The 69,318-nt window shown below is 49.2% G+C and overlaps 5 protein-coding genes and 3 long non-coding RNA genes across 9 annotated transcripts; 5 read left to right on the top strand and 3 right to left on the bottom strand.

The window, feature by feature from the left end:
* Positions 1-13,258: 13,258 nt before the first annotated feature.
* Positions 13,259-16,608, bottom strand: LOC127310663 (uncharacterized). 2 transcript variants are annotated; one of them, XR_007857399.2, is made up of 4 exons: positions 16,420-16,608; positions 16,117-16,335; positions 14,218-14,455; positions 13,259-13,388 (listed from the first exon to the last, which is right to left on the bottom strand). It is a non-coding gene; the product is annotated as an uncharacterized lncRNA (long non-coding RNA). The 2 variants fall into 2 exon arrangements; XR_007857400.2 differs by having other exon boundaries at positions 16,117-16,308.
* Positions 16,609-23,859: 7,251 nt separating this feature from the next.
* Positions 23,860-25,600, top strand: LOC127310648 (haloacid dehalogenase-like hydrolase domain-containing protein Sgpp). Its single transcript, XM_051341304.2, has 5 exons — positions 23,860-24,016; positions 24,132-24,243; positions 24,334-24,488; positions 24,850-25,111; positions 25,211-25,600. Exons 1-5 carry the CDS (start codon positions 23,997-23,999, stop codon positions 25,388-25,390), a joined length of 729 nt encoding a protein of 242 aa, XP_051197264.1. The 5' UTR covers positions 23,860-23,996; the 3' UTR covers positions 25,391-25,600.
* A 1,564-nt stretch (positions 25,601-27,164) lies between these two features.
* LOC127310655 (uncharacterized) lies at positions 27,165-28,865 on the top strand. Its single transcript, XM_071823444.1, has 5 exons — positions 27,165-27,270; positions 27,527-27,850; positions 27,985-28,235; positions 28,325-28,419; positions 28,513-28,865. The coding sequence occupies exons 1-5, from the start codon at positions 27,165-27,167 to the stop codon at positions 28,529-28,531; spliced, it is 795 nt and encodes a 264-aa protein (XP_071679545.1). The 3' UTR covers positions 28,532-28,865.
* A 15,843-nt stretch (positions 28,866-44,708) lies between these two features.
* On the top strand, positions 44,709-49,115 carry LOC127334860 (uncharacterized). The gene is made up of 3 exons (XM_071819582.1): positions 44,709-47,254; positions 47,333-47,826; positions 47,941-49,115. The coding sequence occupies exons 1-3, from the start codon at positions 44,763-44,765 to the stop codon at positions 48,450-48,452; spliced, it is 3,498 nt and encodes a 1,165-aa protein (XP_071675683.1). The 5' UTR covers positions 44,709-44,762; the 3' UTR covers positions 48,453-49,115.
* A 3,344-nt stretch (positions 49,116-52,459) lies between these two features.
* On the top strand, positions 52,460-55,084 carry LOC127310641 (uncharacterized). Its single transcript, XR_007857398.2, has 2 exons — positions 52,460-54,107; positions 54,735-55,084. It is a non-coding gene; the product is annotated as an uncharacterized lncRNA (long non-coding RNA).
* Positions 55,085-55,665: 581 nt separating this feature from the next.
* On the bottom strand, positions 55,666-56,666 carry LOC127310633 (uncharacterized). The gene is made up of 2 exons (XR_007857397.2): positions 56,324-56,666; positions 55,666-56,150 (listed from the first exon to the last, which is right to left on the bottom strand). It is a non-coding gene; the product is annotated as an uncharacterized lncRNA (long non-coding RNA).
* A 1,790-nt stretch (positions 56,667-58,456) lies between these two features.
* On the top strand, positions 58,457-67,187 carry LOC127310623 (cytochrome P450 CYP72A616-like). The gene is made up of 4 exons (XM_071819578.1): positions 58,457-59,070; positions 59,182-59,307; positions 66,015-66,133; positions 66,719-67,187. The coding sequence occupies exons 1-4, from the start codon at positions 58,549-58,551 to the stop codon at positions 67,104-67,106; spliced, it is 1,155 nt and encodes a 384-aa protein (XP_071675679.1). The 5' UTR covers positions 58,457-58,548; the 3' UTR covers positions 67,107-67,187.
* Positions 62,910-63,879, bottom strand: LOC139830755 (uncharacterized). Its single transcript, XM_071819576.1, has 2 exons — positions 63,341-63,879; positions 62,910-63,233 (listed from the first exon to the last, which is right to left on the bottom strand). The coding sequence occupies exons 1-2, from the start codon at positions 63,768-63,770 to the stop codon at positions 63,187-63,189; spliced, it is 477 nt and encodes a 158-aa protein (XP_071675677.1). The 5' UTR covers positions 63,771-63,879; the 3' UTR covers positions 62,910-63,186.
* Positions 67,188-69,318: the final 2,131 nt, after the last annotated feature.

Below are 69,318 nucleotides of genomic sequence, written 5' to 3'. Positions count from 1 at the left end.
AAAGGAAATACTAGGGGATACATTGCCCCATCTACTACTACTGGCCCTATTCTAGAGGTCCTATCTACGGGCCATCACTGCCCTCGTCATCGCCGTCGTCGCCGCTGTCGGCGCTGCTTCCGGCGGGCTCGTCGTCGCTCCAGTGGCCGCCGACCGGGCCCTCATTGTCCTCATCTTCTTCGTCAGCATCATCGTCGCTGTCGAAATCGCTGAGGTTGCCCGGCCAGGGGCAGAACCGCTTGGCCGGCGGCTCGTCGGAGGAGGTGTCATCCTCCTCCTCTTCCTGCTCCTCCTCTTCCTCGGAAGAGGTGAAGTCGCAGGAGAAGCTGTCGTCGTCGCTCTCCTCCTCCGTTTCCCCAACGGCGAGGAAGCGGAGGTCGCTCTCCCCGTCGGTCAGGGACTTGTCGTCCTCTGACCAGATGGAGAAGTCGTGGCTAGACTCCTCCCCGGCCGCAATGGCGCGGCGGGTGTTGGCCGCGTGGACCTCCGCCGGGTTGTACTCCGGCGTCGGCTCACGGGACGTGGAGGACTGGCTGGCAAGATCCGATGGGGCAGAGGAGGAAGAAGACATGGTGGCGCAGGAGGGTTTTTGGAGTGCTAATGCGAAGGGGATGCAGGGGAGAACTGTTCGTAGCGGTTAAATAAAAGGGGATATAGTGGAAATTCAATGCCACAGCAGTTTCCGAGGAAGTGGTGCCTAAGAAAAAAAAAACTGCCAAGTCACGCGGGGAAGTTGAGAAGGCAAGGCATCATGATGAAGGATACTGCAACGGTTCTGCCACGACATGACCCGACGAAAGAAAGCAGAGTGATTTTGGAATTACCAATTCCAAAACCAGGGGGGCATGTGTTATCACCAGTATTTGACCGAGTCAGAGGTGGGCCGCGATCAAGATGGATTTGAAGAATATACATGGTAGAATTACGTGAATCAGCCTGTTATGCTGAGTTTGGGCTAGTTTGCCCTTGTATCTGTAATTATAGTAGATCGCATCTTAGATTAGAGAATAGAGTTTTACCCGTGCACGGTTAGGTGCACACCTGAATTAGAAAGTCCCTTGGACTATAAATATGTATCTAGGGTTTATGGAATAAACAACAACTCACGTTCAACCAAACAAACCAATCTCGGCGCATCGCCAACTCCTTCGTCTCGAGGGTTTCTATCCGGTAAGCGACATGCTGCCTAGATCGCATCTTGCGATCTAGGCAGCACAAGCTCCACGTTGTTCATGCGTTGCTCGTACTGAAGCCTTGTTGATGGCGAGCAACGTAGTTATCATAGATGTGTTAGGGTTAGCATAGTTCTTCGTGTAACATGCTTACGTAGTGCAACCCTTGCATGTCTAGCCGCCCTCACATCTATCTCAGGTGTGGGGGCGGCACCCCGCTTGATCATTATTTAGTAGATCTGATCCGTTACGATTGCTCCTTGTTCTACAAGGATTAGTTTAATATCTGCAATAGTTAGGCCTTACAAAGGGGGGGAGGATCCAGCGGCACGTAGGGTGGCATTCGCAAGTCCTAAACAGGATGTTCCGGGGATCAACTTCGTGTTGGTTTTTAGGCCTTGTTTAGGATCGGCTTACGAGTACCGTGCGTGGCCACGAGGCCCAACCTGGAGTAGGATGATCCGATTATGCGGTGAAAACCCTAAATCGTCGTAGATCTAATTAGCTATATCTTGATCAAGCAGGACCACCATATATTCGTGCACCCCGTACGAATCATGGGTGGATCGGCTCCTTGAGCCGATTCACAGGATAACCTGAGAGCCGATCGAGGCTCGTATTTAATGTTTACGTGTATGCCATGCAGGAAACTAAGCGAGGCATCTCCATCACCTTCCTGACCAGGTATAGGTCAGGTGGCACGCCCTTGCGATCAGCATCGGGTGTGTGACCAGAAGTGCTTTGCGGGCCGTCGCTCGGAGGGGTCTCAGCCAGCCGCAGCTCTAGGCTCTTCCCGGCTCTACGGTGTTGACCCGTCGCTGCCCGTCGGTGGGTTTCTGACGTCAACAGAGGGGGCCTGTAAGATTTTTGGCTTCCGCCCTCCGATTCCCGGCGGTCTTCCCGTGGCTCGCTCCGGCTCCGGTGGCTACCTTCACCTTGGTGATAGTCTCCACCGTCGTTCCGGCTTCGGCGGGGCTCCGGCTCGCGTTCCGCGTTCCGACTCCTCCTGGGCTCAGGTTCACGATCGTTGTTCCGGCTCCTTCTGGGCTCAGGCTCACGATCGTTGTTCTGGTTCCGACGTGGTTCTGGTGTACGCTCCCTGGTTCTCGACGGCGGCATGTTGTCGCGGATGTTGATTCCACCGACCCCATGGGGCCTGGTGTTTCCGGCTGGACTGCGGCGGCGAGGAGGCGGGGGACGCGGGTACCCGTTAGGCGGCGGTGACGGGTTCCGGTACTTGTTCCTACCAGCGTACATTGCATCCTTTCCCTTCTTCGGATCTGACGGAGGTGTCTTTGATGGTACGGGGATCGGATTTGGGTGTTCCCTTGCTTTTCTACTGCGCTCCATGGATCTGGTGCGCGATTCATCATCGGGATGGCGATTGTCGTGGGCGTCCTTCTGCGCGGTAGATACACAGTAATCCGAATTGGATTCCAACCTGCGCGAAGTATCTGCCTTACTCTGCTGCTGCATTGCTGAAACAACGAGCTTGCGGACGTAGTTGATATCAATCTCCTCGTCCTTCTTTTTCAGGAGCTCCGTAGCCTTCTTCATGTTATCCTTTGGAGTTGCGAACGGCTGCTGCTCTGCAGGGGTTGCGAAGTTGATCCTGCGGGGAGGGATGGCTTCTCGAACGATTCTATCAGCCTCCGACTGTGCATAGGTCATTTTCACCTCCCACTCTTTCCTCATCTGCTTGACGTGTGCAAGTGATTCGGTGATTTCGCGATCCTATCTTTCAAAGTGATCCATCAAGTTTGCAGCTTCTCTCCTCTCATCCAATATCGTAGCTGCGGTATTGGCAAACTTCTTGGCGGTGGCCAGCATCTCCTTTCTCGTGGCCTCTAAAGCATCCGGATCTGCGGCGTCGCCAGGGGTTATGGGTTTGTTGAGGACATCAGACTGCGCGACCAAATCCATGCGTGCTTGCGCAACTATCTCTTCTGGGGACAAGACGTCCTGGTGCGGACGTTCCCGGTCTAACGGAGACCCTGCATTGGACGGTCCTGGGTCAGAGGAGGTGTTTGCATCTTCGCGTTCCTGCTGATCCAGCGGTGCCACGGTTGCGAGAACCTGCATAGGCTGGGCGGAATCTACGTCAGGTTGCTCACCGCCTCCGAGTTCTTCTAGCTTACGGTTGAACTCTTCCGTGTCCATGGAGGAGGAATCATCGGAAGTTGGGCTCAGGTTGCCCAGGATCGATTCTTCACCCGGGGCATCGCTTTCTCCGACAGCCTCCTGCTGATCCGGAGCGTCGCCGTTTTCCGGTGCCTCGACCTGCATGGGGCCAGCTCCGGCTTCTTGAGGGGCGGCTCCTGCGGTATGGGCTATGAAGTGCACGAAGTGACACCTCTGCTTCTCTAACACCTGGAAGACCCAGGCGGTTCTGCATTGGTCTTCCACCTTTAATTCCTGCTCAGGGGCGGATTGGGTGGGCTTTGATTTTTCCAGATCTAAGGCGGAATCTTCTTTAGGAAGTTCCTGCGACTCAGATCGGATCTTCGCGACTGCGTCCTGCTCAGCGGCGGTCGTGTCAGCGTTACTTACCAGTGCGTTCCCGTCGGAATCGACGGTCTCGCCGATGAAGATGTGTATCCCGCCGATCGGGATGATGGAGAGCTTGATGGGGTTTGTCTTAGCCGGAATCCAGCACTCGTCCTCAGGGACGATCGGGAAGTTTCCGGCGTACTTGACGCGCCCCACGGCGATGGTGTCACCGATGCCTCCGAAGGTAGAACCCTCCCGGTTCCGGCCTCCAGACGCCGCTGGCCCCACGGTAGGCGCCAACTGTCGTTGCCTATTCGACGGTACTCCAGAGGAGGGATCCTCATGGAGGGGAGAAGAAGTAGGGGCCATTGGGCGGAGAGTCCTCGGGAAAGTGGTACGTGATTTACCCAGCTTCGGACCACCTGCACGATGGCAAGGCCTACTGCTGCTTGTCTGGAATTATCTGGGCGCTTTCGCGTTGTTACAATGAGTTGTGATTGTGCCTCTAGGGCTCCCGGGATCCAGCTTATAAAAGCGCACGGATCTAGGGTTTACATGGAGAGTCCTAGCCGGATTACAGGTTGCCTAACTACGGTACAATGTCTTGCCGTGTACGTCAAGGATCCGCCTTCCATCTACGTCGTACTGGATCCGGGTTCCTTATGGGCCTCCACGGATCCGGCTTCCTCCGAAGGTCGGTTAGGATCCGGCTTACTGATCCTGGGCTGGACTTCATCCTTCATGATCAACAGCAACTGGGCCGCCCGATGGGCCACATGCCACATCACCGTCTATGGGCTACCCGGGCTTGCCGGATCTACGCACTGTCGATGGTACACACATGAAGTATACCCACAACACTACTGTACATGTGCTTCTATACTAGTATTTGATGATGTGCGCGACTGTACTTCTGTACCTGTACTTGCTCCTTAGCGCAACTATACTTGTACTTACTCGTGTGGACGACTGTACTCCTGTACTTGCTCATGCGCGCGACTGTACGTACGTGGATGTACGCACGCGGTCAGACATACGCAGTTGTACACGCGCTGCCAGACGTACGCGACCGTACACGCGTGGAAGTAAGTACTAGAGCTGCTCTACTCGGGCGGGCGTGTCACGCGGAGCTGACACATGTTAACTGTATGTTGCGCGGGACGATGTTTTCCTTTGCAAAGGTCGGTCTCTACCTAGTGGTACCTGTTTTCCTTTTACAAAATAGCTAAATCACTAAAATCTCCTTAAAAATCTAAATCACTAAACAAAGTTACATTTTGCAATTAGATGCAAAAGTTTATTATGCATTACTATTATAGAGATTCCATCTGATAAAAGGAAGTATTGCAGAGATCGACGACAAAGCTTTTTACGAAATGTTATTACACATGAAGCTAGAGATCACAACTTTGAAGCACATAGGGCGTGTAAATGGATAGGATAATTTCCGCACCGAAACCGGCGCTGAATTCATTTTAAGGTATCCACATCCGATTTTAAAGGATCCGGAGGATAAGGATATCCAATTTCGAAGTGGTACTCCGGATATGGTATCCGGATATGGTATAGGATACGGTATAGCAAATAGCATGCGGATATGGATTATCCGAAATTTAATTAGGATAATCCAAAGGTTTGAAACCGGATAATCCGATTTTTGAGTAAAAAGAAAAGCCCAATCTTAAAAGGTTAGTAGTTATTAAGTTACCGTTTATATCTAAATTACTAACAATGCTTGAGTTTTAGCGCATTATGTCTCTTTCTTCTTAACTGCACAAAACTAAAAATTTAAATCTCTCTCAACATTTGCAAGAACTATAACTATCTATCAATGAGAGCATTTATCCGACTATTTTTGTTTCCGGTCCGAGTCCGCTCCATTTTCGATTCGAATCCGCACACCGATATATCCGCATTCGAATCCGAAACCGGTCAATATCCGCTTCGATCCGAATCCGAGAAAAATATATGGCAGAGGATATGGTATGAGAAAAATCTGATCCGACCCGATCCGTTTACACCCCTAGAAGCACATAATATAGATTTTTTTTTCGAGAGCACGCGCAAAGCGTGCCTTATCTTTATAGAAGGAAGAAACAAGACATGTACAAGAGCGCACAAAAGTGCAGAGACACACACACACCCCCCTCCGCCTAGGCCTACTCTCTCGCTATATCTAGCCTCCCTCCTCTCTTGGCTCTCTCCCAAAGGTGAAACTCCTGTCTAATCTCTCCCACCATAAGCTCTACGGATTTCTGCTCGCGGATGTTGCCAAAAGCCCTCGCATTCCTTTGCTTCCAAATTGTCCATGCCGTGCAGATAACCATGGAGTCGAAGCGCCTCCTATCACATCTCCTCACCCGCTTTCGAGCTTCCGTCCACCAGCGCTGTAAGTTTCCAACAAAACCTGGGTCCTCGATCTGTAGCTCCGCACTGTGAAGCACTCTACACCACACCTGTCTGGAATATGGGCACAGAGTCAGGATATGGTCAACGTTATCCTCCTCCTGCAAACATGTATAGCATGCATCAGGGCGGTCCTGGAGACCGTGTCTCGCCCTCCTATCCGAGGTCCAGAGCCTGTACCTCAAGGCCAACCAAGCGAATATCTTGCCTTTCATGGGTGAGAAGGAACCCCACACTGGCTTACACATACTCCAGCGGACACTTCCAACACAGAGCATCTTATAGGTGTCTCTAGCCGAGTACACTCCTGAGCTTGCCCCTTTCCACTCAATGCGGTCAGCACTCAGGACGTCTCTCTCCACCGTTTCCACGGCCTCCCACAAACACAAGCATTGTGTCCAAAGCTCTGCTGTCATCTCCCCTTGTATATCATCGATCCATCCCTCATCCACCAGGGCCTCCGCCACCCGACGGGTATTTTTTCTCCTAGTCGGTACCATGGCGAACACCTCAGGTGCCAACTCCTCCGCAGTGAAACCATCAATCCATCTATCCCTCCAAAAGTAGGTGAGCTGTCCATCCCCCACAACGAAACGCGCTAAGCTTTGGAACACGCCATCAGCTTCTGGATCATTGAGACCCGGAAGCCCTTGCCACGGTCTCTCCTGGTCCGTGCGTCTCAACCAATGCCATCTCACTCTAAGGGCAAGACCCTGCAGCCGGAGGTCCTTGACTCCCAGCCCCCCGTACTGCTTTGGCTTGCAGATGCTCCTCCAAGCAACTAGGCACTGCCCCCCTCTAACTTCACTTTTACCAGCCCAGAAGAATGCTCTCATCCATTTGTTTATCTCCTCTAGAAGCCACACGGGGGCCTCCGCCACGACCATTTGGTGAACCGCTCTGGCCGCCACCACTGAGTTAACCAGGACCAACCTCCCTTCCCGCCGGATAAGTCCCCTCTGCCAGGCCGGGATGCATGTGATGACCCGGTCTAGCAGCGGCTGCCACTCCGCCTTGGTTAGGGGCCGAAGCGCAAGCTGGAGCCCCAGGTATCGGATTGGGAAAGCTGCTAACTCGCACCCAAGCACCCTAGCCGTCCTCTGCTCCTCCTCCAAAGTACCACGAATCAAGGTGGCCGTCGTCTTCCCGAAGTTCACGTGCAGCCCCGAGGCCTCTCCAAAGAGACTCAGAATGTGTCTCACCGCCAACAACTCCCCCATCTCCGGCTTCAGAAACAGCACCACATCATCCGCATAAACTGAAATCCTCTGTATGGGGGAAATAGCGGCCAGGCTCCGAAACATCCCCGCGTGGACCGCCCTGATGACCATCACGGAGAGGACCTCCATTGCCGCAACAAACAGCATGGGGGATGTGGGGTCGCCCTGTCTCAGCCCACGCGCATGATAGATACGGTCACCCGGCACACCATTCACCATCACCCTCGTATTAGCCGTATACAACAACAAAGCAACCCACTTCAGGAACCTATCTCCAAAGCCCATTCCCCTGAGCACCTCGAACAGGAAACTCCAGGAAATAGAGTCAAACGCACGCGCAATGTCAAGCTTTAGGAGCACTCCGGTCTGTCTCCTCATGTTAATCTTCCTGGCCACTTGCCTCACCAGCATGAAATTATCATGTAAGCTCCGGTGTTTTATAAAGGCCGACTGGTTCATGCTCACCAGTTCTCCAAGTCTCGGGCGCAGACGGTTCGCTATAATCTTAGAAAAGAGCTTCGCGAAGCTGTGTACGAGGCTTATAGGCCTAAAATCCTTTATCTCCAACGCCTCAGGCTTTTTAGGTATCAAGGTGATAAGCGCTCTATTGAGCCTGGCAAAGCCTCTGCCGTCCCCAACTCCAAGCTTCATAAGCCCCGCAAGGATATCCCCTTTTATGATTGGCCACGCTCTCTGGTAGAAAGCCCCGGTGAAACCATCCGGGCCCGGCGCCCTATCACTAGGCATCTCACGGATCGTGTTCCAAACTTCCTCCTCGGTGAACATAGCATCTAGCTCTCTAAGGTCCGTGACCGGGATGTTTAAGGCCTCCAGATCCACCGTGTGCTCTCGTGTTTGCATGCTTCCTATGAGCCTCTCGAAGGCCTCCGTGAACACCTCATTTTTGCGCTCCTGTGTCGTTGCCATCTCATCTCCCACTCTCACCGCGGCGATATAGTTCTTTGTTCTCCGTCCATTTGCGACCGCATGGAACAGTTTGGTATTCGCATCACCCTCTCGGAGCCACCTCAACCTCGACCGTTGTCTCGCGATGGTTCTCTCAAGTGAGGCCAACCCGAGCACCACAAGCTTTAGCACTTTCCTTAACCACACCTCCGCCGGCGAGAGCGCCCTCGACTCTTGAGCGACATCAAACCTCAGGATGAGGGTATTCGCCATAGCTATCTTAAGCTTAATGTTCCCCACTCTCTTCTCTCCCCACGCTTGAAAGTACTCCGCCGCGTTCCTGAACAAGGCATCCAGCCTTCTGAATGGGTCTATGATGCGAGGGTCGCAAACCCAAGCTTCCCTCAAAGCCTCCTCAAACCCCTCTAGGTTTAGCCAAAATGACTCAAACTTGAACCTTCTCTTTGGCCTAAAAGCCGCACTCAACGAAAGGTGGATCGGGGCGTGGTCCGACACCGATGAGGAAAGAGCTTGAAGGATCGCGTCCGGGTGCATGAGGTCCCAGTCGACCGACACCATGGCCCTATCAATGCGCGTTAGGGTTGGCACCTCTCTCTCATTACTCCAAGTAAAACGCCTACCATGAAGGTAAAGGTCCTTGACCTCATGCTCAAGCACAAAGTGTCTAAACCTCGACATGATGAATCTATCCAGCCGATCATTATTCTTCTCCTCCGCATAAAGTATCATGTTGAAATCCCCAAGCAACAGCCACGGCCCTGGGCACAAGCTCCTCCTCTCCGCTAGCTCCCTCAAGAAGCCAAGCTTATCATCATGCGTTTGTGGTCCATAAACTGTGGTTATCCACCACCTGTTATTGTCTCTGGGCACCACCTCTCCCGTCACAGCATACGAGTCAAAACTCACCCGCTCAATATCCACACATGACTTGTTCCAAGCTAGGAGGATTCCTCCTCTCGTCTCCAACGCAGGCACGTACACATGACCATCAAAAGATGGCCCTAGACATTGCATTACCAACACATCATCGATTACATTCAACTTCGTCTCCTGAAGGCACACTATGCTAACTCTAAGACTAGCTACAAACTCACGCACAGCATCTCTTTTGACTGGATCATTCAAACCTCGAACATTCCAGCACAGAATCTCAAACATGCAATCCATAAAAAAACCTAGCTAAACCTCCTCCTCGGCCCTAAGCACCTCAGTGCGCCACCACTGCCCTCATGCAGTGCTCCTCCCCCTCAAAACTCAAGGGCAGCTCCTTGCCAAAGATGGCTGCAAGGACTCGCAACTGCTCATCCCTGACTGGCGAGTCGAAGAACTCCTTGAAGCGCCTGAGGTCACCATCGCTCACAGCAAGGTTCTCCGGGCAGAACCCCAAGGCCTTGAGCAGCGTGCTCTCCGTAGCCGACGCCAACTTGACCTGTGTGCCAGCTCTCGCAGCCATCGAACTCCTGGTCACTCTCTTGGGGGTAAAGGGTTCCGCATCCGCCCTGAGCCCCGTGGCTCTCTCGAATTCGCTTAACAGCGGTGGAGCTAAAGCTTTAAGGATCGAAGAGCAGAAACGCTTGATCCTAGCCAGCTCAAGGTTCTCCACCACCTCCTCCTCTGGCTCCCCGTCCCGGCCCTGTTGCACCACCTGGATCTCAGCGCCAACCAGCACCTCGGGCGGCCTCTCCACCTCCTCCAGCTGCTGGGCCAGCCCCCTGGGCACCATTTGCATGTAGCTGTTGGGCCCCGTGTAGCTGGTGCTCACCTGGCCCGAACCCTGTTCCTCAACTGCCCCAGAAGAGCTGGACCAGCCCAGCGGACTCCCTGGCACAGCCGACGCGGCTCTGTCCCGATGCGGCACGTCGGAAACGGAGACACAGAAAAACTCCTCCTCCTTTCCTCGAAAAACGGCCGCTCCCGCGCTTTTCTCCTTGCTCGCGGGCCCAACAGAGCCCACCCCTGCGCTATTGTCCTCATCTCCAGCGGTGGACCCCTGCATCGAACCCGATGGGGACAGGAAGCTCCTGTTCACCCGCCCCACCTCCTCGACGTGCCTCTTCCTGGTTGGCTCCAGGGCCTCGGGATCCGCCACTGGCAGCGTCTCAGGCGCGTCCGACCAAACAACCTGGTCCGCTCCCGTCTCCCGCGGCTCACAAACAGCCACGTCGCCCCCAGCCAACGGCTCCTTCTCCACTGGTCCATGCACATGCACGCTGCGGTCTAAAACTGCTCCTGCTATCTCCTGTTCAACCCCAGACACCTTGGCCGCATCCGTTGCCAAAGCAACTTTGTCAGGCGCAGCCCTGTTTGACCCTGACAGGACCGGGCCAGGCCTTTGGCTGGCGCATGCCGTTTGGACAGTGAGTGGGGCGGGGCTGCCCACCACCGGCAGCAACTGTCTCTTCTCCGGCGCCGGCGCCGACAGAACTCCGCAGGACGCCATCGAAGAGAAACCTCCAGGGCCGCGCCGGCGATCTGGCACTCCACGCCGCCATGCAAGATCCCTGTAAACCCTCCGCGAGCCCTCCCGAGCTCTTCCTCCGCGTCCGGCAGCATCATCATCTCCGAACTCTCTAGGCCCAGCTTGACCACCTCCGTCTCCGAACCCAACCCTGGCACCGACGGGCTGGGGCTCCTCCTCCTCCACACGTACCAGGTGAACAAGGACACGATATTGCAGCATCTTGATCGCCTTCCCTCCTGTCCCTGCAACATCGACCACCGCCGCCGCCGTCCTAGCAGGGGCCGCAAGAACTCCCCCTCCCGGCACGGGTTCCGGGATCGCAAGCTTCCGCGCCACCGGGATAGCCTCCAGGTCCGATGTCCAAGCAGACAACTTGAACAGGGAGAGATCCCTCCTCTCCTTCGTCTCCGGCGCAACAGCATCAATGGCGCAACTCTTTCCCAAAAGATCCTCAACCACCGAAGTATCCCACGCATGTGGGGGGAGCCCCTCCAGCACAAGCGAGACCTTGGTGGCCATCGGCACCATGACCGCCTGCGCCTGCCTGTTCCAAGGGCGAAAAGACAGCGGCGCACCGGCCACCAGCACCGCGGGCATCACCGCAATGTGCTCCCTCAACTCCAAGGACTCACAGACCAGAAGGAAATCCTCCGGGGCAAACGCATGGACGGAAACGGTCCCCTTCGGCACGCCGCGCCAGCGCAGCGCCGCCGCCACCTGCTCGCAAGTGACAGCCGGCCTCCGACCTCCAACGGTGGCGACCAAGGCGAACTGGAGCCTCTGCTCCAGGTCGCACATGCCCGCCGATCTCCTGACGACGCACAACATCGGTGGCTCCTCCGCCGGGCCAAGCTCTCTGGTGGCCATGACCGGCGGCTCAACAGCGAGCGGCGGCCAAGCGCCCATGGGGGGCAACCTCGAGACAGCCAGCAGCGGGGGCGGGGGCGGAGCTGCTGACTGCGGGAGCGGCGGTGCCTGCGGAAGCGGCGGTGGTGGTGGAAGCGTGGGAGACGCCGCCCGCACTCTCTGCTCAGCCTGGCGCGGCAGCTGCCCATGGCGCACACGCTCCGGAGACCTGCGCCTGGCCATCTTGGCAAGCGCAAGCTGCCTCAGCTCCTCCTCCGACGACGGACTGCGCGGGCGCTTGCACTCCAACGCCGGGTGCCCCTTCTGCCAGCACCTCATGCACACTTCTGCATTCGTGCAATCTCTCTTGCGGTGGCCCGGCAAGAAGCAGCGGAAGCAGATGCCGCGCATGTCCTGCGCCGCCGCCGCCGCTCCCCACCCCGCCGCACCAGCCTCGTTCCTCGTCTCCAACCTCCTCGTCCACTTCTTGCCCCTGGACGGCTTCGGCAACTCCCAAGCCAGGCGATCCTGGACACGCGCCCTTCCCTCCGGCTCCTCCTCCTCACCAGCCTCCAGCCGCGGCGCGACGCTGCCGTCCGACGACGCCGACGAAAGGCCCAGCCCGGACACATGGTCATGGCGCCGCGGCGACGCCGACGGGACGGACTCAGGGCTCCCCTCCTGGGCCCAGCGGCTCGAGAAGCCCGGTGGGTGCGAGGCTGTTGAATCCATGGCTGGGGAAGCACGCAACGCCGGCAAGGCGCTCCGGCGACGGCGGCGGACCTACCTGGACACGCGCGGTTGCGCTCGCTCGCTCACCTACCTGGATACGACCAACTGACTTACATAATATAGATTGAGGTGCAGTGAATTAGGAGTCGACTAACCTGTTTGGTCATTGAACTTCCAGGTTTTTCCAATGTAATGGTAGATATTTCAGATTAACAAAGCTCCCATATTCTTTAAAAATATTTAGGTGGAGACGGTTAAAATGATTGACATGTGGAATGACACGATTGCCATTTGTTAGCATGGAGGATCATATGGAGTATATTAGCGAAAACTCCAAAGTAAGCTCGAGCTTGGGTGAGCCTTTTATCTATTCCCAATCAAGCCATCCGTTTCCTTACCTGACGTCATAACTCGTTGTGTATAATTAGTAGTTATCTCAGAGAGCAATACAGAGCCTGGTCTTCCCAACCACCTCAGAAATATGCATGGTAGCCATGTGAACCGAAAAGTTGTCAGTAGGTGTACTTGCGTGCAGTTGGATGGTGAGATAGTGAGAGGTCGATCCCGTTTCCTGTACCACGCGGTTCCTTGGTGGTGGGAGGCCGATCCTGCACGAAGACCTGACCTGGTGAGGCCAGACCCGCCATTTCTGATGAAGCTCACTAATGCAAAATCCTTCCTACAACTGAAGCTCACAAATTATCATATAACTACTAGATCTTTGTTAAGCTCAAACTGTTTAGAACAGCTATATAAAATTCCTAAAGAAAAGAATAGACTGCACACCAGCTTAATGTCTCGAATTACGGAAATGCTAACAACCCAAATAAATTTCATATATTTTCCGGTGGTAAGATAGTATGACAGCATACGCTGACGTTTCATCAATGCTTCCATTTAAAAAATTGCATGATACATCTGATTTTCCAAAAAAAAATCTTACATACTCTTGGATGAGGCAAAGTTCATCATTAATGAACATTGTAGAAAATATCTACCCCCACTAATTAATCAATGGGATACCAATATATTAATCAGTAGCTCATCCCTAATTCAATGTTAGTGGCATCTTGCTGCACCACCATCATCCGCCATGCTTGGTAAAACTCTTTCTGCACCTGGCAATCCCGCTCGCTGGAGCAAATAGAAACAGCAAGAAAAAAAATCAACATCCTGAAAAGAAATACAGAAACAGTACATGCATGAAAAGTAGTTATACGGCATTCTAACCATGCACAAAATTATACGAGTGTATGCTCCATTGCAGGCCTTTGCCAAACAGGAAATTAAGAACATATCATAGAATCTTTATCATACTGCTCTGTAGAACTTTAATCTGTGACAATTTCTGCCTATCTTAATGCCATGACTGATGTAAACAGTGGAATGTGCATGATTTTTTTATCACGAAAAGGGTCTAGATATGATTTTTCTTGGTTGCTTATTTGTGATCTCTCCTTCCTCATAAAATAGTACTAACGAGAATGGTCCAGATTAATAAACATGCTTGTTCATATGTCCTTCCTAAAGTTTGCCGGTTCATATTTCTTAGCATGTAAAAATTACCCGATTATGAGAATTTTGGAAGGCCCAGGAACTACTCTTCGTGAGTTGTGCTAGTACATTAAGTGCAGGGGATTTCTATAAAATGTGCATTAGTGATTAGTGGTGGAATGAAGAATCTAATCTGGCCGTTGGTACATGATCCATTAATAGGAGAATTTTTCAGTTTTTCAGAACTTGGTCATGCTTTCACCTGATATGTCCCCAGCTAAAGGCCTACATGGCATGCTACAGATTAAAGAACAGAATACATGTATATTAAGATAGAAATTCATCCCTGACCAAGCAGATTATTCAATTCATAGAAGTGTTAACCTCCAACAATTCTATTTCTGCATTATGTTTATCCTTCACTTAAAACCCTTGTCTGATTGTATTTATTGACTAAGAAAGCACATACCATCATTTTCAGCATCAAAAGCTTCTTCTTCAACACTTTTAGCTGATGCTACTCCACTTTTGTCAGGCAAACTCTCATCAAATGGCTCCAGGAGTGTTGCCACTCGTTTTAAAGTTTGTGTTTCCTGCCTGAGATATTTATTTGATCTGCTGATCGGATAACTAGTTCCTTGCTTGGAAGCCTTCGTGAAGGCACTTTTTACAGCTGGTTGAATATCATCCATAGGACTTGGATGACCCTGCAAAACAAAAACATATTCAGGAGCCCCATGAAAAGAAATGGTGGCAATGCCAATTATATTCAAACAATTTTACTGAACTAAGTCATTATCCTGCATGGATGCCTGCAGTAAATTGATTTGAGCACTGAACAGAGTGGTAGTGGTAAGAGATCTGAAATGAACAACAATGCACCAAAGGAAATTTGATGAATATGCCCGAGGAACCAATATTTGGCTCTTGGCTGGTCGCCGGACAAAAAAAAATCAATGGCCCGTATATTTTCCTAGCAGGTGATACTACAGTCCCTATCATTTTATTGTGGTTCCCTGTGATAAATTAAGCAACGACAGGTCAAGAAATAACCAACATGTTTTTACTTTTAAATGTTCATTGATTGATATTGATAATTCAACAAGCAATGTACATAAGTAGCATATATACTTTTACCAGTGAAGAACACGGTTTATGGTGGTTCCAGTGTAGGTACAGTCTTTACTATCAATCCATGAACTTAACGAATAGGATTCAGCAGGCTGGTTTTGGACTAACACACCACATGAAACGCTGGGTTGTAGTTCTCCTTTCATCCAAAGTATCAATGTCAAATGATGTATTCTCTGCAGATAATAACATGAAGTGTGCCTGGCTAGTCAAATCAGCAGGACTTCTTACTTCAGGAGTTTGTCAAGTTTAGTCGCTAATGCTAACTTATTTCAACTCAATGACAACCACAAAGATCAAATAAGAATTAATTTTTAGCGAACCTAGAAAAGATAGCTGGGGTTCACGGAACGTCTTTGTTTCTCTTTTTCATTAAAAATCTCAGAGCATGTAGAGTAACCATGGCACCGAAGGCTGAGTGCATGACACATATATACACGGAACCTTCGCCCAGAAGTCGCAATGGTCACGCAGATCGAGGTCTCACACACACAATTCAAAGTTTCTAACAGAGCGATCGGTCTGGACCAATGCTCCTAGGTACCATGTACATCACCATTTCCTCTAATTGGGTAGTCGCGCAAAGTTTGTTCCTGCGCACTCAAGCGTGAAAATTCAATGCCCATTGCCCTCTCAGGGGGTGGCTTCCCTACCCGGTGCCTGTAAGTTAGAACTTAGAACCAAAAGTCCAGTTAATATGGAGTTCAAAAAGATGACCAAAAGGATTGTGCAGCACATGGCTAGGAAGTGTTATCTTATGGAAAATATTACACTTTTATTTAAAAAATTGACTCTAAGCAGTGCATCCTCTAGTCCCATCAGCCCACCATTCGAAAAGTCAGGTGATTAAAACTACCTGGTTCTGTTTTTGAGCTCTGCAATTTGTTATCTTTTCAACAGAGGGTAATACAAGCATTTTATCTACGTAAGAGCAAGACATTAAAATTATACATAATCTGCATACGAGTCAAGCCTGGTACATCAAGTGTAACAACTATTTTTCTCTTCGTCTAACCACTGATGCAAAGTGTCATTGCTATAGTGGCATCACCCAACTTACGAACAAGCAAGATGCAGACCACAATTTGCACCAAACAGGGAACGTAAAAATGTATCTTTCTACCAATTTGCATCCGTAACCTAGATGCTAAGAGAGATTTTCCTCATATGTTCAGGTCAAAGGGGCGCTGAAAACATCTGTCCCAGTCGCCTGCATAACTTAGATTAGGAACAGTACCTTCGTTTTCCATCAAGAGATGACAGCCGTTTCCCCCATTTCGCCTCCATTGACGGATCTATCTGCATCAAGCAACTTGTCGGGGACGCCTCTGCAGGTAGCCTGTGTGCCCGAGCCTTTTGATTCAGCGCTGTGGCTATCTCCGGCACCATGGTTGAACACCCAACGACTGCCTCTACCTCCTCCCCGCCGCTGCATATTTCCGCCAGACGTTTCAAACTACGAACAGGGAACTACCCTGAATCAATGCGACCCAACGGTGCACAAATCAAAGAAGGGGAGACAACAGAGTCGCATGTATACCTTGGCACAAGATCTCCGAAGAACTCGGTGCCCGTGAGCTTTGCAGAGGGAGAATTTGCTCAATTCTTCGCCGGGCGCTTGGCCTCGCTCCAGCGTGGAAGGAGCGCCGCCGCAGACGAAATCACCTCGCTATCTCCGTCGAGCTCAAAGAGATTGGGGAATGACGTTGGCAGTAAGATGTGGTCTACCACCCGGGTCTAACCATATTGGGTCGTATATGATTTTTTTCGATTTATGTCGAGCTCGCTCACAGCTACCCAAATTCAATTCGTATATACTGTCCGTACAGTTCGTTCCATCCGAGTACTCCATCGTATTGTGAATTTTAACGAAATCACCCATGTTTCATTTATTGCTCCTGCATGCTGTCAACACCATCGATGCCGTATCCTGATAAACGGATCACCCCAGCCCGGGCGCTATTCGTCCGCTCTCGTATATTAGTAACTACTACCTCTGTCCCGTTTTAATTGACGCCCCTATGTACCTGCTCGCTTCCTGCATGACACAACACCCCGCGTCGATTAAAGAGGAACGGAGGGAGTAGTAAGTAGTATACGGGTAGAGTGGGGGTGCATTTTTTTTTAATTCTTGTTAAACTGAAAGCTTTTATCTTTCGTAAGAATTATAAATTGTTTTTTATTGAGGTGTTTCTCACGTCGATATGTAGAAACTACACCTTATATTGATATGTTTTGATGTTTTTTTTTTACGGAAATGCATTGTGTCTCACGGTAGTATGTACGTACTCCATATTTTCAAAATAATTGAAGTTCTAAGTTTATCTTTGTCAAACTGTTGAGTACCAAGCCTCCACCATAACAAAGGCGTTCCTGCGATAGGGTGTCAGCAAAAGACCGCTTCTGCATGCCCATTTTAATCATTTTGGAGGTTCCGCCTCTTGTCGATCCATGGACGGTTTATATGCTAAAAACAAAAAAAAAGTAGTTTCCTTTTGCGGTCTGAGAATGATTTCCCTGTTAAAAAGCTAACTAATGCATCATACTATAGGTGTATAGTACAATTTCCTTTTTAAAAAAAACATAGAGCTTTATAGATAACCGAAACCAAGTAGCTTACAATTGTTGTTTACAAGCTCCTCGATGTGAGCTGGGATTACATCCCCATAAAAACGATCATCCCCAGACCTAGCGTCTCTAGCTAAAGCATCAGCAACAGCGTTTGCCCCTCTCCTGATCAAGCTAATCCGAACATCAGAAAAGGAGGCTAAAATGGACTTTAGCTTCTTCATAGATGGCAAAGGCTTTGGACCTATTACTTGTCGCCGTCTTGAAGAGCATTGCAAACCGCAGAGCAATCAGTTTCAATGATCAGCGTAGGGCGTTGAGAACTGTCAAAGGATTTTAGTCCAAGGAGCACCGCACGAGCTTCAGCATCCTCCGCGCTGCTGCATTTATTTAGCTGGAAATACTGGCCGCCACTAGCACCAGTGGCGGACCTTGAAGAAAAACTCTAGGGGGCGAAGCTATATCATGACATGGAATTTCGTTTTGAAACGCCTAATCAAGTGATAGTAATAGGCTAGGATTTGTAGAATTTTTCGAAACTGCTATATTTAGATTCATATTGTCTGTAAAATAAACTTTCAAACATAAATATATGCATAAGGCCATAAGCTACTCCTTTTCCTGTTTCTTGAGCTTCACAATCCACTCTCTTTCTTTTGAAAAATGAATCAATTCTTTTCTCTTTAACCATCTCCTCTTTGCTGCAATTTTAGAAAACAATCTGCAAGCAATCGGAGCAATTTCATGACCTAGTTAGAACTATCAAAATTTTGATGAAAAATTCGGAAGCAATCAGGCAATCATGCAGTTACGCTTGTCCAATCAGGCAAGTAAAAGCAAAATCAGAGCACTAATTAAACTACCGGATGGAGGGGAGAGAAGAAAAATCAGAGCACTAAATTACCTGATATCGACGGAGTGCAGGAGCAGAAGAGCGCCTAGGCCGACCCCACGGCTGCTGGCTGCTGCAGACCACGGACGGCGCCGACGACCAACCTGAGATCCACCGGCCACCCTGACGTGCCGCCGTGCCGTCGTTCAGCGAGCGCCAGAGAATGGGGATTGAGAGCTGAGAGAGAGAGACCGAACAGCGAACTGGATTTGTCGAGAAGAAACTGCAGAGTGCTACTTCTGTTCTGAGTCAACTCAGCCTAGTAAAATGGGCCTAAAATGGTTTATGGGCTGAAGAGACTAATAGGTACTGGACGTTTTGCAAATTTGCTGGGGGGGCCACGGCCCACTTTGGCCCCCACGAAGGTCCGCCTGTGGCTAGCACAATGTTGTTGCTGTCACGAATGACCAGCCTAACGCCACATGAACCATCCTTTGAGCTAAACGAACCATCAGTATTAAGCTTTAGCCAGCCATGTTGGGGTGCTTCCCAGGAAGCCACACCTCTCCCATTGTTCTCCTCGACTGTATCCTTGCAGACAAACAAGTCACAACATTGCTTACCCTTGGCATCGAACTAGCTTACCGTGGGATTGTATGTTTCTCCAAGGTAGGATTGGAGGAAGATAGCAGAGTTGGCAATAGTTGCATCGTCCTCGTGGTGGGTAACGTCGTTCTTCATATGCCACGCCCTCCAAAGGAGAAGGATAACCCTAGGTTTGGTTATGTCATTTAGAGGATCAAGCAAGTGTTGCAGCCAGTCTTCGCCTGAATACCTGAAGAGGTTTTCGTTCGGCAGAGTCCAAACTTTTCTCATGCTATCTCTGAGAGCTCTAGCTTTGGGACATCTGACAATAGCATGAAAGGCATCTTCTATCTCAGTACCACAGATGACACAAGTTGCATTTGTTTCCAGAGTCCTATGCCCACTTGTTTTTTTAGTTGCAAGAGAGTCAGTGGCAACCCTCCAGGCAAACACTCTTACTTTTAGAGGAACTTTAGATTTCCAAATGTTGTCCCAAATCTTCCGGCAACCATTCGGGGAAGAGTTGGATGATTCTTCACCCCGACATTGTTGGCTAAGGCTTACAGCAAGTTTGTATGCACTTCTGACGGTGAACTGGCCATTTATCTCCGGGTTCCAAGCGATGCAGCCCTTGGTATCAGTCCCAGGGATATTAATGTCCAGGATGGCTTCAACGTCATGGTCCTGGAACAGGTCATAAAGAAGAGGAACATTCCATTCTCTAGTATTCTCGATGATCAGCTGGTTGACCCATCTTTTTCTAGTATTTTTCTTCATGCCCGTAACTTTTAAGCCTGCCTTTCTCGGGAGCCATTGGTCCCTAAAAATCTGGGTGTTCTTGCCATTCCCAATCCTGGAGATGATCCCTTTCTTCAAAAGTTCAAGCCCGAACTCGATACCTCTCTAGACCTAGTAGGCGTTCGAAGCAAAAAAAAGGGTGTCCAGTGTGTTACCTTTGGGGTAGTATTTTGACTTGAGCACTCTTGCACACAGACTCTTTGGGCGGTGAATAAGCCGCCACGCCTGTCTTGCAAGCAGAGCTTGGTTGAACAACTTGATGTCACGGAAGCCAATACCCCCTCTGCTCTTGGGTTTTGTGAGATTTTCCCACGCCAGCCAATGTACAGTGCGTTGACCCTCTTCATCTCCCCACCTATAGTCGCGAATGAGCTTCTCGTACTGATTGCAAAACCCACATACATTTTAAAAACTCCCATGGCATATCCAGGGAGCGCTTGGGCCACTGCCTTGATGTGTGTTTCTTTTGCAGCATGAGAGCAATACTCCTCACACCAATTGGTTAACCTTTTGGTAAATATGTTCATGATCGGCTGGAAATGTTCTCCTTTCAAGCGCCCTTTCGGAGTAGGCAGGCCGAGGTACTTCTCCTCAAACAGCTGGAGACACCCAAGGTGGCCCTGATGTCGTTTTGGACAGAGACCGGGCAGACTGAGGTAAACAGGAGAGAGCACTTGGAGTTTCTCATCAACTGACCCGTATCCCTTTGGAAAAGACTGAGGGTGCTTCAATCCTGGATGCCTTGAAGAACAACAGGCAATCGTCAGCAAACTTTGAGTGTTATACGATATGTTTGCTTCCCAAGATTCACAAAATACGGGACTAGAAAAAATGTAGAAATAGAATGTCATAACTTGTTCAATCATACATGAATAGAAAACACATGAATTTTTATTGCATGTTGTCTGTTTCCGTTGCAGGAAAAATAGAGAAATTACCGTGAAGAATTATGTGCTTTTGTCAAGTGAATAAGGCTTATATTTTTTTATTCCAAAAAGTCAAGCTTAGCAAAACTTTGACCAAATTTTTAAGAAAACAAACAACCATATAGTATTATATAGTTATTATATGAAAATGCATTTCATGATCATGATGTATCTAATGGCATTGTATTTGTATGTACATGTTAATGTTTTTTTTCTAAAAACTTAGTCAAAGTCTACATAGTTTAACATTTTGAAAAAAAAACAACCTTATTCATTGGAATGGAGGTAATCCTTTCGATCTAAATTAATTGACTCTAGATACGCATGTATGTAGACAAAGTTGAGTTATTTAATTTGAACCAGAGGGAGTTGTGAAAAGCAAATGAAATTTTCCATGAGTTTGGACATAAGAGAAAATCTTCTACGGAATTGCATGCTGAATAGACCATATGATCTTTTTATGAATTCAAATCCTACGAACCAAACAATCTCTATAGGAAATTTTTGTTAGAAATTAAATTCTTGAAAATTTCTATGAAATTCCTCCGTGCAATCTCAAGAAAGGAAAGGTAAAACTATGTACTACTAAACTTGAAAATTTACGTGGAGCACCTAGTCTTTGCATGTTTGCGCTTTATACGCCTTAGAATTTTCACACGACTGAATATCACGAGCTCCCCATGTACGCATCCACACGTCTCTACTCAGCTCGCCTCTCCTCCTCACGACCACTCAGGGCACGTATGGTAGGTCGGGTTCAAAACAATGTTATTACCTCAATAGAGTTTGACCTATTCAAAATTGATGAAAAAAAACAGACGTTGTTGTTAGTTCTTTTGGTAATTCTGGCTACATGTGGTGGACCGAGTAAGAGAATCAGGGCTGCGTCTTACATGTCATGTGAGGCTATCATGTGAGGTAATCTTTATGCGCTTTCTGCTCACATGGTCTAGCCTAGAAGAAATGGCTGATTTGGTGGTAGGTGTGGAGCCTAGCCTGGAGATCTTGTGAAGTGATTTGAGGTTCGTGTTGGTCCAACTTTTTTAGACTCTATACCAACCACTGTCTAGGGTACCAAACGACAACCCTACTTTTTCACTACAATCCTCACCTCACATCAACAGCTACTTTGTATTTGAGATGAGTTTGAATAGAGCACATAACCGATCTCGCTGAATAAAATGCGTCAGGCCGCTGGACTGCCTCCGAGGCAAACATACAAGCTTTGTCGACTCCTTCGATGTCCAGCAGATTAATTTTGATGTTCAATTTGCCTCGCCTCATTGGAGATGCCGTGAGGCCCAATACAATCTATAGGAAAATCTTAAGGGCATCTCCAGCGGCGCGACGCATTTTAGCGTCCGCGCGCGTCCGTTTGCGTCGGCCCTTTTGGTCGAAAACGACCGCGCGTCCGTTTGCGTCCGGGGTGGCTCCAGCGGCACGACGCATTTTTTTTTAGGACGAATCATTTTTTTGAACTGAAAACATAATTTACAAAAACTGAAACATAACTTACATACTTGAAAACATAAAAAAAAACCTAAAACGCCATCGGTCGTCGTCGTGGCCGTCGCTCCTCGTCGCCGTCGAGCACGATGATCTCCTGTATGTCCCACGGCCGATTGCCATCCGGGGAGCGTACGCCGGCGCGATCACGGTGCTCGAGGTTGAGGAGGCTGCGGCCGAGGCGGCGGTGGAGGCGCCTGTGGCCGCGGCCGTGGCGGCGGATAAGGAGCCCACCACAAGGCCGTGGCGGCGGTGGGAGGCGCCCAAGGCCGTGGCGGCGGTGGAGGAGGCGCCGCCGAGCTCAGAGCGCTCGTCGAAGGGCTTCATCCGCGGACAGCCCGGCGGCATGACGGCGGTGGCGTAGCGGGGCAACGGCGGCGGCCGCAGCGCGTCGCACTCGGAGACGAGGAGGCCGAGCTTGGCCATCTCGTCGTCCATCATGTTGTCGGGGAACTCGAAGTTCCGGCCCTCCGCCATGGCTCGCCGCCATTCGTGGAAGACGAGGCCGACGTAGTCCTCGCTGTCGTCCTTCACCTCCTCGCTATGGTACGCGAGCGCCTCGATGTAGTCGTCGTCGTCGTACACGGCGTAGGCTTCGTCGTCGTCATCCTCGTCCTCGCGGTCGTTGTGCTGCGGATGCTCACGTCGCGTTGGCGCCTGCTGACGACGAGCCGGCGGTGCAGGGCCGAAGGGATAATCCCTGTCGCCCATGAAGCCAGCCCTTCGTCTGATGTCCGTCTCCGTGGACAGTACGTACGCCAACTCTCCGAGTCGATGGCGTACGCCGGACGGCGCGGAGGTCCGCCACAGATATCGCCTCTGCGCCGATCTCCTTGGTCCGCTCGTGCTCGCGCGCAGTCTTGGAAGGATGGGCACCCGGCGGCAGCGCAGCCGCCACCGCCAGCATTTGCATGTCGACAGGCGTCGCACGGCACCCATTTTCCGTGCATGAGCCTCCCCACCGTGACGGGAGCGCCACCTTCTTGCCGCCGCCGGAGGCCTCGAAGTCGTTCTTCTTCCCCATGGCGCAGCCGGCGGTTGTGGTGCGAGTGGAGCCGTGGGCGAAGGAGCAACGCGGCCGGGACTTTAAGGGCGGCCGCGCACGGGATACGATGCCATTGAAGGCGCCGCAGGCCTGCCGCCGCCTCGCTGCACGCGCAGAACAGGAAGCTGCGGCATTCATGGCGAAGGCTGCGTCGCAGACGCGGAAGCGCTGACCGCGGAAGCGATGGCCGCGGAAGCGATGCCCTCCATGCAGGCTCGCTGCCAGGCGGGCCCGGTGGAGACCGCAGCGGACCCTTTGCGCGTCCGCGCAGCGTCTGCCGAGACGCAAACCTACGCCAGGTTTGCGTCTCCGCGGACGGCCCGGTCACTTTGCGTCGTGACGCTGGCTGATTTAGTGGTAGGTGTGGAGCTTAGCATGGAGATCTTTCGCAGTAATCTGAGCCTTCTGAGGGCATGCCCAATGCATAGCCCTAGGAGTGTTGCCTCACACCTTTAACTAGGTTCGGGTGGTCCAAAGTAGGTTCGGATGAGGAGGCAGCCTCTTCATCAGGAGGCAACCTCTTCAGCCATAAAGTGGAAAATGTGAGAGAGAAAGAGAAAAACCAAATCAGTTTTTGAGAGAAAGACATATTAATGGGACCATAACATGGCATGCATATGTCAAAAGTTTTATCCAAGCCTAGTTGGACAGCTGCCTCCATTGCTCATGCCCTGAGGTTCGTGCTGGTCCAACCTTTTTAGACTCTCTACCAACCACCGTCCAGGGTACCAAACGGCAACCCTACTTTTTCACTACAATCCTCACCTCGCATCAGCAGCTGCACCGGCGTCCGATTCAGCAGATACAAGAACCCCGCCGCGCGCGCCCACCGGAGGAGCGTCGCCGTAGCAGCGGACATGTCGGCTGCCGGCGACAGGTCAGCTCCGCAGCCCCTTCCGTTTCCCTGGACGAACTCCGCTTTTGCCGGTCCTCTCCTCTGCCTTCTTGCTTGCGTTTACCCTGTCTGAGGCCCTGAATCCGCGTGCGTGCAGCTGGGATCTGCAGAAGCTCGCGCCGCTAGAGGCCATCCTGTTCGACATCGACGGCACCCTCTGCGACTCGGACCCCTTCCACTTCCTCGCCTTCCGCGACCTGCTGCAGCAGGTGCGTCTCTGTCGCCGGCGACGCCGCAGCGACCTTGTGACCTCCACCGTTCTTGTTTTAATTAGCCCCCGTGTCTGAATTTCCCTGCAGGTTGGCTTCAATGGCGGGGTTCCCATCACCGAGGAGTTCTACAGCGCCAACATCAGCGGATGGCACAACGATGCCCTCGCCAGCAAGCTGTTCCCGGAGCTCGACCACGACAAGGCCATGGAGTTCATGGACCAGAAGGAAGCACTCTTCAGAAAGTAATCAATCTTGGCTTACCTTCGGCGCATACGTATCGGCCTATGCAACATTAAATACTGTTAGAATGTTGTACAGAACAGTGAGAAACTGAGAATCGATTACTCTAAATGAATTTGTTGCTTGAGATATAGCACTGATCGAATACACACTTTTTTTTTTTTTTTTTTTTTTTTTTGAGGATGAGACCACTGGCCTCTGCATTAATACAGACATGTAGTAGACAAGTTTCAGCACAAGGCTCCAAAATTCGCCTTTGTTCTTCTGCAAGTTTTGGACAATAACGTAGTCAGATAAAAGAGGAAAAAATGTTGTAGTTATTCTGGCCCTTTCTGAAAACTTGAAGCTCAACTTTTCTTGCAGGTTGGCAGCAAGAGAGCTCAAAGGACTAGACGGCCTGCAGGATCTGTGTAAATGGATTGAAGACCGCAACCTGAAGCGCGCGGCAGTGACGAACGCCCCAAGAGCGAACGGCGAGCTTGTGCTGTCGCTCCTCGGGCTCACCACCTTCTTCCCTGTGCTCGTCATCGGGAGCGAGTGCGAGAGAGCCAAGCCGTCCCCGGACCCCTATCTCAAGGCCCTCGAGCTCATCGGTGCTTCTCCTGATCACACCTTCATATTTGAGGTAGTTAAGGTCACATGAATGTACCTAGGATTCAAGTCTGCTTTCTTTCTCCTTGTTGTATCGACAAGCCTAACGTTTCTTTTTTGTTGGATTTGTCAGGACTCTGCGTCGGGGATCCGGGCTGGCGTCGCTGCTGGCGTGGCCGTGGTTGGCCTGACCACGGGGAACCCGGAGAAGGTGCTGAGGGATGCGGGGGCGAGCTTACTGATCGAGGATTTCCGGGACCCGAAGCTGCTGGACATGCTTCAGGTGCTGGATCGTGCAGCTGCAGAGAAGTAAGGTTGATTAGCTGATGTTAACGCTTACGGCTTACTGGGCACTAGCGAGTTAGCAAACAGTGCTCCTGATTTTTCATAGTCTCATACATGAACTTGAATAATCGAGCAGTATTTATCTTGTACCGCCGCGCGGTCGGAGGAACGGTCCCTTGGTAATTTGCATATTGCAAGTTAAGCAGGAATTTGCGGTGACATATCCCGCAACTATGAATCTGAATTGTCCCAATAGGTGTACTTATCACATTATTATAGACAAAATGCTAAGATGAATCTACAGTCTACGAAGAAAAAAAAAGTGATGTTGTATCCTAACATAAGGTTCTTACACGTGTTCATAGACAATAAAACTTGCTACTCCAATTATGTGCAATCATGACCCACTTAAAACTTGCTACTCCAATTTGTAAGTGGGATCTAGACGGACAAAAATCGTAAGGAGATATGGACCGGCCGGAGTCCCTTGAGGTATCAACCACTCAGACGCGGAATCATCTTAGAATGTGTGGTCGGAGTTGGGTTAGTGTGATCAAACTTACTGGAGCCAGCTAGTGAGCAATGCACCATAGACTTGGAGGATGACTGGATGAGCATTAGTATGGCCACAACAAGGTTGAGTATAGCACCACTATTTCACTTGTTGTTATATTGATTGTCTTTTGAAGACTAACTTACACATTGTCTTCCCATATTAGGCTCACCTTGAGAATGCTGAGTTTTCTGAACAAGCTAATTGCAAACTATTTTTAGATGCACCATGAGGAACTTGAGACACCACCCCATGAGGAACTTGAGACACCGCGGTCTTCTTTTTAGGTTTCGGAACAACGCCCAACTCATAGCTTCCCTACTGTTGTAGCTGCACATTCTGGACACCACCGGGCAACTGTTGTCGGGCCATAGGGGCTGGATGGTGGCTAAGGTATGAGTACTTGTGTATCAAACAATATCGACGCCTCTTTTTATAGAGAACGCAGAAAAAAATGGCGGGAGAATGTGGCAGGAGAATGTGGCGGGAGAAATTAAATAGAAAGCGGTTGGCGGGAGAAAATGGTGGAAAAACTAAAACCTGAACTTGCAATGCTAAGCACGTTGGTGCAGTGATCATGCAGGCACTGGGGGATAGAGAGCCGATCGGTGGCTGCAGGCCAATTACTTGCCGTCGGTGGCTGGTAGACCGATTGGCCAGACTCACCTGCCCTGCCACCTGCCTGGCCGACGGCCATATCGGCCGGCTCTCAGAGCATGTACAATAAGTTCTAGTTAGCTGGCTACAATGATTAAAATAATATATTGTTGCTTAGTTGGAGGAGAGAGAGGAGGAGAGAGAAGATGAGTGGGCTCTTAGCACGTGCTCCTAGGCACTATGTGAGAGTGAATGGTGGACCATACATAGATAAAGTAGTACAATTTTATAGCTCACTATTGTACATGTTGGCTCTAGAATGACTATAGATGATATGACACTTGGCTTATAGCCAACAGTTGGCTCTACTATTAAACTTGCTCTCAGCTGATCGGTCGACGGGTGGCGACATAGTCACATATTCAAAAAAATTCAAAAACGCGTGACATTCCCGGTAAAAATAATTAAATCTCTACTCCCTCCATCCCTTTTTAATTAACTCAGCTGTAATTTTGCGAAAACCCCCACGTTGTGAGTACTCATCACCGCTCCGTCCCCGTCCGCGTGTCGTGACAATTGCCGTCCCGTGAGGCCTTAACCAACCAGTACTCGTCCTTCTCCTCGCGACACCGCATCGCCGCACCGCATCGCCATGGCCGTCGCCGGGACCGCATCGCCGCCGCTCCCCGTCGCCCTACCTGTCTTCTTTTCCTCCGCGTCTTCTCACCAAGCGTCGCCCATCGCCGCTCGCCATCCCCGTCCCCTTCTCCAACCGATATCCAGCAGATCCCCATCTCCACGACGCGGCTGGATCCGTGAAAAAAGGTTGAATTTTTTCGACCTTTTCCACAGATCCGGTGGCAGCAATGCGAGATCAGCTAGCGGATCTCCATCTCCACGACGCTCTGTCCAGGTACGCACCTTGTCTGCTTGCTGCTGCGTGTTCTTCTTTATTGGGTGATGAATCTGGATTGATTTCGGCGAGCTGACGACGGCGGTGATGGGTGCGTGCAGCTGGTGGACAAGGACCCCGAGAGGTCGGGGAACCCAACGAGGTGTGCGCCCGCATCGGCGCCAGGGTGTCCCGCCGCGCGCTATACCTGCTCGACCAGGGCTGGCCGGTCATCCTCCGCGAGTTCGGCGTCGACAACCGCGGCGGCAACGTCAACGACAACCGCTACTACGGCTGCGCCGCCGCCGTCGCCGCCGACCTCAACCTGGACTGTGCGCTCTGGACGCTGCAGGGGAGTACTACCTCCGGGAGGGCGTGTTGGACGTACGCGCAGCAGGACGGGCGGCTGACCCTGCGGGACAGCCCGATGCTGTGCCTCCACGCCGGTAAGTAAGCCTTGTGGAGTCTAGGCTCTCTCGAATCTGATTTGTTCTTGGAGCTGATGGTGCGTGTTGCTGTTTTCTTTACAATCTTTTGCGTGCTCACAATTGTTTCTGTTGGTGTTGATTGTGTTGTGCAGGGGTGAGATTCGCCGGCCATGTCGGGCGTCGTGCTCGTCGCCATAGCGGCCTGCCTGCCTGGAACCGGCATGCTCTGCCTGGACGTCGGCGCCGACGGCCGGAGCGTGGTCACCAACCCGTGCCGGTGCCTCAGTGCGGACAGCAGCTGCGACCCGGAGAGCCAGTGGTTCAAGCTGGTGACCAGCAGCAGGAGCGTCGCTGCCAGGGAAATGCTGCTCTCGCAGCTGCCCCTCAAGCTACAGAGCTCCAAGTCTGTCACTTTGATGATCACTTGGCATATTTCCCCTGCAACTGCAATCATTGCACACTGTAACCGAAGAATTACGTGCTGTCTCGCAGGCCAGTTGCCGGACCACCGCAGCTCATCGTCATCGTCCACCTACAAAGACTTCCTGCGCAAGTTCATATGGAAGAAAATTCTCTCCCTTGATAAGGTACTTAATCTAGTTTGAAATTTTCCGCAGCTATTACTGCTGTGTTGAAAGATTCTGGTGTTTACTTAGTTGTTCTTTTTGTTGAATTGACAGTCATGCCAGGTTGATTTGATGAAAGATGGAGGGCATGCATATTTCATCTGGTTTGATGAAAGATGGAGTACTGCATGACAAACATAATTTACTGGCTTGATCCGTGTGTTAAGTTTCAGCATGAGCTTAGCAATACCACCGTGAATTGTTCTAGATGATCCACGCAGTAGCATAAATAATGGCTGTAGATGAATTGTTGTAGATGATCCATGAGCTTAGTACTTGGATTTGAACTTTAGAACATGAGCATGGCACTCTGTGTCCGTCGTGACACTGTTGAGCACTCTCAGGTGTGCAGGATTTAGCTCACATGTACTGTTGCTTGTTTTGGTTAACTGAAATTTGCTTGTGTACTCCATATTTTCCCTTGTGATGGAGTACTGAACTGCTGTAGATAATTTGTGTTAAGCTGAATTTTGTGAAACTTAACTGAAAATTAATTGAAAACAAAGATGCTTGTTCTATAAACAAAGTATTTTCTCAGTTACTCCTAGTCTTGTTGCCTTGCATATGTGTAAACCATAAAAATATTAGGACAATTTTCAAGCACTTGTTTCGTGTTTATGCCCTTAGATGATGCAAGCTTGCCATTTCAAATTATAACTTGAGTTGCTTGGGGCTAACCTGCTGGAACTGGAGTTGCCAGGTGTTGAGGAAGAAGATACTGTAGAAACTGAAGCTTGGGGCCAATCTGAGGCAGGTGGCGGAGCTGCCGCTCCGGCAGCGCGGCGAGCTGGAGCAAGCGGAGGTGGTTGGCGGAGCAACCACTCTGAGGCAGGTGGCAGAGCTGCTGCCGCTCCGGCAGCAAGGCGAGCTGGAGCAAGGTGAGGTGATCTGCGGCGGGCGGAGCTGCTGCTCCGGCAGCGCGGTGAGCTGAAGCAAGCGGAGGTGGTTGGCGGAGTCACCACTCGGCAGGTGGCAGAGCTGCTGCTGCTCCGACAGCATCTCGAGCTGGAACATGGCGGGGTGATCTGCGGCAGGCGGAGGCAGGTGGCGGAGGTGCTGCTCCGGCAGCATGCTGATGCTGAGGTCCAGCGAGCTCGGATCGCTGGCGAGCTTGGCGATCTTGGCGAGCTGGACGAAGGCGCTGGATCGATCCCAGCGAGCGGAAGAGGTGCGCTGGATCGATCCCAGCTAGCGAGCGGAGGAGGTGCGCTGGATCGATCCCAGCTAGCGAGCGGAGGAGGTGCTGGATCGATCCCAGCTAGCTAGCAGCTGGGATCCATCAGCGAGCGGAGGTGCTGGGTACCAGCGGGATGTATCTAGATCTAAGCGGACAGGTGGATTGAGATGTAAAGATTTCAAAATATTTCGGACGAAAATGTAATTTACCTTTTCTGAAACGTTTTCCCCTCCCTAAGTTAATTAAATCGGGATGGAGGGAGTACTATTTAAAAAACACGGACGTGTTCCGTCGTCAATCCACCTCATGGTACGTCGTTCATTTCGTCGCGCCCTTCGTCGATTCGTCCTCGTTCCCCCACAGCCCCACCTAACTTTGCAATTTGACCCCTCAGCTATTGGGAAGTCAACCTCAGGCCCCTCTTCCCCAAATCACGACGCTGTCAATGTAGTGATTGCATTGCATGTCGAGAGGTTACACAGTTATAGTACAGAGACGCACATCGTGCGATCCTAAATATCAGCCACTAACATCTGTAAAACATGACTGGGTAAACTAACATTGACGTGACAGAATACATGTGTTCAACAGCCCCCCGCAGTCGGAACGACGCTGGAAGCGACGTTAAGGCTGGCACGAAAGTCTTGGAACACACTGGTAGGCAGCCCCTTGGTGAAGATGTCGGCGAACTGAGAACTCGTGGGAACATGAAGAACGCGAGCTTCTCCAAGGGCGACTCTGTCACGAACGAAGTGAAGATCTATCTCGACATGCTTGGTGCGTTGGTGCTGAACCGGGTTGGAGGACATGTACATAGCACTTATGTTGTCGCAATATACAATGGTGGCCCGGGATGGAGGATGGTGTAGTTCATGCAAAAGTTGCCTCAACCAGCAGGATTCAGCAATGCAGTTGGCCACCGCCCTGTATTCGGCCTCGGCACTGGATCGGGACACTGTGTGCTGCCGACGAGAGGACCATGAGATCAAGTTGCTGCCCAAAAACACACAGAAGCCCGATGTAGACTTGCGAGTGTCAGGACACCCGGCCCAATCTGCATCGGAATAGGCAACGAGCTCATGGGTGGAAGACCGATGCAACTGGAGGCCGAAATGAGATGTCCCTTTGACATAGCGCAAGATGCGCTTGACAAGCTGAAGATGAGACTCGCGAGGATCATGCATGAATAAGCACACCTGCTGAACGACATATGAAATATCGGGCCGAGTGAGGGTGAGGTATTGGAGAGCACCGACAAGACTCCTATAAAGTGTGGGATCACTCACCCGAGAACCATCATGAGCAGAGATTTTGGATTTGGTGTCTATGGGTGTGGGTATGGGGTTGCAGTTAAGCATGTTGGCCCTCTCTAGAATTTCCAAGGCATATTGTTGTTGAGAGAGAAAAAGACCAGCCCCCGTGCGGTGCACATTAATTCCAAGAAAATGATGAATATCTCCAAGATCACTCATAGAAAACTCACGTTTAAGAGAATTAATGACGGAGTGAAGGAGAGTGGTGGTGTTGGCGGTAAGAATAATGTCATCCACATACAAAAGCAAATATGCGAGAGAAGAGCCATGTTTGAGGATGAACAAGGAGGAATCACTCTTGGAAGCCAAAAAACCAATGGAAGAGATGAAAGTGGTAAAGCGATGGAACCAAGTGCGCGGTGCTTGTTTAAGACCATACAAGGATTTGCGCAAATGACACACATGTGTGGGGTGAGAGGAGTCAATAAAGCCAGAGGGTTGCTCACAATATACCGTTTCCTGGAGATCACCATGGAGAAAGGCGTTCTTGACATCCATCTGATGAATGGGCCATGAGTGAGGCCATGAGTGAGAGGTGGCAAGACTAAGCACAAGGCGAATAGTAGCGGGCTTCACAACGGGACTGAAGGTCTCATCATAATCAACACCGTGCTGCTGTGTGAAACCACGCACGACCCATCGAGCTTTGTAACGAGCAAGAGAGCCATCAGCGTTGAATTTATGGCGGAAAATCCATTTGCCGGTCACCACATTGACACCTGCAGGACGAGAAACTAAAGACCAAGTGTCATTCTGCATTAGTGCAGTAAATTCATCAAGCATAGCTGAAAGATCGAGATGTCGCCTAGAGGGGGGGGGGGGGTGAATAGGCAATTACAAACTCTTGCGGATTTGTCTTGTATGAATGCGGAATTAAACTATCGTTTAGTTTACAAGCACAAACCCTAAATATGCTAAGCTCAACTAAGTGTAACAATAGCAACTAGAGCTAAGCAAGATAGGCACAAGATATATGTAGCACAAGTGATAGCAAGATATATGTACTTCAAGCACGAAGGCTATCACAAGGAAAGAGAGCTCGGGTATAGAAATAACCGAGGCACGCGGAGACGAGGATGTATTCCCGTGTTCCCTTGCTTTGCAACAAGGTACGTCACGTTTGGAGGAGTGGAGGTCCCACGAAGGATTCCCCGCGCCACGAAGGCTCACCCTATTCTCCGAACCACACCCACGAAGGATAATTGCCCTTTCCTTATGGTTAGCTTTTCCTCCGCTCCGGAGATGGCAAGCTCCACAACCACTTCACAAGCTCCACGAAGGAGAAGCCCGGGCCTCTTCACAATCTTCTTGAAGAGATCACCGGAGCACCAATCACCAAGCCAACTAGGAGGTCACCCTCCAAGAGTAACAAGCTCACGGTCTCTCACTCGAACAAATCGTGGTGGAGAGCTCAACACTATGCAATGATGCAAAGCAAGAACACCGAAGGTGTTCAAGTCCTTCACACTCAAATCCCACCAAAGCAACAAATGCTAGGATGAGATTGGAGAGGAAGAACAAGGGGGAAAGTCAACCAAAGACTCCAAGATCTAGATCCCAAGAGATTCCCTCACTTAGAGAAGAAATGGTTTGGTGGAAGTGTAGATCTAGATCTCCTCTCTCAAATCCTCAAATATGAGCAAGAATGGTTGGAGGAATCAAGGGGGAGAGCAAGTTCTTCAAATAGTAGCAATGGAGGAGAGAGAATAGGAAGAACTAGTTGCTCAAGGTGGAAGAAGGGTCTATTTATAGCTAGGAGCAAATAAAACTGTTGGGGGGAAAAAAGACAAGAAAACGGGCAAAAAAACTGCTCTAAAAAGTTGCCCGGCGCTCAACCGACCAGCGCCGAGGAGGCCGGCGGCTCTGGTCTGGCTGCTCAAAGAATGGGCGAGGGCAGCCAGACTGTGGCGGCGGACAGCCGGCGCGCGGGCGAAGCGGGTGGGCTGCGTGGCGGTGTGGCCTGGGTCCGCCAGAGCTCCGGTCCGGCCGGGGTGGCCGGCGGGCCGGTTGGTAACCGGGTCTTTGGCCGGATGGGCGGCTGCCAGCCCACGGACTCGCCGGATGGCACCTGCCTCGTGCCGGTTTGATCGGGTGGCCAGCGATCGCTCTTGGCCCGCCGCCGGCTCCTTTCCCTTTTTTTTCTTTCTTTTTCTTTCTTTTCTCCTTTTTCCTTTTCTTTAATAACTAATGCTCCCGAACTCCGATTGACATGAAACCAATTTTGTTGGAAAGATAACGACGAATAGAACCCCAACAAAAACTGGAAATATGGAGACTCCTCACAGAACATTTTTAGATGATTTTAGAGAGGGAGTCTCCCACCGTCAAGAAACGGTGAAGACGTCCAAACTCGAAAACGCAATAGAAGATGCATGCGGATTCCGTTTTCGATGAACTTGGGCTTGTTGTAAAGCTAGCAACAAGCTCAAGAACCTCACACAGAGAAACACCAAGAAGCAATAGGGATATGCAAAGTATGCAAAGGATTGAGCTCCCTAAGACGATGTGATCAAGTTACCCAACCGAAAGCCCCTCTTAATAGTGCGGCTTCTATCCTATAATCCGGTCTCCCATCAACCACCTCGAGACCGGTAAAAGGAAAACCTATCAAGGTCATACCTTTGCCTTGCGCATCCCATCACTTGATCATTATCGCTTTGTGTATACTCACAAATGCTCCCCCATACACAATGATGGGAAAGCTTCATTGATGCATATCTTCACTAGTCCATTATCACCAAATGGACGGCAAGCTTCAAGCATGTGATCCACTCAAGATGCTCATCTTGAACTTGCCCAACTCAACCTTGTATCTTCTCATACTCACATAAGATAGAGCATGGCTAATATTGAGTTCCACATAAGAACTCCATCTTTATTTCTTCCTCTTGATCATATCACATATATATCTTCATACCGATGATCTTGATGCCAATACACAAGGTATACCTTTATCTTCATGGCATCCATACTTGAATCCAACACATGGAGAGCAAGTAGTACCTATGGAATATTCCTTCATATAAACTCAATGAAAACATTAGTCCATAGGGGTTGTCATTAATTACCAAAACCACACATAGGGGCAATGTACCCTTACAATAGCATTGTGCCAATTTGGGTCTTTCAAAGCTGATCGATAAGTGGCTGGAATGGGAGAGATGGTTGTGGTGGAAGAAGTGAGAGCGAAGGATTGCTTAGGCATGAAATACCCAGATTTCCCCCTGGTAAGCATGTTGCGTTGATTTACGGGTGGCTGTATCTTTATTGATTTGGGTGGGAGAGGCTGTGGCTGGACGCGCGTGGTGGGCGGCACGGCAGACGAGGCGGGTGTGGGATCAGTGCCAGCAGGGGACAGCGCAGGCGATGCAGGGTTCGGGGCGGTTACGTCCGTGCGAGGCCAGGGAGTGGGGGCGAGCGATGATTGGGGCGTGGAGCTGCTGGTGGGCCAGGCTGTCGGGGGTGTGCGCGTGGGGAAGGGTGTGTTGATTGCGATGGGTGGCGTGGTGGGTTGGGCGGGGACAGGGGTGGGCCGTGTGGGGCGCGGGGCAGGTGGAGCAGCGGGGCCAGCAGGCACAGGTGGAGGAGCCGGATTGGCTGGCGCGTACGAGGAGACTCGGACCCCGGAGGAGATCGCGTCAGGCGGGTCTGGAGCGGGATTCTCTGTGGCTGGCGAGCTGCAATCAGCAGAAAAATAAGGAAAGGTTCCCTCATCAAAAATAACATGTCGAGACACAATAATTTTGCGGGATTGCAAGTCAAGACATCTGTAGCCCTTGTGCTCACGGGGGTAACCGAGGAAGACACACCGTGTGGAGCGAGGAGATAGCTTGTGATCCGTGGTGGCGTAGAGATTGGGGTAGCACAAGCACCCGAAAACACGAAGATGATCATAATCAGGGTGAACGCCGTAGAGGAGGAAGTGAGGTGTGTTATGCGAGATGGCGCGAGAGGGGCGAAGGTTGAGAAGATGGGTGGCGGTGTGGAGTCCTTCGGCCCAAAAGGGAGGGGGGAGGTTGGCGTGTATGAGGAGTGTGCGAATGATATCGTTTGTAGTACGCAGAAGGCGTTCAGCTTTGCCATTTTGGGGAGAGGTGTGGGGGCAGGAGAGGCGGAAGGATACACCATGGTTGGCGAAGAAATCACGGAGGGCACTAGTGAGGAATTCACCACCATTATCACACTGCATGCATTGGATAGTCACATGAAATTGAGTGAGAACAAACTGAAAGAAACGCTGAATAGTGGAACAGGTATCCGATTTATTTCTCAAGGGGAAGGTCCATGAATAATGAGTAAAATCATCTAGTACAACCAAATAGTATTTGTAGCCGGAGAAACTAACAACGGGGGATGTCCATAAGTCGCAATGAATGAGTTGGAAAGCAGCGGAGGTGCGAGATGTGAAGGTGGGGAAGGGGAGGCGTGGTTGGCGACCAAGTTGACATGCCTCGCATAGAGGGGAACTTCTAGCGGCTACATTATTACATGTGGAAAGAAAATCTAACGGTAAATGCGACAATGATGTTTTGCTGGGGTGGCCGAGCCTCTGATGCCATAGGTCTCCGGTGGTGGTGATGTAGGCGGCGTGTGGAGGTGTCTTGGTGCCGAAGAAGGGGTAGAGATCGCCGTCGCTATTGGAGCGAAAAAGAAGTGTCTTGGTTGGTAGGTCCTTCACGGAAAAACCAAACGGATCAAATTCAATGGAGACAAAATTATCACGAGTAAATTGGCGGACGAAGATTAAATTTTTAACTATGTGAGGGGAGACAAGAACATTTTGAAGAAGGAGGGGAAGGGATGATATCTGGACAGACCCTACAGCAAGAATAGGAAGTTTCGACCCATTGCCAACAATAATATACCGAGAATTACTGCCTAAGTTGGAGTGAGAAGAGGTCAAGTTACCCGTCTTACCGGTGACGTGCGATGAGGCTCCGGAGTCCACGATCCATTCAGGTTGCTGCTGGTACTGGCCGTTGCTCATGGCGGCGTGGATCATGGCGGCATGGTCGAAGCTGTATGGCGGGGCAGATGGTGGTGGCCCGGAGTAGGAAGGCGGCGGCGTGTGGCTAGAGTACATGACGGGGTACGCCTGGGAGTGCGGGCCTGGCCGAGGGCCAAGCACACCAGCGGCGTTCGGAGGTATCCAGGAGGGTCGAGTGGGAGGGAATGGCGCGCCCACGGGCGCAAAATAACCCAACCAAGGCTGCTGGTGTGAGGCGTTGCCACCGCTGCCGCGCCCCCGTAGTCGCGAGGGCCTGTCGAGGAGTGACCCTGGGAGCCACGACCGCGCCCGCCCTGGTGGTGACCACCTTAGTGCTGCTGCGGGCCACCTTGCCCGCCACCGTGGACGAAGCCGGGAATAGGGTTCTTCCCCCGATAGTTCGGGCTGACCCCGGGAACCCGAGGCTGCTGGCCTCCCTGTCCGCCGCCGCCGCGCCCACCGTTGGTGTTGACCGGACCGGAGTGGTGGGCGGCGTAGACTTGCGCGCCGTTGTCGTCATCGCCAGACGCCTCGGCCAGCTGCAGACGCGATGTCGCATCCGCGAAGGAGGGCATGGCAGTCTTCAAGATCTCGGCCTGGAGCTTGTACCGACGCCCGAGCCCATCAACAAATTGCAGGGCGAGGTCCTGGTCGTCGACAGGGCGCCCAATGGCGGCCAGATCGTCGGCGATAGATTGCAGCCGGCTGGCGTAGGTCGCGATGGACATGTCCCCGCGGGTCGTGGTGCGAAGGGCTTTGCTGAGGAAGAGATACCGGGTGGACTGGTTGTCGAGAAAGAAGCGATGGAGCCGAGCCCAGGTGGTGCACGCCAGGCCGTCGGGGGCTTGCACGAGGCGGTACAGGTCATCACTGAGAGTTGCCATGAACTAGAGGCTGATGTGAATGTCGACCGCCCGCCATCCATCATCGGGATCACGAGGAGCAGAGCCCTCGGTGACATGATCGAGGACCTTGTACATGGTGAGAAGAAACTTGAAGATCTGGCGCCACTTCGAGAAATTGGCGCCGGTGGAATCTACTTGGAACTTGACGTAATTGTGGATGTGAACGTCGAGAATTGGGTGGGAGTAGGGTGCGGAAGCAGCTTGGGATGGGAAGACGAGAGCCGGAGGGGCGGTTGTGGTTGGGATGACTGGGAGATCAGCGGCAAAGCCGTCGAAGTTGAGAGGAGTTGGAGGAGCACGTGGCATGTTTGACCGGTTTTGGGGAAGGGGGGTGTGTGGGTCTGTGTCGAGGTTGGGGAAGGAAGAGCTGCTGGTGGCCGGCACGGTGGCCGTCGCCGAGGAGGGGGAGGTTTCGGCCATGGAGGGGAGAGGAGGGAGGAGCGCTAGGCTCTGATACCAAACAGAACGGAGAGAATGTAGTGATTGCATTGCATGTCGAGAGGTTACACAGTTATAGTACAGAGACGCACATCGTGCGATCCTAAATATCAGCCACTAACATCTGTAAAACATGACTGGGTAAACTAACATTGACGTGACAGAATACATGTGTTCAACAGTCACACCTGTGCCTGGATCGTCGAGATCCAGTCTCCATGGCCGCTGTTCCGCCCCTACCCCCACGCAGCCACGCCTCCGCACCATCCGCCTCCACACGATCACACCTCGCCCAAGGGTCGCTCGCGGCGGCGGTCGGCGGCCAGCAACGAAAGGGCGCTCGCGGCGGCGGCCGGCGGCCAGCGACGAAGGCGTAACAGACAGCGCTGGCAGCAATCGTTTTCCGCGGAAGGAGTTGAGGAGTGTTCTTCACAAAGTTTCGTACGTCTCCCGAACCCCGATCCCTTTTTTCCCCTCTCTCCTGTGCTTCCCGACTGGTGCCGTACTCCCGCTCCTCCTCGCGTCGCCTCTCGCCACGCGAGGTCTGCTCGGTCTCGATTGAGGGAGAAAATTGCAAAAAACCACCACAATTGAGGCTAGGGTTGCAAAAAACCACCAGGTTGCTTGTTTTTTGCAAAGACCACTACTTCTACAGCACTAGTTTTGCCAAAAGCACTGATCGAGCACTTGACTCTGGCTAAGTGAGTTTCTGGCAAGTGGGGCCCAATGTCAGGCTGACGTGGCGGGGCGGAGACGGTGGACTCACGAGCAAGAGAGCCATCAGCGTTGAATTTATGGTCGGAGGAACGGTCCGTTGGTATTTGCATATTGCAAGTTAAGCAGTGGTCTTCAGTGCTTGTCAGAGGAATTTGCGGTGACATATCCCGCGATCATAAATCCGAATTGTGCGGTTGTGCCAATATGTGTACTAAGGCCTGACTCTTAGCACATTATTATAGGCAAAATGCTAGCATGATGCTACAGGCTACGTGAAAAAAAGTGATGTATCTTAACATAAGGTTCTTACACGTGTTCATAGACAATAATTCTTTCTACTCCAGTTATGTGCAATCATGACCCCTTTAACTTGCTACTCCAATTTGTAAGTGGGATCTGGACGGACAAAGATTGAAAGGAGATGTGGACTGGAGTCCTTGAGGTATCAACTAGTATGCAGGTGCGCAATCATCTTAGAATGTGGAGTCAGAGGTGGGTTAGTGAGATCAAACTTAAAGACCTTACTGGAGCCAGCTAGTGAGTAATGCACCATAGTCTTGGAGGATGAGAATTAGTATGGCCACAACAAGTCAACAAGGTTGATTATAGCACCACTATTTCACTTGTTGCTATAGAGGACCTCTTGCTATATTGATTGTCTTTTGAAGACTAACTTACACATTGTCTTCCCATATTAGGCTCACCTTGAGAATGCTGAGTTTTCTGAACAAGCTAATTGAAAACTATTTTCAGATGCATAACATCTCTCTCCTGGCATGGCTACTTGCAAGTTTGCAATGTGGTCTGGTGACCCTCTGGGTACCTCTACATAGAGTATTCTTGTAGCCAGGAGATGGAGAACATTATCCTTGATGGTTCTGATAAAGTAATTACTAAGTCACTGACCAGTGGCAAGAGTAAGGGGGATCCTTCATGGAGGAGCTGTGTGCCTTCAACAACACAATTTTGGTTGTCAAGGAGGTGGTTGTTGCCATTAAAGAGAGCAACAGAGTTGATGTGGAACCTAATCTATATAACTCTGTCATGTGTGCTATCATTTCCTGTATAATGAAGCACAAGATAATTTTTTTTATTGTGATGAACACTGCTCACAGGTAGGGACTATAGTGCGTGCTTGTTGTACATGCTGAAATGTTGTTATTTTATCATTCTAGATGATCTAGTCTGTGGTGCAAAGAGGGCGAAATAACTATCGTATGTTTCAGAGCAATTGTGTCATGAACAAGTCAATTGTTTGAAAGCATAGTTTCTATAAAGGTTTTGAAAGTAGAGAAAAGGTAACGACGATTACTTCGAGTTTGTATCTAGAGAGAAGACCAACCATGGGAATAGACAACAATGAATTAAGTAGCACTTCAAGTAGGCTTATGGACTGAGTTATTGTTACTCCGCTTGTAACAATTTTGCTGCTACTTTTTTCTAAGTGTGTGTACGACCTGATGTTACGTGCAATAAGAACAAAATGGACAATACATGGTGCAAGGTGACTGTTAAGCTTCATGCGCTAGCCACTTGAACCAAAAATCCGAACTGATGAAAAGGGGTAGGCAATCTACTTATACACGTCAACACGTGTAAAGAGGCAAAGTGGCAGCGGAAGGCCGGATACACACGGCAAGAGGAAGCTTCATGCACTAGCCACTTGAACCAAAAGTCCAAACTGATGAAAATGGGTAGGCAATCTGTAAGATTGTATTATGTCTCACGAATTGATACAAAACTGTTTGGGGTACAAGGGATATAAATAGTAGAGCCAACCGACTAAGCCTAAAACCCTAGCTTGCGTTACAAGTCTAGCTTAACCGAAACATATAATCTAACATCCCCCCGCAGTGTCAACGTGGGGTTCAATCACGTTGAGACTGAAACGAATGTCATGAAACGGCTGTGTCGGCAGTCCCTTGGTAAAGATGTCGGCGAACTGCGCTGTAGTGGGAACATGAAGAACTCGAACTTGGCCCAAAGCAACTTTCTCCTGAAGTGAATATCTATCTCAATATGCTTTGTCCTCCGATGCTGAACTGGATTGTGGACATGTAAACCGCTGAAATATTATCACAATAAACAATAGTGGCCTCTTTGGATGGGACGATGAAGTTCAGCCAACAATCGCCGTAGCTAAACCGTCTCAAGAATCGCATGTGCAACATTTCGATACCCAGCCTTCGCAGACGAGCGTGAAACCGTAACCTGACGCTTAGAAGACCAGGAAAGCAAATTGTTACCCATAAAAACACGATGTCCGGACGTGGACCGACGAGTGTCTGGGCATCCAGCCCAGTCCGCATCGTAGTATGTCACAAACTGGTAGGTGAAGTGGTGTTTATGTGAAGGCCATAATCTAATGTTCCTTTTAGATATCTAAGAGTGCGTTTCATGTGATTGTAGTGAGGAACTCGTGGATCATGCATATATAGGCAGGCTTGTTGGACAGAATAAGATATTTCTGGGCGTGTTAGAGTAAGGTATTGTAGTGCACCCGCAATGCTACGGTAGAGAGTTGGGTTCGAGAATGGTTCGCCATCAACGAGAGAGTTTGGCGCTAGTGTCAACAGTGTACGAGCAGTGACAAGTCAATCATGCCTGCGCGGTTGAGAAGATCTAGAATGTACTGACATTGGGAAAGAAAAAGACCATTAGAGTCACGTGTAACAGCGATGCCAAGAAAATGGTGAAGCACACCAAGATCAGTCATAGAGAATTCAGAGTTAAGCAGTGTAATAATATGATCAAGAAAAGTCTTAGTGGAAGCAGTGAGAATGATATCATCAACATAAAGAAGAAGATAAGCTGTGTGTGTGGAAGTGTGATAGACAAAAAGAGAGGTGTCGGTGAGAGAGGGAGTGAAACCGATTGTTTGAATGTAAGTTGAAAAACGTTGGAACCAAGCCCTAGGGGCTTGTTTGAGACCATAAAGAGATTTTTGAAGGAGACAAACATGATCGGGAGCAGAGGAGTCTTCGAAGCCTAAAGGTTGTTGACAATAAACAGTTTCTTGGAGAGCACCATGAAGAAAGGCATTTTTGACATCGAGTTGGTGAATGGGCCAAGAAGAGGAAGTGGCGATGCTAAGAACAGTGCGAATAGTGCTAGGCTTGACAACAGGAGAGAAGGTCTCGTCGTAGTCGATGCCGTGTCTTTGAGAGAAACCACTACAAACCAAGCGAGCCTTGTAGCGAGAGAGAGTTCCGTCGGAGAGAAATTTTTGGCGGAAAACCCATTTGCCAGAAACAATATTTGCACCGACAGGGCGAGGAACAAGGCGCCATGTATCATTGTGAATGAGAGCAGAAAACTCATCACGCATAGCGGCAGCCCAGTTAGGATCGAGAAGAGCACTTTTGTAGGTTTTAGGGATGGGGGAGATCGGAGAAGTGGTGGCATGAAGATTGAGACACGGCCTTTTTGGAACGTGAAATCCCGTTTTGGCCCGAGTGCGCATTGTGTGATCATTTGTGGGAGCTTGGGTAGGAACAGCATGGGGTGGTAGAGGTGGAGTGGGATGAACAACGACGTCAGGCGCAGCGGATGAGTCAGACGTCGAAGATGGTGGAATAGGTGGAGAAGGAGCGGCGGGGGAGATGGGTGTATCGGGTGGAGCTGCGGACGCGGCAGAGGAAGCAGCCGACCCCGCTGTCGCGGCAGTGGAGTCGGCTGAAGGGTCTGTCGCGGCAGGCGAGGAGGGCACTGGGGTGGCGGTTGGAGGCGGATGTATGGGTGTAGTAGGAGCGGTGTAGTGGTGAGGAAACCTAGCGGGGTGAGCTATGGGATGATGTAGGGTAGGCGATGGGTCAATGGGAGTTTGGGAGGGTGTCCGTGTGGAGAAAGGGAAGATATGCTCGGAAAAAGTAACGTGCCGAGAGATGTGGACGCGGCCGGAGACGAGATCCAGGCAGCGATAACCCTTGTGTTCATCAGAGTATCCTAAAAAGACACAGAGAATGGAGCGAGGTGATAGTTTGTTGGTGGAGATGGCGGCAGTGTTTGGAAAACAAAGACAGCCAAAGACGCGAAGTTCAGAGTAGTTGGGATGACTAAGGTAAAGAGAGTAGAATGGTGTAGAGTTTGGGTTGGACTTGTGAGGCCGGATGTTAAGTAAGTAGGTGGCCGTGCGTAAGGCTTCGGCCCAAAATTTCGGTGGCATTGAGGAGTGGATTAAAAGGGTGCGAATGATGTCGTTTATTGTGCGAAGCGAGCGTTCTGCCTTGCCGTTTTGAGGTGAAGTGTATGGGCATGAAAATCGGAGAAGAATGCCATGTTGAAGAAAGAAGTTTCGGTTTTGAAAGTTATCAAATTCTTTGCCGTTGTCACATTGGATAAATTTAATGGGAAGAAAGAAGTGTGTGGCGACATATTTGTGAAAGTTTAGGAAAATGGTGTGTACGTCTGATTTGTTGCGTAAAGGAAAAGTCCAGACAAAGTGTGTGAAATCGTCTAGAACGACTAGATAATATTTAAAGCCAGAGACACTAGTATGGGGAGATGTCCATAAATCGCAGTGCAAAAGTTCAAAAGGAAAGGTACTAACAGTAGTAGAGGAACTAAAGGGCAAGCGAACATGTTTTCCTTGCTGACAAGAGGGACACATGGAGGTATTATGACTATCCTTATTACAATTTATTGAAAATTCGCTAAGTATAGAAGACAAGGTAGCGTTGTGGGGGTGGCCGAGACGGTGATGCTGCAGGTCGACGGACGCCGCCATGGAGGTGGGTGGGTCGTGGGTGGCGGCGCCATGGAGAGTGTAGAGGTCGCCGGAGCTATTGAACCGAGCGATCTCCGCTTTGGTCTGGTAGTCCTTCACAGATAAACCAAACGGATCAAATTCCATAGAAACAAGATTGTCACGGGTGAACTGACGAACAGAAATTAAGTTTTTGATTAGCGCGGGTGCAATAAGGACATCACGTAGGAGGAGTTGTTTGGTGGGTGTAGGTATGGTGGTTTGGCCGGTGCAATATATAGGTATAGTAGTGCCGTTTCCTAGGACTATGGATGAAAGTGGTGTGGTGGAAATATTTGACAAAGATATTACTAGAAGCGGACATGTGACTAGAAGCACCGGAATCGAAAATCCAGTCCATACCGAAGTTTCCTGGCGGCAAAGTTGTTCATGGTCCTGCAAGAACGCAGATTGGTCCCAGCTCGGTGAAGGAGCGGAGGTCGGTTGATGCAGCGGTGCGATTGGAGCAAAGCGGCATGAGGACAAAGCGAAGGTCGAAACATCTGGGGGTGCCGATATGGCATGTATGGCATCCCCCGTCATAGTAGGCCGGGCGGCGTGGTAGGCGTTCGGCGGGCGCGCCGGCCGAGGAGTCCAGGGGAACCGGTGTGGGGCGAAGACCCGGCGCCCGAGCACCCGTGTGGGCGGAGGAGCGCCGACGGAGAGGGCCGCCAGGGCATGGACCAAGCTCGAACCATGCCGGTCCAGGGATCATGAGGAGGGCGCCAGTGCTCCGGGTAGGCGGCGCGGCAGTCTTGGCGCGACGTCGGTGCCGCCGGTGGCGGCGCCAAGCGGGAGGAGCGACGACGGCGCGCGGCGTCGAGGCGGCGGTGGAGTGGCGGATCGCGGCGGCCGGTACATGGGATTCTTGCCCTTGTAGTTGGGGCGGGACGCCCGCCGAGAGGCTGCCAAAGGCGGAGGGCGGAAACGGTGCGGGGTCTGCCGCGCGGTGGGCTGGCTCGTCGGGCCTACCGGTGCAGGAGTAGGCAGCAGGGGCGGCCGGGTGGAGGCGGCGAAGACGTGAGGCCGCGCCTCCCGCCGTGTGAGGTCATCGTCGGTGTTCTGCAGCAGGGACCGGATCTCCGCGAAGGAAGGGCGAGGCCGCATAAAGGGAATCATGGCCGCTTGAGTCTTGAACCGGTCGCTGAGCCCTTGGAGAAGGATGTTGATAAGCTGGCGATCAGGCATAGGATCGCCTAGTTCGCGGAGCTCATCCGCCATCGTCTGGATGCGCTGACAGTAGATGCTGAGCGAGGAGTCCCCCTGAGGGGTGTTGCGGATCGCGGAGTGGAGGTTGTTGATCCGAGCGTCAGCGTTGTCCTGGAAGAGCTGGCGCAGGGACGCCCAGAGGGCGGCGGCGGTGGCGGCCTCACGGAAAACGAGATTGAAAATCTCCGTGGACACGCGTGTGTAGATCCATTGGATGATGGCGAGATCATCTGTGATCCAGCGAGCGTCGTCAGGACGAGGGGCGGCGTCGGCGGCGACGTGGTGACGGAGGTTGCAGCGCCCGAGGTGAACCTCAAAGAGGTGGCGCCAATGGTAGTAGTTGTGTTGGGCAAGATCTAAAGTAATAGGTATGAAGGGGGTGACATCGGCTATGGTGTCTGTGTAGGAGAGAGGAGTAGCCGTGGGAGGGGTAGAAGAGGCCGAGGCCTCGGCGGCGGCGGCGGCCTTGGCGTGCTGGTCGAAGTAACCAGGCGGCGGCGGCGGCTTAGGCGGCGGCGCCATAGGTCAGGATCGATTAGTCTGATACCATGTAAGATTGTATTATGTCTCACGAATTGATACAAAACTGTTTGGGGTACAAGGGATATAAATAGTAGAGCCAACCGACTAAGCCTAAAACCCTAGCTTGCGTTACAAGTCTAGCTTAACCGAAACATATAATCTAACACAATCTACTTATACACGTCAACAGTGACCACATCGAGCATCATGCAAACAAACAAAAGCCGTCATGCCTTTTCATCAGCACAGCCCAACAGGTAATCAAACACAAAATTCGTTCTTTAAACGCGGAATGCAGGAACCGATGTCCGTAATTTGCGGAGGGACGTTGGGGGGGCGATTCGGGCGCCTCTGGGCGGACGAGGCCAACTCCGATGAAGACGAAGGTTCAGACGAGGACTCTCCGGCGAGGAAGGCGAGGAGTATCGGTTCTCCTTCCCTCTCGTATCTGCACGTACCGGAGGATGGGGACCGTTCGCTCGGATCGCGCGGATCGGCGGCCCATTTGCGAAGAGAGGAGAAGAGGCGTCTGCAGCGGGAAGCGGCTACGTTTCTGCGCTCAGGTACGTTTTCTTCTTCCACATCTGATCAAACGAGTCCGGCTGTTTCTTCAAGGCCGGCGAGGAGAACGAATTTGAGGTTGCCAGTTCTGTCTCCGTCGTCCTTTATTTTACAAAACTATGATGCGGCTGAATGGGTCTTGATACAAAGAAAGAAAAGGAAATCCTCTTTTGAGAGTAAGAAGAATCACCGGCAGTGTCGATTTGGGTCACCGCCGGTGAGATTCCGTTCTCCGTTCCCGTTCCCGTTCGAAAATTCTGAGGTTCATGATGGTGATCGCACAGTAGGCCACATGGGCTGTGGATCGGATATTATTTTTTTGGAAAAGAGTAGAGGCCAAATGGGCCTGGATCATCGGATTATGGTTAATCCGCCTGGACGGCTGACGCGTTTCATATCGAGGAGCAGACCATCGTTCCTAGGGTTACATCGTTTTGGAGTCGCTCCTATCGTCCCACCTTTCGAGTCTGCAGCCGCCATGGCTCACCGTGGAGGCGGCCAGAACAGGGGCCGCGGTCCGCCTGGAGGCCGTGGTGGCGGACGATGGGAGGGGGGCAATGGAGGTCGTGGAAACAATTTCTTCCAAGGGGGACCAAGTGGAACCGCTGGAGACGGTGACAATTCGCATGATGGGGCAGACCACCAAGCTGATGTGTTCAGCGATGGTGTCTTCCGAGCGGGTCAGGGACGACCCAACTTCAATGGCAACGGCAATCGGTATGCTTATGGCAATACTCGTGGTGATGGTCGCCGGCAGTTTGGCGGCGGAGGAAACTTCAACAATCGGAGGTATGGTGGGTATGGAGATAATAATCGGTACTTTGGTGATGGCCGGAATAATGTAGCTCAAGGCACTGCCAACGCCTTGACCCCTATGCAACAACAGTTGGTCAAGGAGGCTGCGGTGGTTCTAGCTCGCCAACTTGCAGAACAGCAGGGGCCAAGCGCTGTTGGTTCGGGGGCAAGCGCGGCCCCTTTACCGCAGGTGGAGGCGGCGCGCCAGGGTGCTGCCAATGTTCGGCCACCACCGGCAGGTCTGCGCCAGACAGTTCTGCCTTCCAGGCCGGCTATTGTTGCCACGGTACAGCAGCCTGCTGCGGGGACATCTGTGGAGGTGGGAGCAGTTGGGGCGGAGGACGTTTCGCTCGCTGCGGCTGGGGTGACAGCTGCGTCGGCGATGACAGCAGACAATCAGCAGAGTAAGAAGAAGGGCCCCAATTGCTTCAGATGTAAACAGCCAGGTCATTGTCTTAACGACTGCATTACTCCGTTGTGTGATTATTGTCAGAGTGCTGAACATCTGTCTAAGGATTGTGCGTTACTGAGAGCTCCTCGTCCGCGGCTAGCTCATTTTGGTCTTGGTCATGAGGACCTTTCCTTCTGGGAGCTCCCTCTTTCTGCATCTGTTAGGCCGCGCATCGAGAATACTAGGATGGGGAGAGTGACAATTTCAGGGGGTGTTCTTACAGTCCCTGAGATCATTGCTCAGCTTCAGTGGATTGTGCCTGATGAGTCGTATCAATGGGATGTTCAATTGGTGGAGGATAACACTTTCCGTGTGACTTTTCCTAGTAAAGTCGATCTGGTGAGAGTGCAACATTTTGGTCGATATAATTTACCAAATTCTCAGATTTCTATGTCTTTTGATTTTTGGAAAAGAGAGGTGGAGCCTGCTTGGACGGCTGAGGATATCTGGGTTCGAGTACATGATTTACCTCCCAGGGCTCTTGATGATTTTTTGGCTCTGTGGGCAATTGGTGATATTTTTGGAAAAACAAAAGAGATTGATATGGCTTTTACAAGAAGTAACAATGTACTGCGGATTCTTATTGTTTGTCTTGATCCGTCTCTTATTCCTGCTAGTTTGGACTTGAGGATACACAATGCCTTCTACAGACTTCGTTTTGAAGTAGAGGGAGTGCATCCTCTGCCTATGGCGGATGCTGTGATGGACGACGTCCCCAAAGATGATGATGGCTTTGATGGCAATGGGTCTGGGGGTGCTGACGGTAATGACCCAGATAGAGAGGTTAAGAGAATGAAAAATGGTGACCAAAATGACACAAATGGCAATGATGAACAGAAGACACCGGCACCATCGCAGGGCAACACACTTTCTATGTCGCCGATAAAGTTGGGTTCACTTGATGGTAGTCTGTTATTACAAGATGAGCTTAACCATACCTGGGTGGATATGACAGCCCAAGAAAATATTGTGACTAGGTATGACAATGTGTTATTGTTGAATAACAATTCTTTTTCTAGTCCTAAGAAACTTGATTTTTCTTTCTGCTCTTCGAGTCCGGGGACTGGCGAGTTTGTGCCGTCCTCCTCTGCGGAAGTATCCAGTGATGATGACATAAATCTTACCCATGTTTCTCCAACGGCGGATGTACTCGAAGGGGTGCGCCCGGCGGCCGATGCTCCTCTGCCCACTGTGCATGATGAGGAGACTACGCCGTCGCTGCCCGCTGTTACTCTCGGCTGCTCGCCGTCGATACAGCTACAGGTGCGGCCTGTGGTGCATGGCACCAACAGCAGCCCGGCCCAGTTGCAGCCCAGTATGCATGGTGCTGCGGAACTGGCGACGTCGATCACCTGGTCGTCGCCTCCAATCACCGTCGCTCCGCCCGCTGTTGCGACATTGGCTGCGCAGCCATGGTCGTATCCACCGGCGCCGTATGTCGCGGCCCCCTTGATGCCTAATACATGTTTTCCGCAGTCACAATGCGCACCATTGGTAGGTGCTCCCTGGGGATTTAACGCACAGACTTCACATGTGATGAAGAGCACCGGTGTGTTTTTTTCTCCTCTTAATACCGCTATCCTTGCATCAAATATTGATATGCCATCAAATAAACGTCTTTCTTATGAGGAAATTGTTGCTTTTGGCGGGATAAAAAATACAGATGCTTCGGGTGTACGGTCGAGTGAAAGGATCCGGGCCCAGCCAAATTCCGACGCTACTCAAATGGAGAGAGCTATGTTAATGGCTCAGCGGAGGGATGACAATGCTTATCACGGTATGTCCACGCCTATAAAAGATACTGTTTTTTCGATGTCTGATGCACAGATTCTTGAGAAGGCACGAGCACTTGGGGTTTCTCTAGGGGGTTCAAGTGAAGAACAATTTAAATCACTAAAGTTGCTAAAAGATAATGAGCTCCAGCGGACCTTAACAATGCTAGACAATAAAAAATCTATAATTGAAACAGGAGAATTTGCACCCCACTGTCTGGTGGTGTCTCGTGCTTCAAATTTAAGTGAGGATTTAGATGATGAGGAGAGTTTTATTAATGAAGATGTACCAGTGGCGCTGGTTCCTAAAAATAAAGCAAAAGTTAAGCGGAAGAACAAGTCTTATGATAAGACGAATGTGAGACGGAGTAGCAGAATTATAATTAAAAAATCTAAATCGTAATGGAGGGGTTAAGAGGCATGACTTGGAATAGTGAAGGTTTCAGGGATCCTGGCAAACACCTTTTTGTAAAAGAGTCGATTCGGGATTATCGCCTAGATTTCATCGCCCTACTAGAAACGGGAAGGTCTAGTTTTGGTATACCTTTCCTGCGAGACCTTGCGAACGGATTTGAATTCGCATGGTTTTGTCTACCACCTCAGGGTAGGTCTGGTGGAATTTTAGTTGGCATAAATTTGGCGACACTAAAGGTCCAAAAGGTTGATACTGGTGAGTTTTGTATTAAGCTGGGTTTACGGTCTATATGCGATGGGTATGAATGGGCGCTGGTCCCCGTTTATGGGGCGGCCCAGGATATTCATAAGCACGAATTTCTATCCGAATTAGTACGTATGTGTGATGTTGAACCATTACCTATGCTGCTAGCGGGGGATTTTAATATCCTGCGTCGGCCCGAGGATAAAAGCAATAAAAATTTCAATCCGCGGTGGCCATTTATTTTCAATTCTATTATTGAGAATTTGAATCTGAGAGAAATCGCTTTGTCGGGGCGGCAATTTACATGGGCGAGTCGGAGAACGATTCCAACGTATGAAAAGTTGGATCGTGTACTTGCAAGTGTAGAGTGGGAACAAAAGTTTCCGTTGGTAACTGTTCGGGCGTTGTCACGTTCCGGTCGACCACACACACCGCTATTGATAGATTCTGGGGCTAATGCACATATTGGGAATAAAGGAAAATTCTCCTTTGAGTTATCATGGTTCCATCAGGATGGCTTCTATGAAATGGTAGCAGCTGAATGGAATATGGTTCCTCCGGGGAAATCACCTATGCATACTTGGCAGAAGAAAATTAGGCATTTGAGACGTTTTCTGCGTGGTTGGGCTAAAAATATTAGTGGGAAATATAAGAAAGAAAAGCAGCGGTTACTGAGTATTATTGACGACCTTGATATTAAGGCCGAAAGTACTCCGTTGTCGTTAGTGGAGAGGGAGGAGCTTAAGAAGGCGAATGATACTTTAAATAAATTAAGGTCTGATGAAGAAACCAAATGGGCACAACGAGCTAAAGTTAAGAATATTCAGGAAGGGGGCAATAATACAAAGTATTTTCATCTTATTGCAAATGGCAAGCATCGTAAGAAACAAATTTTCCAACTCGAACAAGAAGAGGGTACTATTGTAGGGGATGAAAATCTTAAAGTATTTATTACGGAATATTACAAGAAACTATTCGGTGCCCCGGAGGAAAATAATTTCTCAATGATTGAGAACCAAACACAGGATATCCCTCAAATCTCTAATGATGAAAATGCTATTTTGACGGCGGACTTCTCAATGGAGGAGGTTCACGCAGCCATTAAGCAAATGGAACATAATAAAGCCCCGGGCCCGGATGGTTTTCCGGCCGAATTCTATCAACAATTTTGGGACGTGATTAAAAGTGATCTAATGGCTTTGTTTGCTTGTTTTCAAAGCGGATCATTACCTCTGTACAAGTTGAATTTCGGAGTAATTACCCTTCTTCCCAAAAAAGAAAACGCTGTGCAGATCCAACAATACAGACCCATATGTTTATTAAACGTTAGTTTCAAAATCTTTACCAAAGTTGCAACTAATCGTATCTCTGAAGTGGCTCATACTGTGGTTAGGCCCACTCGATTGCGTTTATGCCAGGGCGACACATTCTTGAGGGAGTAGTTGTGCTTCATGAAACTGTTCATGAGTTATATAGGAAAAAATTGGACGGGGTGCTTTTCAAAATTGATTTTGAGAAGGCCTATGATAAGGTTAAATGGCCATTCCTCCAACAAGTTTTGCGTATGAAGGGTTTCGATCCTATTTGGTGTGACCGAATCAAACAATATGTACAAGGGGGGAGTGTGGGAATCCGTGTTAATGATGACATAGGCCATAATTTCCAAACTCGAAAAGGATTAAGACAGGGCGATCCTCTATCGCCTATTCTTTTTAATATAATAGTGGATATGTTAGCCATTATTATTAATCGTGCTAAAGAAGAAGGGGACGTTGGGAGTCTCCTTTCGACTTAGTTGACGGAGGTTTATCGATTCTACAATACGCTCGATGACACCATTACATTCATGGAGCATGACGTGGTAAAAGCGCAAAATATGAAATTAATTCTTTGTGTTTTTGAACAACTATCGTGCCTAAAAATAAATTTTCACAAGAGCGAACTCTTTTGTTTCGGTAAAGCTAAGGAAATGGAGCAACTATATATGCAAATTATGGGTTGCCAGCGCATTACCGATTAAATATCTTGGTATACCTGTTCACTATAGAACTCTGCGAAATCGAATGGAATCCGGTGGAAAATAGATTCACCGCTAAATTAGGGTCTTTGGCGAAGTAAGTTATTATCTTATGGTGATAGACTTGTTCTTATTAATTCAGTTTTAACAAGTTTACCGATGTTCATGTTATCGTTTTTAGAGATTCCAAAAGGGGTCCGAAAGAGACTTGACTTCTTTCGGTCTAATTTCTTTTGGCAATCAGATGAAAATCGAAAGAAATATCGTCTATCAAAGTGGAATATGATTTGTCGTCCTAAGGATCAAGGGGGTTTAGGAATTGAGGTACTTGAGCTAAAAAATAAGTGTTTACTTAGCAAATGGCTGTTTAAATTACTTAGAAGATGGTGTATGGCAACAATTGTTACATAATAAATATCTTCGGAATAAGACTTTAGCTCGGTAGAAGCTAAACCTACGGATTCGCAATTACGGAAGGGTTTAATGAGGGTTAAGCAAGATTTCTTTTCGCGAGGCGTTTTTAAGGTCGGAAATGGATTAGCGACAAGGTTTTGGGAGGATACGTGGCTTGGGGATGTGCCTCTTGCCCAACAATATCCCTCCCTTTATAACATTGTTCAACATAAAAATGTAATGGTATCGACGGTTCTTAATCAAACCCCCATTAATGTATGTTTTAGGCGGGGTCTAAATGATCACAAATGGATTGAATGGCTGGATTTGTGCCAAAAATTAATCACTGTGACTCTAACAGGAGCCTAGGATAAATTTATATGGAACCTGAATGAATCGGGACTTTTACGGTTAAATCTATGTATCTAGACTTGATGAATGGGCATACTAGATTTCTTCGTAAATATTTGTGGAAGATGAAAATTCCGTTAAAAATCAAAATTTTTATGTGGTTCCTTCATAATAAAGTCTTATTAACAAAGGACAATTTGGCAAAGCGAAATTGGAGTGGCTGTCTAAAATGTTGTTTCTGTGACTCGAACGAGACCGTTGATCATTTGTTTCTCAATTGTCCGTTTGCAAAGATTGTTTGGCGTATGGTGTATTTTGCTTTTAATATACCCGCGCCAACTAGTATTAATAATATGTTTGGTAACTGGTTAAATGGAGTTAGCAAATGTGATAAAGCTCGCATACGTATTGGTATTGCAGCTTTATGTTGGTCCATTTGGACAAGTCGAAATGACATGGTCTTTAATAAACAAAAATCTACTAATTTCTTGCAGGTTATTCAAGTAGCTGCGCACTTGGATTCACTTATGGGCGTTCCTTCTCCCGGAGGAGCAATGAGCACATGGCTTGGATGCAACCTTTGTTGACGGTTGCTCAGATCGCTTTTTCCAGGTTATCGGATGGCGACACATTAACAGATTATCAAATGGATAGTTTCTTTATGTGTCTCATTTTCTTATGGTTGATCCATGTATCGACGTTGGCCGATCCATGATTGTAATCGTTTAAATTACCGCATACTTTGAACTTGATTTAATAAAGAAAGCTGTGTGCATCAATTGATGCAGAGGCTGGGGCTATGCTCCCATTTCGAAAAAAAAAATGGAAAGCAGTAGGACTCAGCTGCATATCTTTATTGATTTTGTATTATACCCTATATAAAAGTTAGTTGATTTAGAGCGCTCCCCTTGCCTTGGCTACTGTTCACGAGCTATTTATCTCCAATTAGCTAGAGACACGTACGCCCTCTTCTTCTCTTTCTTACCTGGTCCAACGCAAGTTTACTTTCTGTTTCCTTTTTTCTATCCTGATGGACCACCGGTTACCGGTTTCTCTCCTTCTTTCCTGCAGATGTGATGCGGTTGCTCCCGGTAATTGAGGTTCCCAAGTTTTCTTGGTCAAGGCGGTGCTGCTGGCCCACCTTCACCGCTTAGTTTGACAGATAAAAAGCACGAACCTTCACGATGCGCTGCAAACCAGAGATATCGGCAACCCAAACCGACCACGTCTCTTTTTCCCTCTCTTCCTCCCCATCGCAATCGCCCGCTCCCATCTTCTCCTTCACAAAAACGTTGTTGTGGCACATCGGTGGCGAGCAGATCCATGGCACTGGCGAGCCGCCAGGGTTGCAGCGGCAGTAGGTGAAGACCTCCTTTGCTGCCGTGGAGGACGGTGGAGGAGGACGAGGCTGACGCCGGGAACTATGTGAGGATATGGAATTCGGAGCAGCACGTCCACTGTGGTGGCGATTGCGGGGACGGTTCCCGCCCCATGACCCCGACGATGGCCGGCTCCGACTGCTGCAGCAGCCAGCCTCGGGCTCGCCATCGGACTTATGCCCTAGCTGGGTTCACCCCTCCGTGAAGAAAAAATAACGCCGGCGCCCACTCCATCGCTGCGGGGGCGCGTGCACGGGCTTTCTCGGCCATCATCGACCGGCACGACATCCTGGGGCGCAAGACCCTGCTCCAGTTCGCCATTCGCCTCCGCCGCGTTGTCGAAGCCAACATGCTGATGACGGCGACGTACATCTCTCCTTCCCTACTGCTGGCATGGAGAGGACCTCGGAAACTCTCCATCCTGAGGAGGCACAGTTTGGGAGCAATTTAGGAGGAGCCGACGCCGGGTGTTGCTCTCTTTCGTATGCAACCCTGCTTGATGCATCGCCATTCTCATGGTGAGCCTTCCCTCTGTGTATCTCAATATGTTGGTGAGCCTTTTCTATATCTCAATCTCTCAATCAAACCGGAATTCGGAGCAGCACGTCCACTGTGGTGGCGATTGCGGGGACGGTTCCCGCCCCATGACCCCGACGATGGCCGGCTCCGACTGCTGCAGCAGCCAGCCACGGGCTCGCCATCGGACTTATGCCCTAGCTGGGTTCACCCCTCCGTGAAGAAAAAATAACGCCGGCGCCCACTCCATCGCTGCGGGGGCGCGTGCACGGGCTTTCTCGGCCATCATCGACCGGCACGACATCCTGGGGCGCAAGACCCTGCTCCAGTTCGCCATTCGCCTCCGCCGCGTTGTCGAAGCCAACATGCTGATGATGGCGACGTACATCTCTCCTTCCCTACTGCTGGCATGGAGAGGACCTCGGAAACTCTCCATCCTGAGGAGGCACAGTTTGGGAGCAATTTAGGAGGAGCCGACGCCGGGTGTTGCTCTCTTTCGTATGCAACCCTGCTTGATGCATCGCCATTCTCATGGTGAGCCTTCCCTCTGTGTATCTCAATATGTTGGTGAGCCTTTTCTATATCTCAATCTCTCAATCAAACAACACAAGGGAGGGGCCATGGTTGCAGGAGAGTTCTCAATTGGAAGTTTTCTTTTTTTTTCTTTCATGTTGGCTGATCTGGCCACAGGAATTCAGGAAGAACCAGTAATTCAAGAAGAACGAGAAGAGAAAAAATATAGAGGTACACTTCTACTCTAACTCAGTTTCTTTCTCTAACTGGGTATCTTGCTGTAACCAATAGATTGTTATTGGTTCACTGAATTTTTCGTTGCATAACACCTCCTGTTTTGTACCGGTAAAACCAGTTTGTTGATAAAGGTATATGTAATTCCATCATTATCTTTGTTTGCTGCATGATCATCATAATTTGGTAATATGGTGCTATACTTCAGATTGTGTTTATTTTTGACAGTATGATGGAGAATATTTCTTTGGAGCCACCGTTTTTTGCTTGGACAATCATGAAAACAAGTTTGTCACACGAATCCCTACTTCAGGGTGCATGATTGAGAACATGGCCTGGGACTCATGAATTCCTATTTTGTTCTAGCATGAGCATGATGGCCTCCCAACATTTTTTGATTCCGACTCCTGAGTCCAGGCTCCCAAATTGTAGGCTACCATGAACATGATGACCTGGGACTCATGAATTCCTATGTTGTTCTAGCATATGGGGGTAATTTTCCATGTCATGTGCAGCAGCTGGGTGTTTTCCAAGCAAGAACACAATCATGATGTGCTAGGTTATATTTACGCTGTTTTCCAAGCAAGAAGAATATTCCATGCATTTTCTCTATTTTCATTGCAGCAATCGCAATAGCTTAATCTAGAGAGCCAGACGAGTCTCACCAACGCTTCAAACAAACAAACAAGCACCTGAACTTTGTGGCACAGGCCAGGGAGCACTAGAGATTCACCAAGGCAACCTCTATCATGGAACTACTGGAAGATTATCTTTACTATGAAGTTACCGATCATGGGTCTTTGTTCCTATTTTACAGCTCTAATGGATTGTTGATACTGCATTTTGCAATAGAAATTTCCTTTTCAAGCTTACAGTTTTACAACTCACTTTGTTACCTAGCTAAAATGTATGGTTATAGGTACTAAATGTTCTTGCAACAGTGTGTATTTTCTCATATAATATTTTCCGTGAAATCTTCTTATCTACATTCAATGTACTTCATGGCCAATTTTTGTACAGCTATTTTAGTGCAAGGTTATTTTTTATTTCTTTCTACAGTAGTTATATGGCACTCCTGACTGGCTTCATATTTCGGTATAAGCATTTAATTTTCAGGTCTAGGTTTCTCTTTTTTATGCATATACATTTCCATTTTTATGCAACTCAAAGTGGCAGTACAAAGAAGTAATTATTACATGGTCATGTAACAGCTAATTAAGCCTATGAATCATCATTTTTATGTAACATCATTCGTCTAATTCAGTAGTAGCACCCTTTAAGTGAATCATAGGACATGACCATGTGTACATTCAGTTATTTACTAAGGAAATCCATCAACTCCCCAGCTCGGAAGTCACTATAATAAGCCATTGGAATGAAACAAAGGAGCATGTAAGGGATGACTTCAGTAAATAACACAACAAATACACGGCATGTTCATTTTCTTTGCCATGTTTATACAACAGTTCTGATGGGCGGCGCTTCAGAAAACATGAATTGCCTAAGGATAACTGATTTAGTAATAAGCACACACATTCAAGCACACGAACATCAATTTAATCATGTCCAAGTCCAATTGACTGAATCGTCACTCCCAATATTCAGTACAATCTAAATTAACCTTTGAAACCACAAATCAGATGCTGGAAGAAATATCTGGCCTACATGTTTACTAAAACATTCCTATTCAAGATCTCACTAAAAGCATATTCCGAGCAGCATGAAACTAAACGCAATATAAAATTGACACAGCAACAGGGCAAAACAAATAAGTAAATGATTTAAACCTGATCCTTATCCCAAACACGCACCTCATGAAATGAACTTGATAATGTTCAGGTGATAAATGGGATGGATGCACATGATGACAGGACGGAATCGAGACTGACCTGCCTGCTGCTGGGGTGCGAGAGCTGGCACCGGATCCTCATCAACAGGTTGATCTGCTCCGTCGAATGCGGCTCGGCCAAGTTGGATGGGAAGCTCATCCTGGAAAGCGTTCAGCGCCTGCTGATCCGACACCAAGACCTGCTGGCCCACCTATACCATATTACCATACGAATTGGAAACGCTGTGAAATTACTAGCTTTTTCACGAGTTGGAGTAGAACTTATCAAGCTATCATACTGAACACGAATATTATTTCTTGAAACGATACGGCGCGAGGAGCAGAGGCACGGCCGAAACAATGCGGGATGGGGAGCGAGACTAACCATGCTGTTGCTTTGGCGGGAGAACTGCCGCCGGATCCACATCAACTCCATCCAGAGGTGTGGACGGCCACTGGTCCAAGCGGGAGTCCGCGTCGTCGTCCACCGGGAAGGCTCGGAGGCGCGGGATCCCCATGGCTGCAGCGGTGGCGATTCGAGGACCGAAGGCAGGAAAGTGGGTCGCTCAGAGTATGAGAAAGAGTGGGAAGGGGAGCGCCGCCATCCGAAGGTGGTGCCGACAGCGGGCGGCAACCAGGGCTCGCCGGAATCGAGGTGGGGAGGATGGGCTGTGAGCAGAGTGAGCTGAGAGAGAGAGAGGAGTGAGGACAGCGGTCGGTGGGTCCGTTGTTTCCTCTCGGTCGTTGCCAGCCGCTGACGCTTACTTCGTGACAGTATTACATTTTCCAGTGTTTAAATGATTAGCACTAATTCAAGCTCAACAAGTCACGGGCGCGGCGTGCGCCGCGCCACCGCCTGCTAGTATAAAATAAAGTTCAGATGAAGCTACCTACCTAGATAGGCCGACAGGTCATACTTGTTTCTTTTTTGCTCTGTATTTCAGCCATTTTAACTTATTTTTAAAAATGGATCTGTACCTATAAAGATCTGGGTGAATGCCACAAATTATCTTCAGATTTCTTGTCATCCAAATTGACCAAGCCCCTAGAATAATTAGCTACGTATGAAACTGCCTGGTTATCTTTTTTTTCATCTATTAAAGCAATCCAGATGACTATAATCTCCCTCAGTATTCATGGATGGGCAGAGATACATCCAAGCTTGTTCAAATCTTCACCCCGCATGTCCAAGTCGAGACAGCGTCATGAACTTGCCTCACTAATCAAACAGGACCAGTGTGTTAGTTTATTTTTTTGACAAAAGAGGCAATACACCTGACCTCTGTAACACGACATTAAGATCTGATCGAGATATCAAGGAAGCACACACCAAAATTATCAGAAAAGAAACAAAAAAAGAAGAATACCCAAAAATTCATGCTCAAGGAACCAAAGACGTGAGCAATATACGCCAACATCAACCACCAATCCACCATCACTCAACAACAAGAAGAGGTTCTAAAAAACGACGCTTTTAGAAAGGGTATCACACAAACGTCGCCCATGCATAATCCAAACACATAAGCTAGTTCATCGTAAGTCCGAGTAATCTTTCAAGTAATGATCAAAGTGTCCGGTTACTCTGTGCAACTGGTTCATGGCATGATGCCGGAAGATGAAGGTCACCGAAGCAGAGTGAATTTCTGAACTAGCACAAACAGCACGAAGCAGCAATGAAACACCAGCACATGGTGGATGCTGGGTGTGCAACTCAGGTTCAAAGTTTGACCAATCAGAGATCCCGTTAATAGTTTCTTAGCCGTCAAGTTCCTTACGGGAAGGCAGTGGCGGCGCTAGAAAACAGATGCTGGGTATTCATTGTAAAAAAAATTAGGAGCTTGCATAGTTGGATTTAGGAAATTCGATCTGATAGTGCTAGGTTAGTACGCCAAATAGCTAAATTATTATTCTACTAGTCTGCTAACAGCTAGTGCTAGAGCTGAAGAAGTGAAGACTCAAGAGCACCTGGTCGGCCGCTGCGTTCAGATAATTAGGTTCAGTGCGTTCTGCGTTGCCGTCGCCACCTGAGGTCGCCTGCTCCACTGGACACACCCTCAATCGACTGCCTGCTTGGCTGATGTCTGCTACCCGCCGGCCGCGGCCGTTGTCGCTAGTTCGCTGCGGGCACCGCCGCAATCGCTAGGCTATTGTAGTGCCGCGCCGCCTGCCGCTATCTGTGCGCGTGGGAGCCAGAGGCGGAGAGGGTTCGAGCGCACTCAAGCGAGAAGAGACAAGACGGGAGTTCTTCTGCGTGGGCTGGCATATTGGGCAGTACGAGGCTATGGACATGTTGTCATAGTATAAAATTTGTTTTGCCAAAAAATTTGGGTATTCATGTGAATACATACCCCCAGCGCCGCCACTGCGGGAAGGTAGGAGTGTTCGATGAACTTGCCAAGGCTGACCGATCTGACCACAGGCCACATATCTAGCTGCGCTGCAGGGATCCTTAAAATAATTGGGCTCAAGCGATTTTTGTGATCCTTTGCCGGTGGCACTAGCATCTATAAATGGCGTCGCCGCCAAATAGTCAAATACCATATCCATCCAACACAAGGTCCACTTGCAGCTGCCATCGTCTTTCAGCCTTTCTTCTCCTATTTGTCTCGAATGTCTTTTCCAGCCTTCCTGAGCCCAGCCATGTCGCCATGGACCTTCTTGATATGCAGTCTCGCTGGCCTGTTGTTTCTATGGCAGGCTGCCTGGCTCCTCGACCGGCTGTGGTGGCGGCCACGGCGGCTTGAGAGGGTGCTGCGTGCCCAGGGCCTCCGTGGCAGGCCATACCGCTTCCTCATTGGCAACCTGATGGATGACTACGGGCGGAAAAACAAGGAGCCACCAATGCCGCTGCGCTGCCACGACATCGTCCCCAACGTCGTGCCTTTCCTCCACAACGCCGTCCGGGAGCACGGCAAGACGTGCATCTCCTGGTTCGGCCCGATACCCATGGTGACCATCACTGACGCTGAGCTGACCAGGCAAGTGATGTCCAGCAAGTCCGGCCACTTTGAGAAGCTCCAATTTCCGAAGCTGTCCAGGCTGCTCGCCGAGGGCGTGGCCACCTACGAAGGCGAGAAATGGGTCAAGCACAGGAGGATCCTCAACCCAGCATTCCATGTGGAGAAGCTCAAAGTAAGTGGAATTAATCTGAACATGCATAGAACCAATTTCAGTCTATTTATGATAGTTCTATCGTTAGTAAAATTTCAGTCTATTTATGGCATTGCGTGGCCTAATTTCTAGCTCATGCTGCCGGCGTTCTCATCCTGCTGCGAAGAGCTTGTAACCAAATGGGCAGCATCCCTTGGTTCCGACGGTTGGTGGGAGGTTGATGTCTGCCCAGAGTTCCATAGCCTGGCCGGAGATGCCATTTTGTTAGACCTAAAACGACTGCTGCAGCACAAGATCGCGAAAAGTAGCAACTAGAACACCTAATGATCATATTCAGAGAGGGTTTAGGGATGCATTACGGGGCATTGACGATCCCATCGACGCCTGCGTGAGGCAGGCTTGGTGTGGCGGTGTTGATGACGAACTTGTGGTCGATGACGATCGGGAGATCCTCCTGATCCCCTCCGGGCGCCACCTGCACTGCCCTGGGACAGCACGGCGAGGTTCCAGTCTTCCCGTTGCTTCTGACCACTCTAGATCGGTAGAGTTTTGGGATGTGGGGGAAGCAGATGTTTAGGTCGTTAACTTGGGTATCGATCTCTGCCAGACTTCCCCCCTTTATATGGCACAGCGCAACAGGGGACCAAAACCATCGAGTTGGTTTTGGCACCCCCGATCAGGGTGCGTTTGTTACATACGAGAACAGGTCACGTACAGATCAAGCCCTGGACGTTGGTCCAGTGGGCCCATCCCTTTAACGTTAAGTTTTGACTTTTCTCTGTTAACTGAAAATGACTGTCGAACCTGACAGATCAACCAACATTCTCCCCCTTGATCGTTAGGTTTAACATCATTTGCCCATTCTCCATAGGAATAATAAACCAAAGTGAGGTGTTACAACAACCAATGAAATGCTATTGAACCTCAACACTTATGGCATACCAGCCTATCTTGAAATGGATAACATAATACTTATTGGGAGTGGTTCTTATTATGGTCCCTTTATTCCATAATCATAAGGCTTCCAGTAATCCCATGCCGACAACATGCTCACGAAAAATTCTGGGTGGTAAGCCTTTCGTTAGCGGATCCGCAAGCATACGAGTCGTACTTATATGCTTAACCTTAGTTGTTTGATCCTGGATCCTATGCATCACAACATGATACTTAATGTCAATGTGTTTGGCAGCATCACTTGACTTGTTGTTATTCGCATAGAAAACTGCGGGTTCATTATCGCAGTACAATAGAAGTGGTTTTGAAATGCTGTCGACCACTTTAAGTCCGGGAATGAAATTCTTTAGCCATACAGCCTGCCCAGTGGCCTCATAACATGCTATAAACTCTGCTTGCATCGTAGATGAAGCAACTATAGTTTGTTTGGAGCTTTTCCACGATATAGCTCCTCCGGCAAGTGTGAATACATAACCTGACGTGGATTTCTTACTATCCACACAACCGGCATGATCAGAATCTGAATAACCAACAACTTGTAGGTTATCAGACCTTCTGTACGTAAGCATATACCCTTTTGTCTCTTGCATATAACGCAAGACTTTCTTTGCGGCCTTCCAGTGGTCTAGTCCTGGATTTGATTGGAATCTGCCAAGCATCCCGGTTATAAAAGCCAAGTCAGGGCGTGTACAAACTTGTGCATACATGATGCTTCCGACAACTGAAGCATAAGGAACCGACTTCATCTGATCAGTTTCAATTTGGTTTCTCGGACATTGAAATGTCCCAAACTTATCGCCCTTGACTACTGGGGCAGGTGAGCCAGAGCACTTATGCATATTGAATTTCTTTAGTACTCGCTCAAAGTATGCCTTTTGTGATAGTCCCAACACACCTTTAGACCTATCTCGATGAATCTCAATGCCGAGGACATATGAAGCTTCACCGAGATCTTTCATATCAAAATTGGAAGACAGAAAATTCTTGGTCTCGTGCAGCATATCCTTATCACTGCAGGCCAATAATATGTCATCCACATACAGGACTAATATTGTGAACCTACTGCCCTTAAACTTAACATAAATGCAGTTGTCCTTAACATTTTCAGTAAAACCAAAAGTTCTAATAATCTTATCGAACTTGAGGTACCACTGTCTTGAAGCTTGCTTCAAGCCATAGATGGATTTCTTCAGATGACATGCTAAATGTTCCTTTCCTTCCACAACAAAACCTTCCGGCTGAGTCATGTATACGTCTTCATCAAGGTCACCATTTAGAAATGCCGTCTTAACGTCCATTTGATGCAATTCTAGGTCGAAATGAGCTACCAGAGCCATGACGATCCTAAAAGAATCTTTAGATGACACAGGAGAGAAAGTCTCATTATAATCGATTCCTTCTCTCTGTGTGAAACCTTTTGCCACAAGTCTAGCTTTGAACCTTTCGATGTTCCCTTTGGGGTCGTACTTAGTTTTGTAGATCCATTTGCAACCTACTCTTTTGGCATCATTAGGAACTTCTACTAGGTCCCAAACATCATTTGAGCTCATAGATTTCAACTCGTCTTCCATGGCGATTTGCCACTTAGACGAATTCAAACTCTTAATGGCCTCCTTGTATGAGGTTGGATCCTCCACCTTTCCTATATCATCTACATCCTCACTCATGTAGGTGATATAATCATCTGAGATGGCTTTTCTTCTTTCTCGATGTGATCTTCTCACAGGCGATGGTGGTGGAGGGGCATCATCATTATGAGGATCTTCTTCATTACCCGACTGGTGATTTTCTTCACCTTCTGGATTTCCGTTATCATTAGTTTCAGGATCACCATCAGGTTGAGGACCAGAACTGTGAGGTTCAGCCTCAACATGAGAAGTGATTCTCCTATGCATTGGTAGAACAACCTTTTGGATAATCGGGGATGGAGCACACACCCGCTTTTCCTCAAGATCGATCTTCCTTATTTCATTAACTTCATTATCCTCAAAAAATACCGCTTGCCGGGTCTCCACGTACTTAGTGGTATGACCGGGGCAATAGAAACGATATCCCTTTCCCCTGTGCGGGTATCCGACGAAGAAACAACTAACCGTTTTTGGGTCTAACTTCTTAAGTTGTGGATTGAAAATTCTGGCTTCAGCAGGACAGCCCCACACACGTAAATAGTTCAAGCTCGGTTTCTTTCCCGTCCACATCTCGTGAGGTGTGTTTGGTGCTGACTTAGTGGGAGCAAGATTTAAAATATGTGCAGCCGTCTTCAATGCCTCCATCCATAGGCTTACCGGCAAACTTGCATGACTGAGCATGCTACGCACCATATCCAAAAGCGTGCGATTGCGACGCTCAGCCACACCATTTTGTTGAGGTTCACCAGGCATTGAATAATGGGCAACAATTCCATTCTCAGCTAGGAACTTAGCAAAAGGTCCTGGAATTTGCCCATAAGGAGCGTGCCTACCGTAATACTCTCCCCCGCGATCAGATCGTACAACTTTAATTTTTGCATTCAGTTGGTTCTCAACTTCGGCTTTGAACACTTTAAATTTGTCCAGAGCTTCCGATCGATCACGTATAGGGTAAATGTACCCATAACGGGAAAAGTCGTCTGTGAAGGTGATGAACGAATCAAAACCATCTATAGACTTAACATTAAGAGGTCCGCATATGTCAGTATGTATGAGTTCGAGGACACTCGTGGCTCTTACCGCTCCTTTCTTAATTGTTTTTGCATATTTACCTTTGATGCAATCAACACATTTGTCCGCATCAGAGAAGTCTAATGGGAGGAGTACATTATTTTTAATAAGTCTTTCCATTCTCCCCCTCGAAATGTGGCCTAAACGACAGTGCCACAATTTCGAAGAAGTACTAGTACCCTTCCATTTCTTCTCAACATTTGAAACATTACTCACATGCAAAACATAATCATTCATAGATAACATATATAGTTTGCCTCGTCTGACACCGAGGCCAACATCTTTATTACAATAATTTAAAACAAATTGTTTGTTACCAAACTTGCACTCAAACATGTTATCATCGAGACAAGAAACTGAAATCAAATTCCTACTTAAAGTAGGTACATAAAGAACATTATTTAAATGAAGGTGAAAGCCGGTGTGGAGCTCCAAGGTGAGTGACCCAACAGCTTCAACATCAACTTCAACTCCATTTGCAACTCTAAGTCGTCTTGCCCCGCTTGTTACGGTTTGGATCAAATTTAATCCCTGCATAGAATTAGCAACGTGAGCAGTTGCACCTGAATCAATCCACCATGATGTACAAGAGAAATCAGTATATAACATTTCATCAACAAAAGTGATTTCATCTGTACCTTTCTTCATCATCCACTTGAGGTATTCATGACAGTCCTTCCTGTAATGGCCTTCCTTCTTACAAAAGAAACACACATTATCAGTAGGCTCTGAAGACTGTCCATTATCCTTTTCCTTTTCCTTTCCTTTAAACTTTGGCATTTCCTTCTTGAAGGTTTTCTTTGGCGACTTTGAAGGGCCTGACCCGTCATGCTTTCTCTTTGAGGAGCCAACATGAAAAGCCTGATCCTTGTTCTGCCTCATCATTCTTTCTTCTTCCTGGACAATCCTAGGGGATATCTCAGCAAGTGTCCATTTCTCCTTCATGGAATTGTAGTTGATCTTGAACTGATCGAACTCTTCAGGGAGGGACTCCAAGATCATGATGATAAGGAGGTTGTCACTGAGCTCACACTTTAGGTGCTTCAGTTTATTTGAAGCATTTATCATTCTCAGTATGTGTCCCCTAACATCACCATCATTTTTATACTTGCCAAGTAGCTTGTGAAAAAGCTCATGAGCATAAACCTTTTCAGAGCCTTTGAATTGCTCCTCCAGGGCTTCCATAAATTCCTTAGCAGTATCTTTCTTGGGGAGAGCCCCAATAATCTCAGGTGAAATGGAAGAATTCATCACGAGCATTGCAACGTGATTGGATTTGTCCCACTTCTCCATCTTGGAGTCATAAGTTTTCTTTAGTTCATCATACCCCGTAGCTCCAGCAACTGGCGCCACGGGCTTATCCTCCCTTAAGGCATAATCAAACTCGTTGAAAGCCAAACATAGCTCAATGGAGTTCTTCCAACGAGGAAAGTTGCTGCCGGTCAACTGCTCGACAGCATCATAACGCATCGCAGCGGAAGCTGAAATTTGACATGGACATTCATTAGTAAAATTGCATGCATATAAAACAAACATGCCATAAATTTCTTATTCTATGTCAAACACCGTTGGGCAGAAATGACACGAATTAGAACAACATTAGGGAGTTGACTTGCAGAAATAATACAACGTTGGTCAGAATTATTTTTTGCAGTCATGACATTCTCAAAATAAACATCAACTTTAAATCATTTAAGGAATAACATATGTGATGCTTAATTTGATAATTCAACATTGAAAACATACTAAATACTCTCAACAAAAAATCTCGTTGGTTCATTTCTGTCCAGAGCAAATAGCATGTTTGCTGATCATATTAATTTAGACAATTTAATTTCTGTCCAAAACAGTGCAAAAACATTAAAACATCAACTTAATAATCATTTATATGCACTGAAAAAACAGAAACAGTGACAGAAAAACGTTCAGCAGCCCAAAACTTCATGGACTGTCGACAACCTGGGTCGAAGCCCATCTTCAGATTGAGCCCAATAGGACCCCCGGCCCGGCTTCCCCTTCCCGCAGCAATCTGGACCGTCCGATCGATCGGACGGCCGAGATCCCTCGCGGCCAGAACAAAACCTACGAAGCCGGCCGAAACCCTAGTTCATTTCTTCTTCTCCCCCCGATATTTCCGCGACAGAGAGAGATAGAGACGACGCCGGCGGCGGCGCCGCCCCCCTCCCCTTGCCGCACCGACGCGGCCAAGTCCGGCGGCGAGAGGCGCGCGAGGCGTCCACGCCCGGCGGCCGGAGGCGCGCGAGGCGGCCACGCCCGGCGGCCCGAGGCGCGCGAGGCGGCCACGCCCGGCGGCCCGAGGCGCCCTTCATCATGCCGGCGCGGTGGCGGCGCGCGCCCGGGCCGCGTGCGACGGACCATGTCCGGCGCGCTCCTCCGTCGAGCGTGGCTACTGGCGCCGTATCCGTCTGCGAGGGGGGGCGCTCACCGGCGAGGCCGGCAGCCATTCCGCGCGTTACCGCGCGTCCATCCGCGCTCCTCCGTCGGGAGAGAGCGGCGGCGCGGGATCCTTGCCCTCGCCGGAGCTATCGCTGCTCCGGCGGGCCCCGAAGGGAGAGGCAACGACCCGGCGGCGTAAGGTGAGTCCCCAAACTCTAATCATGCATGGACATGGGCTAAAAACATCATGAGATCGCTACATAAACTGCCTAAAAAACATGATCTTTATACAAAAACGTGATCTCAGATCACCATTAGGGTTCTAGTGCTTGCAGAACCTGGCTCTGATACCATTGTTAGACCTAAAACGACTGCTGCAGCACAAGATCGCGAAAAGTAGCAACTAGAACACCTAATGATCATATTCAGAGAGGGTTTAGGGATGCATTACGGGGCATTGACGATCCCATCGACGCCTGCGTGAGGCAGGCTTGGTGTGGCGGTGTTGATGACGAACTTGTGGTCGATGACGATCGGGAGATCCTCCTGATCCCCTCCGGGCGCCACCTGCACTGCCCTGGGACAGCACGGCGAGGTTCCAGTCTTCCCGTTGCTTCTGGCCACTCTAGATCGGTAGAGTTTTGGGATGTGGGGGAAGCAGATGTTTAGGTCGTTAACTTGGGTATCGATCTCTGCCAGACTTCCCCCCTTTATATGGCACAGCGCAACAGGGGACCAAAACCATCGAGTTGGTTTTGGCACCCCCGATCAGAGTGCGTTTGTTACATACGAGAACAGGTCACGTACAGATCAAGCCCTGGACGTTGGTCCAGTGGGCCCATCCCTTTAACGTTAAGTTTTGACTTTTCTCTGTTAACTGAAAATGACTGTCGAACCTGACAGATCAACCAACACATTTCACGCACCGCATTTGGCAGCAGCTACCTTGAAGGAAAAAGGATTTTCGAGCTGCAGTCTGAGCAGGCCGACCGCATCTTGGCCAGCATTAAGATGATCTTCATTCCTGGCTACTTGTGAGTTAATATCAGTTCTGGGAATCATACCAAGTCAAACCACTTCTCTTACATAGCATAAAATTTTATACTACCTTTCAGTTTTTTCGTAGCTTTGCTACAACCCTGTATGCTCCCGCCTTCTCAGCGGTTTTCTCTAATATATAATGATGCACGCCTAGGCGTGTGTTCGAGAAAAAAAAATTATACTACCTCCGTCCCAGTTTATAGGGTTTACACGTATCCCTAGATTCTCAATTTGGCCAACATAATATTAGTTGTACAACATAAAAATTATATCATTAGAAAATAGACCACGTGTGCTTTTTAATGATATATATTTTGTAATATATATCTTGTATTATCATTGTCAAATTTACGACCTAGTAACACGCACAAGTCCTGTGAACTGGGACGGAGGGAGTAGTCTTTATTATTAGGAGTACAAGAGGTCAGTAACACATCCATCGTTAATTAATTAATTGATGACAAGAGTTGCAGGTGTACTGTTGTCTTAAACGCTGAGCTATCACGAGATTCTAAAATACTCATTTAGTATATACTTCTAATTCATCAGTACTGATAAGTGCGCATCACAACTTGCAGGTCCTTGCCTACCAAAAACAACAGAAGGATGCATCAAATTAACAATGAGATCGAATCCATTCTACGAGGTCTAATTGGTAAAAGAATGCAAGCTATGCAACGAGGGAAAAACACCAAAGATGATTTACTAAGCATAATGCTTGAGTCAAACATGAGGGAAACCGATGGCAACAGTGGAATGACTATCAAAGAGGTGACAGAGGAATGCAAAATGTTCTATTTTGCAGGGACAGAGACGACATCGATACTGCTCACATGGACAGTGATACTGCTGAGTATGCACCCTGAGTGGCAGGATCGTGCAAGGGAGGAGGTCCTTGGTCTATTTGGGAAGAACCAACCTAAGTACGACAGTTTTAGCAGGCTCAAAACAGTGAGTGCAAATTGAGATTACATGATTTTTTATGCAACAACAGGTATTAAATCCTTAACAATCTATGGTACATGTCACTATGATTCTATATGAGGTCCTTCGGCTGTACCCGCCAGCCATTGCATTAATCCGGAAAACATACAAGGAGATGGAAATCGGAGGCATCACATACCCTGCTGGAGTGGTCATCGAGATGCCAGTGCTGCTCATTCACCATGACCCGGGTATATGGGGAACCGATGTGCATGAGTTCAGGCCGGAGAGGTTTGCTGAGGGAATCTCCAAGGCATCCAGCGATCCAAGTGCATTCCTCCCATTTGGTTGGGGGCCACGGATCTGCATCGGTCAGAATTTTGCGCTTCTTGAGGCTAAGATGGCAGTGTGCATGATCCTTCAACACTTTGAGTTTGAGCTTGCGCCAACATATACTCATGCACCGCATAACGGAAAAATGTTGCGTCCTATGCATGGTGCACCGATTAAGCTCAAGGCACTAGTCTAAGCAATATAGCCAACCACATGCACTTTACTAGTCTTACTTGTGCCTAGATATGTAGTGAGGCTTTAATTACCTATAACTGTTTGAAATAAAAGTCTAGCGATGTAGACCTATGTAATACTTCCACTAAATGTATTTTTGGATCATCATGTGTGTATTGATTTTCCTTTTCATGTATATACCATTATCGAGCAGTGAGGCATCTCTCTTACAGCCCCTGGTGTGATTGGGGTTGTTAATTATAATATCCTCCTTCCCTATCAATCTCTTCCAGATTGATTGGTTGCTCCGTTCTGTCGTGGCACAATAGTTTATCAAGTTTTTCGTTGTTGTCGTATAGGGGTTGCTTGCGGCAAAACTTTTGGCAAGAGCATTGCCTCTCTAACAATTATGTTGACATGCATGTTGTGTTCATTTTCTATCTCCTGTATTCTAAAACTTATTTGCGGCCTTGGCCTTTTGAAAGCAGAGGCCAAGTGAAGCATTGAGCTCACCTGAAGAAGTAGAGGAAACAAAGCATTTTGTCCTATCAATGTACCCATTTGTGGTTGTAAATTGCAGCGATGATGGTTTAATCAGTAGACTTGTTGACTAGACCAAAACTAATATGGTGAGTATATAGTTTAAAACAAAGGGAGTATATAACAAGAACTGAATCTTGAATAAGACAACATCAACATATACTCCGTACCTTTAATGCATACATTAGGATAGTACACGTGGTGTCACACCCAGGTAGCTAGAGAGAACGGAAGGAACATAAGTTGGTTCAAACAGCGCAATCATTTCACCAAAACATTCTGCACAAGATTCGAGCATCAAGCTCCTGGTGTTGACAGCAAGTAGAAATTGTTGTGAATGAGCAACTAGTATTCACAGAGGGCCATAGGCCAGTACATGTACATGTGTGATAATGTGCAGGTAAACCCCTCATACACTGGGGAATAACGGAAAAGGAACTATACAACTCTAACACCCCCCCCCCCCCTCAAACTCATGGTGGATCAACAACACTGAGTTTGGAGAGAAAGAAACCATGCTGTGCTCTAGTCTAGGCCTTCGTGAAGAAGTCAGCAAGCTGAAGCTCTGAAGGCACATAATGAAGAGCCATAACCTGATGCTGCACAACATGACGCACATAGAAGGCATCAACACCGATGTGTTTGGTGAGCTCATGCTTCACCGGATCACGCGCAATGCTGATGGCACCAGTACTGTCCGATAAGAGCGGAGTCGAAGCATCGGCAGAAACACCAAAATCTGCAAGTAACCAGCGTAACCAAGTCACCTCAGCCGTCAATAGAGCCATCGCTCGCAACTCAGCCTCAACACTCGAACGAGAGACTGCAACCTGCTTCTTGGTCTTCCAAGCAATGAGAGAGCCACCAAGAAAGACACAGTAGGCAGAAAGAGACTTGCGATCCTCTGGATCGCTAGCCCAGGTAGCATCTGAGTACGTCTGGAGCTGTAAGGAGCTGGAGCAAGGAAAGAAAAGCCGACGAGAGATAGTGCCACGAAGATAGCGAAGGACACGAAGAAGATGACTATAGTGGACACTAGTGGGAGCAGCCATGAACTGACTCAGAATATGGACTGGGTAGGAGATGTCAGGACGTGTGACAGCAAGGTAAACAAGACTCCCAACCAAGTGACGATAGCGAGTCGGGTCCGGAAGAGGATCACCATCAGTGGAACGGAGGCGGACATTGAGCTCCATAGGAGTCTCGA

Source organism: Lolium perenne, chromosome 1 (genome assembly GCF_019359855.2).
Source record: "Lolium perenne isolate Kyuss_39 chromosome 1, Kyuss_2.0, whole genome shotgun sequence".
NCBI lineage: Eukaryota > Viridiplantae > Streptophyta > Magnoliopsida > Poales > Poaceae > Lolium > Lolium perenne.
This window is presented reverse-complemented; position numbering and strand designations above follow the sequence as displayed.

Coding starts and splice junctions, on each gene's coding strand:
- LOC127310648 (XM_051341304.2), top strand. CDS start 23,997: ATGTCGGCTGCCGGCGACAG. Junction 24,017..24,131: donor ATGTCGGCTGCCGGCGACAG/GTCAGCTCCGCA, acceptor GCGTGCGTGCAG/CTGGGATCTGCAGAAGCTCG. Junction 24,489..24,849: donor AAGGAAGCACTCTTCAGAAA/GTAATCAATCTT, acceptor CTTTTCTTGCAG/GTTGGCAGCAAGAGAGCTCA.
- LOC127310655 (XM_071823444.1), top strand. CDS start 27,165: ATGGCCGTCGCCGGGACCGCATCGCCGCCGCTCCCCGTCGCCCTACCT. Junction 27,271..27,526: donor CATCGCCGCTCGCCATCCCC/GTCCCCTTCTCC, acceptor GGGTGCGTGCAG/CTGGTGGACAAGGACCCCGA. Junction 27,851..27,984: donor GATGCTGTGCCTCCACGCCG/GTAAGTAAGCCT, acceptor TGTGTTGTGCAG/GGGTGAGATTCGCCGGCCAT.
- LOC127334860 (XM_071819582.1), top strand. CDS start 44,763: ATGCAGGAACCGATGTCCGTAATTTGCGGAGGGACGTTGGGGGGGCGA. Junction 47,255..47,332: donor CAAGAAAATATTGTGACTAG/GTATGACAATGT, acceptor CTGCTCTTCGAG/TCCGGGGACTGGCGAGTTTG. Junction 47,827..47,940: donor ACATGTGATGAAGAGCACCG/GTGTGTTTTTTT, acceptor TAAAAAATACAG/ATGCTTCGGGTGTACGGTCG.
- LOC127310623 (XM_071819578.1), top strand. CDS start 58,549: ATGTCTTTTCCAGCCTTCCTGAGCCCAGCCATGTCGCCATGGACCTTC. Junction 59,308..66,014: donor ATAGCCTGGCCGGAGATGCC/ATTTTGTTAGAC, acceptor ATCAACCAACAC/ATTTCACGCACCGCATTTGG. Junction 66,134..66,718: donor ATCTTCATTCCTGGCTACTT/GTGAGTTAATAT, acceptor CACAACTTGCAG/GTCCTTGCCTACCAAAAACA.
- LOC139830755 (XM_071819576.1), bottom strand. CDS start 63,770: ATGATAAATGCTTCAAATAAACTGAAGCACCTAAAGTGTGAGCTCAGT. Junction 63,234..63,340: donor CAAGTGGATGATGAAGAAAG/GTACAGATGAAA, acceptor AATTCTATGCAG/GGATTAAATTTGATCCAAAC.